This window comes from Physcomitrium patens, chromosome 25, assembly GCF_059467195.1.
Source record: "Physcomitrium patens ecotype Gransden chromosome 25, ASM5946719v1, whole genome shotgun sequence".
Classification (NCBI taxonomy): Eukaryota; Viridiplantae; Streptophyta; class Bryopsida; order Funariales; family Funariaceae; genus Physcomitrium; species Physcomitrium patens.
In genome coordinates, this window is record NC_143434.1 from 16,023,674 (window position 1) to 16,095,762 (window position 72,089).

Sequence of the window (72,089 nt, forward strand, 5' to 3'; positions counted from 1 at the left end):
ATAATATCTAAATAATCTAAGAATAAATTTATTAGGTCAAGTATTCAAATCAACCATTTTATCTATTAAAGTTGGATTTCTCCAAAGCCTTTGACAAAGTATCTTCAAATTTCTTATTTCACACTATAGGAAATTCTAAAATTCCATTCAAAGTTTAAAAATAATAATTTAAATATGATTTGAAAGAATAGAAGCTATAGTTTGTATAAATAGAAATTTAATTATATATATATATATATATATATATTAAAATAGTGATACAAAGATGTTTCTTGGTCTTATATTATTTTAATTAAATAAGATAAAATCCTTAATATTACTATGTAAGAAGAAATCAAATAGAAAAGGATATAAAAAAATCTTCTTTTAAATGGAAAATTTAACAAAATTATTAGTCAATATCTTATAACTTCACATTTTTTATAATATGAGAAGAAGAGATAATAATTCAAGTAGTGAATGTTATATATTAATTTAGAAATATCCCAAGACTTAAAATCAATTGGTCCAAGTCTATAATATATCAACAATATAAAACCTTTATCAAACCTTTATAGATAGTTAATTTTGGATAGACTTGGATAAGTAAAAATATATTAAAATGATTATATATTCCTATTAATATCTATAAAAGATACAGACCAATTCTTATTATAAAGGCCAAAAGAACTTGACTACTAGTATGCAAAAAAACTCAATGTGGCAAAAAAAAATCATTATAATAAATAGTCTCTTATTCTCTTTTATCTCTTTTTTTACATCTATTTAGTTTAGATCTCTTAAAGCAATTAATAAAATAAAAATTCTTCCAAGAAATTTCTTATAGGATAATATATATATTTTTAACTAAGTTAAAATAGCATAGAAATCTAAATTTTAAATTTATAAATATGAAAGAATTAAATATTAAGAGCCTAAAAAATATTTAATTATATTTCTATATAAATAGATAATTAATATTTTATTTATAAAGAGCTCTAATATTTAATTAATTTTATATCATTAGTTATAAAGACAACATTAAAATTTCTCAAAAAATAATATATAGATTTTTTTTTTGTCTCTATTTTTAAAAATTACAAATAGAATAGGAGATCTAAGCCATGATTATCTATAAGCAAATCATATTTGAAAATGATTAACCATCTCCAAATAAGAATTATAAAATCACATTTTGAAATAAGAAATAAGTTTTTTTTATTCAATGAAAACTTAAAATTAATTAATACCTATATCTTACTAGCAAAGACAATCAAATCCTATAAAAAATTAATCTAAAGAATCAATGATGTATGTAGTTTGGAAATAGATTACTTCATGATGAATTGGTGTGAAGGACATATATTTACTGTAATTATTACTAAAGTGATATGAATAGATAGAAGTAGGTAAAAGTAGATTAATTTCATAATATCTTCTAGAAAAGCTTCCTAGAAGCTTCATAGACGTTGTTTTGACTTTACATGTGTTTATACTTGATTGATAGGTTAGAAACTTAGTCAACAAGTTAATCATGTGCGATACATGTTGGTAGCTTGCAAAACAAGCTAATTATGTAGCACCTATATAGAGAACTTGCCTTGCAAGTTAAGATACGTGTTGTACAAAATCAACACCTTTTCAGAGGTCCTATAGAACGTCACCACATAGCTCATAGGTAGATAGTATATATAGAGGCAATAGTGAAGCCTTCTTCACTCTTTTTAATTCCTTTCTTGCTTCAAGTCTAGTTTCAAGAGTCCCTAGTTTTCTTGTTTTTTGGCAATAGCCATTCTAGTTTCTTTCTTAATATATATATTTAATTATTTCTATTTTGTTATCTTTCTTTGAGAAAAGTCTCACTTGTTTATTTATTTTTATCAAGTTCTTATCCTTTACAGATTGATAAGAGTACACTTACAATATTAAAGTTTTGTCTAATCTTGATTAAGAGTGGATTATTTCTTTCTCTTGATAAGACATAAGCGTATTAGAAGTTGTGGATTATCCTCTTCTAAACTGATATTGTTCTTAGTATTTTCTTTGTTCTTAAGTCTTCTCCTCTATTTGTCTTGAGCAATATTAGTTATCTTCTGTTTTTTAAGTGTTATCATGGTAAAACTTGCTGAAATGAAGAGTATAATGGCACAAATATAAGAGCGATTGAGGGAGTTAATGCCTACAATGCATCAACTCAATTTACCACCATAAGGAGCAACAAGTTTGGCAGGAAGTGAAGATATAGAAATAATTGGAGCTACTTTAACATCTACACCAAATCATGTCCTTTTTCCTATGATAGAATATTCTTCTAGTGTTAGAGAATTAAGAATTGTCCTATCTGAGAAGTTTGATGGCACCAAATCAAATTTTAGAGGATTTATTAATCAAATACAACTTGTGATTGAACTTCAACCTCAAAGCTGTCCAACTCTAGGATCGCAAGTTAGATTCATTGATATGCTTCTTTCAAGTTGAGCATTATCATGGTTTTCATCTTTTCTTGAATGACAAGATTGAGTATTGGATAATCTGGAGGCTTTTTTGGTAGAGTTTTGATCCATGTGTGGAGAACATGATACAATTTGTGTTGCAACCAACAAGCTTTATATTTTGGGACAAGACAATCGATCAGTAACGTTGTATGCTTCATAATTTTAACTTGCAACTGATATCAAGTGAGATGATGCTGCACTTATTAGCCAATTTTTCTACGGATTACAATGTGAGGTAAAAAAATTAATACTCAACTTACTTGATCCTCAAACATTGAGTCAAGCAATTGACTTTGATGTGAAGTGCGACAATTATTTTTTTTAAATTTGATGTGAGAACCATACAAGTGGACCTCAATGTTATTATAATTCAATGGCAATACCAACATCTCTTCAACACATACAATCAAAAGTAGAGGATATGCAAATTGATGCGGTACGTTTGAAACTTTTTACTAAGCAAAAAAAGACCAATCATCATCAGGAAGGATTGTGCTTATACTATGGAGATCTTATTGTTACGGACATATACATGTAAGCCAATAATTACATGTATAAATAAGTTGAAGTAACTAAAAGTAGGTAAAAGTAAGTTTATTCTATAGTATTTGATATGAAAGCTTCCTAGAAGCTTCATAGATGCTGCCTTTACTTTATAGGTGTCTTTAATTGACTTTTTAGATTAGAAACGTGGTTAACAAATTGGCCATGTACCACACATGTTATTAGCTTGAAGACCAAGCTAACTATGTGGCCCACACATAGAAAAACTTGCCTTGTAAGTCTAGGCATGTGTCCTACAAAGTCAATATATATTGGAGGTCCTATAGAACGTTGCCACGTAGCCTTTAGTTAGATAGTATATATAGAGATAAGAGTGAAGCCTTCTTCACTCTTGTCAACTCCTTTCTTGCTTCCAGTCTAGTTTCAAGAGTCTCTAGTTTTCTTAGCTTTTAGTAATAGCCATTCCACCTTCTTTTTTAATATATATATATGAAGTTATTTTTATTTTGTCATCTTTTTTTGAGAGAAGTCTCACTTGTTTATTTGTCTTTATCATTTTCTTATCCTTGATAGATTGACAAGAATTGCAAGTTAGATTCATTGATACGATTCTTTCATGTTCAGCATTATCATGGTTTTCATCTTTTTTTGAATGACGAGATTCAATATTAGATAATCTAGAGGTTTTTTTAGGGGAGTTTTGATTCATATATGGAGAACATGATGTAATTCGTGTTGCAACCAATAAGATCCATATTTTACGACAAGACAATTGATCAGTAATATTGTATGCTTTACAATTTTGACAACTTGCAACTGATATCAAATGAGATGATGCTGCACTTATTAGCCAATTTCTTTACGGATTACAATATGAGGTTTAAAAAATTAATGCTCAACTTACTTGATCTTCAAACATTGAGTCAAGCAATTGACTTTGTTGTGAAGTGTGACAATCACTGTTTTGAATTTCGATCTGGGAACCGTACAAGTGGACCTCAACGTAACTATAATTCAATGGCAATACCAACATCTCTTCAACACATACATTCGGAAGTAGAGGATATGTAAATTGATGTAATATGTTTTAAACCTCTTATTGAGCAAAAAAAGACTCGTCATCATCAAGAAGGATTGTGCTTATATTATAGAGAACCTAAGCACACTACTCAATATTGTCCAAAGAAGTGACGTAACCATAAAATGAAGAGTACGGCGATCAAAGAAGATAGCATGTCGGAAAACAAATTTGTTCAGCTACAATAGGGATTGTGAGGCTAGAACCTTATACAACGCTTAGTGAAGGTGCTATCCTCTCCTCAGAACCCTCTCCACGTTTTACGATAAATGTTACTCTAGGACCTAAACATCTCAAAGACTTTTCCTTGATAGATTCAGGAGCCTCAGCATGTTTTTTAGATGTAAAATTTGTTAAAAGATATAGCATATTTTTAGTAAAGAAAACTAAACCTGTTCATGTAGAAGTCATAGATGGTCGTCTGTTGTCTTTAAGAGATGTTACTCATGAAACCTTTCATATAGAAATGTAGCAACTAATGGTTATAGTAGCTTTATAATATTTAATATCATTAGATCTCCTTCTAATCCAGTCATTTTAGGTTTATCATGGCTAAAAAAATATAACCCTAAAATAGATTGGACTTCTCATAGTCTTGACTTTTCTGAAAGTATAACTAAGAGTGTAGTTAATCAAGTAGAAAGTCATAAGTCTAGTATAATTAAACCTATATTTGTAGGTGCAAGTGCTTTCTTGCATGCTGCAAAAAAAGGATCACATTGTGTCATTTATGCCACACCTTTTTCTACTGGTGGAAAGACTTCAAGTGGCATTCAAAGCCAATATTAAGATTTTCAAGATGTATTTGAGAAAAAGAATGCGGATACTCTTCCAGAACATCGTTCATATGATTGTTCTATTGACCTTCAAGAATGAGCACAATGGCTATTTGGACCACCTACAATTTATCTCAAAATGAGTTAACTGAACTCAAGGAGTATATTGAAGAGAATTTGGCCAAGAACTTCATATGCCATTCCAAATCTCAAGCAAGAGCTCCAATTTTATTTGTGAAAAAAAAAAATGGATCATTATGGATGTGTGTTGATTATTGAGGACTCAACAAAATCACTATCAAAAACAGGTACTCGCTACCTTTGATATCTGGACTTCTTTGATGATGATGAGTCTTTTTTTACTCAATAAGAAGTTTGAAACGTACTACATCAATTTGCTTATTCTCTACTTCTGAATATATGTATTGAGGAGGCATTGGTATTACCATTGAATTGTAGTAACATTATCGTACTATAAAAGCTTGCAGTATGTAAAAATTAGTTAAAATATATTATATGTTAATAAATCTAGATGTATATTAGAATAGTTAATATATTAATTTAAAGAGAGTGGATTTAAGAAACTTTATTTTAAATTTTATCTTTTTTTATTATAGCATTTAAAACAATCGTAAGACCTAAATATTTAATATAAAGCCTTGAGAGGAGATTAGAGCCCTAAGAAGAAAACATTTATTAGTAGGAGGCTTATTGGGAGGGATGAAAGGAAGGCATGGTTGGATGAAGGCAAGGAATGGGAAACTTCATTCCTATTGGTCGAAGGCCATGCCCAATAAGCTTCAAGAAGGCTGCTTGAGGCCTTATTAGGGATTAGGATTTCTCTTTCAAGGGTATTTAGAGATTAGAAGCTAAGAGTTATAAAGTTTAGGATTTGAGGTATAATTTTAGTGAAAATCCTCTAATTTGGAGTTAGGATGAAGAAGTTATAGCCGTTTGAAGTTAAGGTGTTAATTTAAGACATATTGTTACTCTTTTGAGGATATGAGGAGTCGTATAGTAGCTTTTGAAGATCGAAAGGTGCGAATGGAAAGGCAATTTTAAGGCCTACATCTTCCACTAAAAAATTATTGCTTTTGGAGTCCATGTAGAGTTATAAGGAGTTGAAGGCGACGCTTCTAAATCAAAGGCAATAGGTGAGCGATTTTATTTATAGTAATAGTTGGAGCCATAACTTAAATTTTTGAACGAATTTTTGACTAAAATTTTTTGGAAAATGTAAAATTTTGTGTTAAGAAGCTATACATATAAATTTCGTGGCATTTCAGCTTATATTTTTTGAGATATAAAGAAAATTGCACGTGGGTATATAAAGATAAGGGTTTGAAGCGACTATTAGGATTTTCAAGATATCTCAAGATCCGCAATGAATTTGCACTTGAAATTTGTTGTAGAAGTTAATAAAAATACATCAGTATCTCATGTAAAATTTTTGGTTTTTTGGACGCTCCAATTGTGAGATATGAGCTATTGAAATTCAAGAAACATCTTTCATAAGGATATATAAGGTTTTAAGTTCTTTATCATATATTTGGATGTTTTCTTGGTACTTGGGCTTGTGTTTTGATGTAATTTCCTAAAAATAAAAAATATTATATATATATATAAATTTGGTATTTTATATCTTAGACTTGATTGAGTATTTAGTGGCAGCCACAAGCCCAACTCTTTCTTGAGGCAAACTCTTTCTACCCTGACAACATTAAGGCCTACTTGTCTGACTCCTAGATCAAAATTCAAAAAGTTGATTGTTACATTTTACAAAAAATTAATTTACTTAACTCAATGTTTGAAGATCAAATAAGTTAAGCATCAATTTTTTTACTTCATATTATAATCCATAGAAAAATTGGCTAATGAGTGAAGTATCATCCCACTTAATATCACTTATAAGTTGTCAAAATTGTAAAGCATATAATATTATGGATTGATTACCTTGTCATAAAATACAAATCTTGTTAGTTGCAATAGGAGTTGCATCATGTTCTTCATATATAGATCAAAACTTTACTATAAAAGCCTCAAAATTATCCAATATTAGATCTCATTGTCATATTACATGTTGTTTTGCTCAGAAATGCACCGGGCACCAAGCTGTGGAAGGTGAGATTGTGTTTCACAAGTAGCCAAGAAATCCTAATAGATTTTGTCCAAATGAGAAGAATATAATCTGAATTTCAGTTCAAAAGTCCTTGAAACACTCTTCTTAGTAATCTTAACCATCCAATTACCTTGTTACTTTCATATTTAAGCAATTTAGATTTTTCTTGTAAGTCCAATCCTAATCAATGAGCTTTAACAAACTATAACATCCAATCCGGCTATCCACTTGATGTAGAATTTTGTATAAAATTATCAATGTAAGTCTTCTATATGTTCAAGAAGTTTTAGTCCAATCCAACTTACAAATTATGAAAAAACCTCCAAAAATTGTACTAATGTCACTTGGTCGTCAACTTGAAAAGTGAAGCAGAAATCCTAGCAATGATTTTTCCTTCTCCAACCGTTAACTTTGTCTTAAATTTGGTATGTAGCTTGATCTTCAAATCTTTCAACACCATGCCAATTTTCATCTTAATCCAATTGATAGAACTTCAAATATCATAGAAACCCTATCCAACCTCAAACTGCCACCTTCCGAAATCCTCTTGTGCTAAAAATTAGATATCTCTAAACTATGCTATTAGATGATTATAAAATTTTGTATACACTTAGCACACCTGATAATCTAAATAGTTTCAAATTTTCAATCATAAATATTACACCAATTGCACGAACTAACCAAAATTACTAGCCCTAATTATATTATATAAAACCCAAATCACTGATACAAATCCTGACTTTGAACAATAATTGCTAAGTCTTCCAAAATCCTCTCAAAACAATTCTTACATCTTTAGAAAGAACTTCAAGCTAGCTCTCAAATCCTAACCTTTGAACTTCAAATGATTCCCTATATTGCCCTAGGCTGTCATTTTAGTCGCCAAAGGTCTGATTTCGACCCTGTCTCACAAATGGTTAACCTCTGGGTATCAATTTAATCTATCCTAAGGTTTTTTTAGCCCAATCCTACTTTCAATTTAACCTTAATATCAACTATACTAATTATTTACCTCTTCTAATTTGATTTTATTAATTTATGGTCTTTTTAAGGTAGTAGAAGAGTCTCTACAATCTAGAAGGTAAAATTATTAACTAACCTTCAACCTACTAACTATTAAGTTAAGGAAATAACCTAAGAGGCTTTTATAAAAGCCATGTTTAGATACCTCAAATTATAATTGAATTAAAATAATTAGATATTAATTAGAAATTCAACTTTGATTATAATTTCACTATATAGTCATATTACGTCACGACATTGTCGTTCAAGACAAGATGAAAACCATGATAATGCTGAACTTGAAAGAAGTGTATTAATGAATCTAACTTGTAATCCTAGAATTGGATAGCTTTGGGATTGAAGTTCAATCACAAGTTGTACTTGATTAATAAATCCTTGAAATTTGGATCTTGTGCCATCAAACATCTTAAGCAAGGCAAGTCTTGGTTCTCTAATACCTGAAGGATGTTCCACCATAAGAAAAGAGACATGATTGAGTAGAGATGTTGAAGAAATTGCAATCATATCTATATCATCACTTCCTGCTATTCTTATTGCTCCTTATAGTAGTAAATTGAGTTGATGCATTGCAAGCATTAACTCTCTCAATTGCTCTTACATTTATGCCATTGCATTCTTTGTTTTAACAAGCTCTAGCATGATAATACTTAAAAAATAAATATCTAATATTGCTTAAGACAAGTAAAAGAGGGGACTTAAGAACAAAGAAGATAATAAGAACAATATTAGTTTATAAGAAGATAATCCGCAACTTCTAATATGCTTATGTCTTATCAAGAAAAAGAGATAATCTACTCTTAATCAAGAAAAGATAAAGCTCTAATATTGTAAGTGTATTCTTGTCAATCTATCAAGGATATGAATTAGAAGAAGATGCATAAATCTAAAAAATTTGTATTAAAAGAAAAGTAATAAAATAGTAATAAAATAATATGTATATTAAAAAGAAACTAGAAAGGCTATTTCCAAAAGACAAAGAAATTAGAAACTCTTAAATCTAGACTAGAAGCAAGAAAAGAATTGACAAGAATGAAAAAGACTTTACTCTTGCCTCTATATATACTATCTAACTAGGAGCTACGTGGCAATGTTCTATAGAACCTCTAATATGTGTTGACTTTATAAAACACATGCCTTAGCTTACAAGGTAAGTTTTCTATGTGTATGCCATATAGTTAGCTTTTTCTTCAAGCTACCAACATGTGTGGCACATGGCCAACTTGTTGATCATATTTTTAATCTAAAAAGTCAATTAAAGACATTTATAAAATCAAAGCAGTATCTGTAAAGCTCATAAGAAGTTTCCATAGAAGATATTATGGAATTAACCTATTTTTATCTACTATTATCTAAATCATATAGGTAATTATTGATTTACATGTGTATGTCCATAACAATTTCTATTTATTTTCAATGATACAAGAGTATAATAAAGATTTCTTTCTTCAAGATTTGTTTTATTAACAATAGGTTTTGGTCATGATGAATAAGTTTCTATAAATTTACAAGTTGTTGCCATGACTTGACTTGTATCTCTCTAATCAAATCTTTTTTTTAGTATCTTTCAAAAAATTGATTGTTGTATATAATAACTTAAGTAATAAATTGCTTCAATGAAGCTATTCTTGGCATTTTCAATAATAAATCTTTGTTATTATCTTTTAATCCATATCAAAATTAATTGATAAGAGTCTTATCATTCTAATCCATATCGTAAATAATACTTTGGAATTCATCAACATATATGGTGATTGAACATTATTGTGATGCACTTAATTTAAATGCATCAAGTATTCTTAGAAGATAATTAGTTTTACTTATAACGAAGAGGAATATAATACTAATATATATAAAAATTTGAATAGGATTTAGAATATAAGATTGTTTCCTTGAATGAATTATTTGAGCTTTGAGAATATTATCTTTTAGGATACATAATTAATTCTATATTAGTTCAAAGTTGATATTAAAAAAAGATTATGATAGGAATTTTGGCATCAAATAGTTTTTTTTTTTTTTTTTTTTTTTTTTTTGCTTGAATAGGAGTATATAAGAGGGTGGTCACTAGAATTTTTAGGCGACAAAATTCAAGGCTAGTTTAAGATTTTTTATGCCATTTATTAGATTTTTTTCTTCTTGATTTGAAATTTTGAAAGAAGTTGGATGTCTTTATTAGTTTTTCAACAAGCCTTAGTATACAACAAGAAGAGTTGTGAATAAGGAGATTTATGCAAATTTGTGGAAAGAGGATTATTAGAATTTTTAGGTAGGAAGATTTTAGACTAATTTGGAGTTTTCTATGCCATTTCTTATATTTTTATTTCATTATTCTAAGATTTTGAAGAAAAGTAGATCTTATTGTTGGCTTTTCAACAAGCCTTAAGACACAAAAAAAAAGAACTATGAAAAGAGAGCTTTATACAAATTTGCAGGTAGAAGATTGTTGGAGTTTTTAGGCTGCAAGATTAAAGACTAATTCACGGTTTTTTATACCATTTCTTGTATTTTCATCTTATTTTTTTGAAATTTTAAAAGAAGATAAATCTTGTTGTTAGTTTTTTAAAAAGATTTAATATTTAAAAAGAATAGTTGTCATAAAAAAGATCCAAGCTAATTTGTGGATGGAAGTTTTGATAGTATTGATTGTAGCAAGTAGCCAACTATTTTTTTTCCTTGATTCGGCTCTCATTTTTTCAAAATTTTATTTATTGACTTTAAATTTTTTAAATTTATAGCTTAAATTAAGCTTAATAATTTAAACTTTGTTTAAATTAGATTCATAATAAATAAATTATAGTTATTTTAGTAAAAATAGCTTTATATTTAAAATTAGAATTAGGGATTGGATGCATTTTGGCACAAGAAAGAAATTAATCTAAAATTTGTACTTAATCTTTAGGCTATTCTTTTATATTTGAGTTCATTTGGACAAAATTATACTTCTTACAATTTATTTGCAATGAAAGACCTTGTGTTTTTTTTGAAGAAGCTTTCTTTTTTGATAATATGATTTTTGTTGCAAAGATATAAAATTAGTCTCTATTATTCTTTTTCAATCACTTTTTTCATATTTGGCCATAAAGAACTGTAAGAATGAATTTAAATTATAGAATAGTTGAGAATCATTTTCTATCAAAGGTGCAAATCAAGAAAGAGCATTTCAAAAGAAAAATACATCTATAAATCCAACTTAAGTAAATCTATCAAAGTATTGAGAAGGATGCAATCTAAAATAGAGCTTTATTTATTATAGAAATCCTTAAAACTTTGATCTTATTCCATTAAACTACTTCAAAATATTTATCTTTGTCTCTCTTATATTTGTAGTAGTAAGACTTTTTAAATTTAGTTGTGAACTTGATCTACTTATTTCTCTTAATTGCACAATTTCTTGGCATAGACTTTGAATTTTATTCTTCACCTCTTTCATAGATATTGGAATATTATCTTCATAGTTGATGTTAGAAATATGTGATATTTTTATCTTAAGAATATAAAAAAGTTCTTAAAGATTTGCAATGGTTACAAATCTATTCTTTCTTTTTATGATAGTAGCATCCATAATTTTTCTTCTGTAGACAACTCAAAATAAATCTATAAGTCAAATTAGAAGAAATTAATTTATAAATCCTAATACTAAATAAAAATTCTACAAAAAAGGGTAGTTCATTTTTTTTAAAGAAAAAATTATTATTAAAGAATTAAAATATTAAATTAAAGGTAGATAGTTCATAACCTTTAAAATACAATAATAGAAGTGGAATAGTTGACTTACTTCTAAAAACAAAAAAAGAACAATGAATTAGCACTCTTATCAAATTGTCAAAGACATGAATATTTAAAAACTAAAAAATTAATATACTCTTGTGTCACTCAAAAAGATTAAAAAATCATTCAAAGATGGTATGATATTAAATTCAAATAAATATTGCCAAAGACAAAAAGATTAAAAAAAAATCAAACAAGACTAAGAACTAAAAAGATATTAATAAGATTAAAGAAGGCTTCACTCTTACCTTCATATATATTATCTAACTAGAAGCTATATTTTAACATTTTCTAGGACCTCTGATAAGTACTCAATTTGCAAGATGATATCATTTGCAAAATAACTAATCAAGCCATTGAGATTGTGACAATCTTCAAGATGATGTAATAAAAATGACAATCTTCAAAAATAATATATATTTTTTTTAATAGATGATGAGATTCAATGTGTTTGATATTATGACCTTAGAGGAGACTTTTTGTATTTGGTGATATTATTGAAAAGAAGAACCACTCTTGATGTTCTTTTAAATATTTTAATTGAAGGAAGTTACAAAGATGTCAATAATAATCAAATATTAAGGTTGTCTTTTTGCCCTAGTATAGGATACTATTAATAATTAAAAGGACCTATTAATTTCTTTTGAAGAAAAAAAAGATCATAGCATGTAAAAAATATAATTTGATGCAACTTGGACTTGTTAAATATGTAATCACTATTCCTTGTAGAACATGTTCCCAAAAAAAAGAGGAAGAAAATAACATTATGGACATGCATATTTATATAGATCAATTAAATAGAAGTAAGTACAAGTTAATAAATTTGATAATACCTTGTAGAGAAGCTTTTTTCTTGACAAAAAATTGAACATTACATGGAATTTCTTAAAGCCTTTTCCTAAAAATCACACTTGTCATATGATGGGTCAATTTTACAAAAGAGTAGTTTTATTTAACAATTTTCTAAATTATTTTTAATCTTATGCTATATATGCTTTTTCTAAAGAATATTTTTCCATCTTAGAACACACAATAAAAAAAATAAAAAAATAAAAAAAACATATTGGAAATGTAGAAGACACTTTAATACGAAGCTGAAAAAGAGGAACAACGGATGAGAAACATCAATGAGAAACGTAACGAGGAACATGGACGATAAAGACCGATGAAGATGGATGAGGAACAGGAATGTACAGATGGCAGTTGGGACGTGAGAAGGCCACACGGCGTAGGCAGCCCTGGGGGGGGGGTGGACGCGGGGGTAGAGAGGTGGTGGTGTCACAGTTGCACCGCGCGGGGCCTCTCCCTGCGGCTATGGGGCGCCCACCCTCCCTCCCTCCGCGACTAGGGCGAGGCGAGACTGTCCTCGGGGTGGGCGTCCGTCGGGGACTCGGAACAAGCCATGTTGCTTCCCTAGGCCAGGCTTGGATCCATTCCTTCGAGGCTGCTCTGTATCATTCTCTCCTCCTCCACCTCCTCGGAGAGGCTCTGTGTGTTCGTGTGTGTGGGGAGCCTGCAACTGGGCTCCGTCTCTTTCTTCCTTTCCTTCCTTTCGTTCCTGCTTGCTTGCTCGCTCTCTGCCTCCCCCTGCCTCTCCCTCTCTCCATTGTCCCTTGCAATTCTCATCTCTCTTGCTCCTCTCTAGTCCTCTTCTCCTTAACTCCCCTCGTCGACTCCATCCCCACTTGCCCCCCACTTCTCCAGTGCTGCTTTCACCGTGCCTTTCTCGCGATCTCAGATTTGCTTTGTGAGTGCCTCTCCCTCCTCCCCAGCCCGCTCCCCCTTACCCTCCTCTTTCTTTTTATGCGGTTCTTGTGAATTGGGCATTTCGCAGGACGGTCCTGTGCTCTTGGGTCATCCAGTGGTCGCCAGGAATGCAATGTGATTGAGCTGTCGGGATGCGTCGTTCGTTCCCACTTTTTAGCTTGCGAAATTGGGTTTTGCTTTTTTCCGAGGGTTCACGATTCGCTATTGGTTTAAACGGTGACAACTCGCAGCTCTCTGATGGAATTGCAGTGATTGGGAGTTTCCGCATTTGGAATCCCCTAATCCATCACCTCCTTAGTAACAGAGGAAATCTGCCAATTGCTGAATTTCGCTTCGTTTGTCCATTCCTAGTGCCACTGCCCACTGCTACGTCTTAATTTTGGTTTCTTACTGCTGCAATTTTGTGGGATTTGCAATCGCGCCGGGGATAGGATTTTTTTTTTTGTTTTGTTTTGTTTTGTTTTGTTTTTTTTGTTTTTTTTGTTTTTTTTTTTTTGAGGTTTGGCTTCAGCTTTACAATTTAATGCTCAGTTCTAGTTTCTGGCTCTGAAATGTATATATCTATTAACAGGATTGAAACATTGCGTCGTGGAAACGCCGTGGCTGTGGAGACTAGTATCTTTTGGATCGAGCAGTAGTTTTGAGTTTGAGCCTCTGGAAATTCGTGGTTACGATGATGATTCAGGGCATTTGAGATATGGCCTCTATGATGTCCGGTCCCACCCACATGGAAGAGATACATCCGATTCTACCTAAATTCAGCTTACCGATTAGCAATACTAGATAGAACAGCCCTTATATTGTTGGCAGTAAGCGCAGTTCACGAGATTGCGGTGGGGAAGTTCGCCGCGTATTTGTGTGGATGCTTATGCCATCGTGGTGAGTAGCTGGTATGGTGCAGTGCTCTTCTTGAGAGCGAAGTGGGCGTTCATTCTGCGGACATGTGTGTTGGCTGTAGGAATTTCGAATGCCTTTGCATTCGACGTTAGATGTGCGAATAGGGTTTTGTTGATTGTTTAGGGCGAGTGGGAAGGCGGTAGAGGAGCACCGCAGCTGCGAATGTTGCTGTCGCATTAAATTTGTTCACAATTTTTATCAGATGTTCGGAAAAGGAACGGCTGTCTTTCGCGTAGTCAAATGATTTCGTATTGGCGGATTGGAACGTCAACCGATAATGGGAGTTGAGGGTGAGGCAAGTGTGGGGGTCAGGTGGACATTTCTGGTATTCATGCATGTATTGGAATGCCAGTACGAACAATGGATATATGTAATGTTTATATAAGCAGGGTTTGGTTGCGCAATGGTGCATTGCTAATTCGTGGCAACGTACGTCCCATTCTATGTGTATTCTCTCTTTGGTAACCTGAGTTTGATGGCGATCAACTTTGCTTTATGTTCGCTGGATTTGATAATACCGTCTTTGGGCCTTTTGCTGAAGAGTTTCTTGTGTTCCATGTGTTTCAGTGGTTGACCACACGGCCTCCATGATTCTTTAGTGACCGTCTAGTTGGAATTACATTGACTGTACCATTCAAGTGAATACGCACGTACACACACACACACACACACACACAGGTATATATATATTTATATATATATATATATATATATATAACGAAGAGTGAAGCATTGAGCAAGAACTTCGCCAGAAGAGGTCATGGAGGGTGCTGTAGAATTAGGGACTCAGTCGGAGAGATGTGCTCGAGGGGATAGTGAGCCGGAGCCAGTGTTGGAAGTTGACTTATCTTCGCGAGTTAATTCTAGCGAGGTCATAGTGGAGAATTCTGATGATGCTACAGTGCCCAAATTTAGTGATCATCAATCAGGGATATCAAGCTGTCCAACATCCACGCGCTCTCCAATTGAGACGGACCTCTCGCTTGGTATTGTGGGGCAGTTAGAGAGATCGCATGATGCCTGTGATGGGCAACAAGACTCGAGGAAAAGTCCCGATGAAGATGCTAGCGATTCAGAAAACTGTACACAAGCTGGCAGGAATGGTATAGAAGTTAGGGATACTCTGTTGAGTTTGCAGATTCGAGTGAGAGATCTTGAAATACAGTTAAAAGATCGCATTGATTGGGCACAGCAGAAAGTGATGCAAGCTGCTCAAGCAGTGAGCAAGGAACGACAAGAATTGAATGCTGTTCGTGCAGAGCGTGATGAAGCGTTGCGGTTCAAGAAGGAGCAGAAAGCTGTAGAAGAAAGTGCACTTAGGAAGAAAGCTGAATTGGAGACGGCCCTCAGGAAAGCTAGTGCAGAAGTGCGCAGATTAGAAACTGAAAATGCAGAGGTTAGAGCTGAAATGGAAGCAGCCAAGCTCAGTGCTGCTGAGTCTGTTGCCATATATCAGGAAGTTGCCAAGAGGGAAAAGAAAGGTGCCAAGAGGGCGCAAGGTTGGGAGAAGCAGAAAGCTAAACTGCAGGAGGAACTCTCGGAGGAAAAAAGGAAGTTGGCTCAGTTGCAGCAGGCACTTGCTCAAGCCAATGAGCGACACCTGCAGGCTGAGGTAAGTTCTATAGGTGTCTGCTCTAATGCTTCCTTATCCTCCAAATTCGGTTGCCGGGATCCTTCCTGTTTTCATTTGCAGCATTTGGCGTTCTCGGAACAGCCCGTGATGATCATTCCACAGAACAAAAGATCATGTGCAGGAGAGGATGAACTTTTTCATTTTCAGCCTGAGTCTCTTTCAACAAAGTATTAATATGTTTGCAACAACTGGCTCTGGGTTTCCTTTTGCCTTCAACTTGGTTTGTTTCCGTGCTCGTAGGTAAGGTGGAGGCAAGAAGAGAAAGCAAAAGAAGAAGCTATCGCTCGTGCAGACAAGGAGAAGAGGGCGAAAGAGCAGGCAGAAGCTGCATTTAAGAGACGGGAAGAAGTTACACGAAGGAAAGTAGAACAAGATAAGCAGCGGCTTCGTGACGATGTTGAACGGTTAACCCAGGAATTGTCCACTTTAAGAGCGACAGGGTCTCACAATTTCGTCAGTGCAAGTTGGAATTCCCCTGCTGCAACAGTAGGAATGATGGGCGGACGGATCGGGCAGAAGGAGATTGAGAGACTTGTTCGAGAAGTAGCGGATCTTGAGCAGGACTTACTTCAGAGGTTGTTGTCTAAGATAACTATGTTCGTATTATTCCAGGAGTTACAGGCTAGAATGTTTTAGGATCAGGCCATATCATTGTCTGGCTATTGTTTCTCGTCTTCTAGAATGTCTCTAGGATATTTTGTGTTTTGCTTTCATTACATTCATCTCTAATTTGCAGGTTCAGATGTAGCCGCCAAACCTCGTGTCAATTAATTCTGCTTAACTCTCTTAAATTGGTAAAAAGTTCAATATAGATTTTTAACTCTTAAAAGTTGTAATGAACATCAGAATGGACTGCAATTAGGGCGGAGCACAAGATTACGATACTAGGAATGATGCTCATACTTTAGGTGATTGCTAAAATATAATGGCCTTCTGCTTGTGCAGGGATGTGCGGAGGGATCGCGAGTGTGTGATGTGCATGTGCGAGGAAATGTCAGTAGTTTTCATGCCGTGTGCCCACCAGGTGGTATGCATCAAATGCAACGAGCTTCATGAAAAACAGGGCATGCGGGATTGTCCTTCTTGTCGAACGCCTATTCAACAACGCATTCGTGTCTACGGTGCTAGCTCCTAGCCTATATCGACTAAGGAAATCCCTATCGATGAAACAAATCAGTTCTGGGTCTTGCCAGACACGTCTCGTTTGGTGGGGAGATTTTGTCCAGGAATATTGTATGTCTTACGGAGCAAGCTTGTTGCCCTTTGGTTGCAAAAAGAAAAGCTAGTAACTAGCAGAACTGGCAAGGACCTTGCGCAGCTTACTGTGATCATAAGATTTTGTACTTGGGTTGTATGTTGGCCACCAAACATAATGGATTGTAAAAGTATGTGAGTTCCTATCTTGGCCAACGTCTTTTCAGGCACATGTTGCATGTGTCATTCTACAAAGTGTGGAACTATGTGCTTGTATTGTGCTAAAGATTCTCGAGGGGTGGATGAAGTTAAACCGCAAGAGTGACCCAAGAGAAAGTTGTTTGTTTGTTCGGATTTGAAAGAGAAGTATTGGATTTGTTTAGGAGAGATGTGGAGTTCAACGGTTGGATTGAGCATTTGCTTATCACGTATGGCGTACGTTCCACTAAGTGTTTGTATCTCTAATCTTCGTTTGAAGATGCTATAATCCCACTTTGCGGGTCTATGCTGATTTTTAACATTTCGCATACTACGGCATAAAGAAACGCATCTCGTCGATGATGTGCCGCAGCAGTGTTAACGTTAACGCCGGGGTCTATGGGAACACACAGATATGCCCTTGAGGTCAATGGTGAATTTGTGAGCCCTTAATACAGTATTTACGTGACAAGTTGTTCAACCGTAATGCTGATCCGCAGCGGCCCCATTTTTGTGCAGATCAGATGCCCAGGGCATTTATAAAAAGTCAACAAAAAGGCCGCATGGATGGAATTATTCAGTTACCGCTAATGACACACGTAAGTTCCGTAAAAATGGAAGGAGAATCAGCGCATGTGACGGAATGATCAATTATAAGAAATCATCGGTTCAGATCGGTAATGTGCTGCGGTAGGTTACAGAAGGTCGTGTACATTTCCGCATCGATTGTGCAAACTAAAGCTTCTACGAACACCGGCGGTAGATTCAGAGCGACTACCCAGTCAAAGCAACAAGGCCGGCTTGCTTCACCTGTGTGCCTATAAATACGTCTCCTCTAATGAGAATTGACTGGTGAAGTGTATCATTTTGAGAGTCTAAATTCACCACTCTATCCTATGGGGCTTCACCTTCCAGCATCCTGTGTGTGTTCTCGCTGAGTCTCTGCTCCATTTCCACCATAGTTTCTAGACCTTTCCGTAGAAGCTGTATGTGTAGTACGGCTGGTATCTGTGGTGTGTTCAAGTTTCTTGAGCAGTTTCGGAGGACTTCGATACAAGATTGAGGTATTAGCTGAAGCCGAGAGAGAATTGGTGTTGAACTAGAATTATGTTTTGGGGAACTAGTTGATTGTAGTGTTTAGCCTCGCAACGAGTTCGGCACTTGATTAGCTCAGGTCCTTGCGCTTCAAGCGTCTGTTGGTAGGCAGTAGTCTTCGAATTGAGCAGCCCCAACAATTTGAGCATCTGAAATTTCATGCTGCAGGATGCACTGGAGCTCCTGGAACGGTGGCTATAATCTGTGACCTCGGAACCTTGAGGAGGATATCTATATTAATATAGAAATAAGTTCAGCGTCGCCTTGCCTCAACTTCGTTAGTTGATCGCACCACTCAAGGTCAGAGTGACCCCTTGTTGCTGCCGGCTGCTAGGCTCCATGACCCAGCTCTGCTGTTGTGTTTGTGTAGTTTCGCTTGTTTAGTGACGAGAATTGCGAACTCATCTCTGCGAACTCAGCAAGCACGCGTATACGTTGGCGCTAATTGAAGTTGTTTCTTATTGCCATTTTAGCTTGGAAGGAGTGCCAATCTTCCGTCGTGAGGTGGTTCTCATGTAGGGATGGTTGCCAGGATCGTATGGGTGCAGTTTTTGGTCTGCTTAGTGCACCAATTCGTGGTTGAATTGTTGAGAAGTTCAATCTCTACGACAAACTAGTGTAGTAAACAGACCCTATACATGGCCCCGTTAATACTTTGCTTGATATTGCTCGATTTTATGCAGTGTACGACATGAAGGTGCTTTAACTCTAGTCATATTTGTGTCTTGCCAGCCTAAAGCTTTCGCAGGATCTAAATCTTCACATCTGCTCTGCTCTTACTCCAGGTGCTGACAAATTCCTACGCCATCTTGATTTTCGCGCCAGACGCTGCACCTCCTGATCAGGCGTTGTTGCACAAAATCCTCCCCATTCGTAGAATATTACTTTCGAACTCTTTGTTTCCACCTGATACATCGCAAGATCCGTGAGAAGGCTAAATGGAGAACCAAGAGGTACAATGGCATTGATTTTTTACATTCTGTTATGAAAGTATGATCTTTAGACGTATTACCCATGTATTCGACTCATCCATCTTCTAAAATTCAGTGGACCAATGCTTTGGTGAGCCTTAATAATTGCATTTTAGACGCCAGGGACTTTGCTGCTCTGCCATGTGGACGATCTCAAACTTCATCAGGCTTCGCACTGGAATGCATTGATCCACGAAATCCACACAAGTTTACATGTTATCTTTCTTGACAGGGAAGAACATAGTTCTGTCATGGACCGACTAATCTCGCGCGTCTGCTCATTGCGCAGGTATTCACTTACTACACGGGAGGTCCTCCTCCGAATTGGTTGGATAGGGATTCATGGTATGCCCCAGTTACGGTGGCCCCAGCTGAAACAATGCCGGTAAGTAAATCCAAATCTGCAATTAGTGGTGAGATTATCTTTTCTTCAGGCCGAGTCAGAGCATAAACTGGTCATGTTAGTGAATGTGGGCCTCCCCAAGTCTATCTGAAGGTTTTCTGTAGATCATGTAGAAATCGTCTAGTAGAATTTTTCATTTGCTCTTCCGACATCACCTGGTGTAGTCGAGAAGGTAACAATACTAATTTTCTTTTCGGGGAGGCATGTGGCGGAAGGAGTTGAATCCGGGGCCAACAGCGTCTCTAAAGAAGAAGACGTGCATTTGGAAAATTGTGTTCCCATTTTTCATAGAATTGAGTTTTACACGTGGGACACAAATTTGATTTTTAAAGATGGAATTTTGTGCCAATTGCGCGTTGCAGCCGGTTGGACTGAGGAAGCTGGAGTTGAAAGTGGACATGTGTTGCATGAAATGTGCGGAAATTGTGTCGGAAGAAATCAGAGAATTACCTGGTACGTAGCACGACAACGGACCCCTAGCTAGGTCGGCAGAAGATGCTCGTAAGTGGAGTAAAGTGTGTTGGCGTTCGTCGAGGACTCATTATAGATATGGACAAGGCATTGATTTTGTGTGAGCGATGTGCAGGAGTGCTGGATGTACAGGTGGACTACAAGCTCAAGAAAGTGACAGTGATTGGGATGCCATTCGAACCTGATGTGCTGAAACGCGCGAAGAAGGTGGACAAGAAAGCACATTGGTGGCCTCCGCCAGCGCCCGAACCTGCACCCGCACCCCCTCCACCTCCCCCACCCGCACCAATAATAGTTCAGTGTAACTGCACCTGCAAATGTAAGCTGGAGGATCCCCCCAAGGAAGAGAAAAAAGAGGATGAGAAGAAGGAAGAAATCAAGGAGGAAAAGAAAGAGGAGGAGAAGAAGGAAGAGGAGAAGAAAGAGGAGAAGAAAGAGGAGGAGAAGAAGGAAGAGAAGAAAGAGGAGCCCAAGAAGGAAGAAGAGAAGAAAGAGGAGCCCAAGAAGGAAGAGAAGCCTGCACCACCACCACCAGCTCCTGCCCCTACACCACCAGAGCCCCAACCGAGGATATTCCCCCCCTTTGAATACAATGTGGGGAACTTCCCCATGTATGACTACCACCCCAGCCAAGCCTACAACCCTCTCCTCCCTTACAGCCCTTACCCTTACGCGCGCCCCATCTACTACGATTGGCCCCACTTTCGAACTGCAGAAGGCGCTGGGGCTGCGTTTCTTCCACCTCCCAAACCCAGTGCTTACCAAACCGTCGGGGACTTCTGGAACATTTTCCAACCTCCGTAAAGAACCACCCCGTTTCCCTCATTCTCACCTTCCTTTGTATATGTTTACACTGATATAGTTGGTAGTTTTGTTCCGTAGACTTGATCAGCTTTCCATTGTGTGGTGTGGTAGGAGATCCAATCTCGTAAACTGGAGAGTGGTTATTCCTAGTTGGAACCTTTGAGGCATTATGTCCCGGGTGGCCACGCTTGAATCTTGTACTCCTAGTTCTATGTGGGTTTGAGCAATAGGGGAGGGAGGTGACTTGATCCAACTGAGGTCTACCTCTTTGCGAGCTTGGTCTTCCCTGCTATGTACTGGTTGTACCTGACATTAGACAGAAGCTGGAGAGCCGGATTTAATTGTTTAATTGGCCGATTCTTGAAGAAAAAAGCCAAAAAGAAAAGAAAAAGAATTAATGAGTCTTTGCTATGAAAGGCAGGACCGACCTCAACATCATTAGGGCGGTGGTGTAAGTTTCCTTCGCAGCCAAAGGTTTTGGAACCTCTACTTCACCTGTGTGCTCATGGTGCAGAGCCAAGCTTTTAATATATTTTTCCCAGTTCGTACCCTTGGTTTGACCTCTTCGCAGCTGTTCTAAGAAAGGCAATAGACATGGAAAAATTGCAGTGGTATGTTGACGCCTTTTTCTTGAAAAAAGCTGAAAGGACCAAAGACCTCTTTGGGACCACATTCTGATCACCTACTTTTATCTCCTACTTCAGGTAGTATAGTCACTTCAGAATAACTAGAGCCAGATGTTATTGCATCTTCAGGGAGACTATTCTCCTCGTATGTCTTATGGAAAGAACCAGGGAGCTAATTATAGTTCCATGTAGGCCACAGTATCCTCCAGTCACAGCAAGGAGTTTGTGTAGGTTATTTAGGAGGAGAGCACCTGGCGGCCGATGTCGTAAATCAAAAGCCGTATCTGAAACGCGAAGATTATTGAATCAAGAAGAACCCAGCCTGGGATGTGTGTAAAAAGAATTACTTGCGATAATATGCAACAATTTCTGGAAGAGGTTTTCTTCCAACCTTGTGGGAAATGAACTGGGGGTGATAGAGAGGGTGTGTGACTGGTGGATGGGAAGGCTTGCGTGCATTGTAAGCTGTGGAATCGAGCTGGGGCACCGACAAAGGTGGCGAGGATGTAGTGTTCCATGGCTCCGTGCTGACTGGGCTTGTGGCGTGACTCTGGCTGGACATTGCGTTGCTGCTGCTGTTGCTGTTGCTGATGCTGCTGTTGTTGTTGTTGCTGGGTGTGTTGTTTTTTTCGTGTGGCTGTCATGGCTCGTGTGTAGCTCCCAAGCAAACTGACAAAGTCGCCGCTGCACCGCCTCGTGGATTTTCCGCCCCAGCCATGCGTGATTTGTTGAAGCCACCCCAGCTCCAGCTTTGCTGCTCCTGCTCCTGCTCCTCCTGTGCTTCTTCTGCTGCCCCACCATAAGCATCCGAGTCTTGGAGCTGACTGTGTGTGTGTGTGGACAAGCTCTCCTCTCTTGCTCCAGGTTCGATGACCCATGCAAAAGCAAAAAAGCACAAGTGGGTCACGCTTCATTCCAGCCATAAGAATGTGGATTACACGAAGTTGCATGCCAGGGACAAGTCTCTACCATTACCGCCTACTTCTAGATAGATGCCTTTTTTGCATTAATCATGATTAGTATCATTGTATTGTCCATGTAACGGTGGAATCCCAAGCCTGTACTAAAAAAACGTTTCATATCCTGAAGGATATTGTCAAAAACAAAACAAAACAAAATAAAAATAAAGAATTATATAACAATAAGTAAAACAAGTGCCTGCCACATGATCTGTTCGTGGGAGAAGCGAAACTTTGAACTTGAAAAATACTTTGAATTGTTTGAACGTTTTTACATTTCAATGAGTAACCAATTGTTCTCATTTATGGCTGGAAGTTGTTCAAATGCGTTTTGAGTTGAGACTAGATTTTGTTTTTAGAAATTTGACAAAATCGATTCTGTATCCAATCATAAAATTAGACTTAAACTTCACATCTTATTTTAATTGAGAAGAATGTTTTGCCAGCAAGTTAATTTTGTAATGTATATTATGTTCTGGTATGAAAAATATTATGCATGATATGAATATTCAAAAACTAAAGTTATTTTTTATGATGTTTTGTAAACAAAATTATTCTGAAACATAAATACATTGAACCAACATTACATTCAAAGCATGGTAAAGGTTATGATGAAGTATTCATCATATTAAAATTATTAAATATTATCTTAAACATATGATAATTATTAAATATTATCTTAAACATATGAAACAATACCTATTTATTTTAAAATTATCTTAAAATTATTAAATATTATCTTAAACATATGATAGGTATTGTTTCAATTGTTTTATAATTTTTCACTAATTTGATAAAACCATTTGAGAGATGAATTGATAATCTTTTAATTAGTGTGCATAATTATTTTTATTATACAATGCTATAAAAAGATTAGTAAATCACCACACTTGTACAGACTTTCACAGATCATTTAAAATAAAATCTAAGCAAAAGATATTTTTTATTTCCTCTTTCTCCAATATTTTTTTTGATATTTTCTTTAAAATATAATTGATTTTCTTATTTTCTAAAATAACATGTAAATTTACCTATTTGAAATTAGTTTAATACATCTAAGTTAAATATCATCTTTTAGAAGGTTAACATGATATGACTATACTTTATTATTCGTATAAAATCTAACGTACGGATTAGAAAGAAAATAATAATAAATTCTTTATATAAATTTAAGATTTTAATTTTATTCATATATATAATATTTATAAATTTTGATACTAATTTCTTTCATTTATCTTTATATATATATATATATATATATATATATATGATTATATAAATTTAATCTAAAAAAATTATTATTCATTAAAAAGAAAATTTATTTTTTTATTTTCTTCAGAAAAGAACTTATTGTTATTTAATGTTTTTAATTTCACTATTACATGACTTGTCAATTCTCAATGAATAATTCCTATTTAATTAAATATTATATTAGAATTTTAGAATTTTTAAAATAATCTACTAACTTAGACCTATTTTTATTTGCATATTTACAAATTCAAATAGACAAACAAGTAGTATTATGTAAAATTATACTAATAAAAAATTTGATTTTTTTAATATCTATACTTAAAGTTCTAGTACTTTTTTAATATTATTTATTTCTTTTTCTAAATTTTCTATTTATGATTTATAGATGCAATAATGGAATTTTTATTTTTTCATAAATCATACATATATATATATATATATATATATATATATAAAAAGTATTTGTATACTAGACTAGTTAAAAATTATTAAATAAAATTATTAAATAAGTAATTTACTCTAAAAAAATTCTATTTTTTATACTTACTAAGAAAAAGACATAGAATAACAAATGTTAGATATTTTATGTGACTAGTTATTTAAAAATTCTCATAAGTTTTTAGGATAGAAAGATGATTTTACTAACTTTAAATTATCACATCTTTTTCTTATTATTTCTATTCTTGCATTCTTAAGAAGTTAAAAACAATACATGACAATCAAAATTGAATATAGAAATAACATTGGTTCTAGTTACACTCTTATAAATGCAAGTCTTAAATTTGTTCCAACTAGAATAAGTCTCATGTATTTTCTAATCATGTCACTTTTAAATATATCATGGTTAATATAGTTTCTTAAAATACAACAATTGGAACTAATTTATGTTCTATTTATTATTAAAAACTAATTATTTTTAAATGTATATATATATATATATATATATATATATATATATATAAAGAAAAAAAAAAGAAAGAGCATATTTATAATTAAATTAATTTTATAAATAATTAAATAATTAAGTATAAACTTATTAATCAAATATTGTATATCCTATGCTACTAATAAATATAATATGACACTTTATTCTTATGTTGTTAAACTAGTTATTAAAGTATTCAAATATATTATTTTTTATTAAGCTAAAATCTATATAATATCAACATAAATAATATCTATAATCTTATAAATATCTAAATTACTATATTCTTGAGAATTTTGGTTATTTAATCGATATTATTTTTATCTATAGTCAATTCTTACATTTTTAAGTATCTATTGCATAAAAATCAAAGAAATTAGCAAAATATGAATTTATTAAAAATATCATAAATTATATAAAATAGATAATAATAAGGCTACACATAATATAAGTTCTAATATAGTCATTTTTACATTACAAAAAATGAATCAATATATAATTATATATTATCTAAATTTTGAGTAAATTTAAATTATAATTTTATAAAAAATTATATAAAGTTTAAATCATAAAATAGATTGAATTGGTTTATATTGCATTATAATTCTTTTAAATAACTAAATATATAAATTTAAAATTAAAAAAAATCTCTCTAAAAAATTAATATTTTATATTTTCTTTAAGTGTAAATATTATTGAAGAAATAGAACTTTAAAGTTACAAGACATAGCATCAACAAGATTGTATGCAAAGAAAGTGTAGAATAAGATATCTCTCACTTCCATTATCTATTACTTATAAATAATGGCCACTATTTTAATGGATAACTTCCATCCTATAATGAATAAATCCATCTAATATTCTATCAAGACTATCCATTAATATCTTTTCTATTATACAGATATACCTTTAACATATCTGTAAAATCATTTGTCCATTCATCTATCTTATCTCTTGATCTTTTTACATACCAAGAGCCAACACTTTGACTAATAAGAATTTATTTAAAGTAATATCTTTTATAATATAACTAATTTTACTTTCATTTTTACTTACTTATTTTTACAATTCCACTTTGCTATTGATCAAAGGCTTCCAATTCTAATCCTTTTATCAACATTTAATGTCTATCCTTTATTAATGTCTTTATCAACAAATTCGAAAGCATGTCTTTTGTTGTAGAATATTTCATATCAATTAATCTCATTTCATTCTTCTATCTTATAAAGTAATGTTGAATGCGAATGTATTTGGTCCTTGAATGATGCTTTCAATTCTTTGCAATTGCAAGACATCCTTGATTATTACATTCAATTAGAATTTTTTTTATTTCCACTACTTTAATGTCCTCCAAAAGTTATCTTAATCATATTGCTTCCATTGTACCATAGCTTGTTGCCATGTACTTAGCCTCCATTTTTAACCTTGAAATTATTAGTTATATCTTTCAATTCCATGAAATAGCTCCCATTTCAATAAAGAATACATATCCTATTGTCGATCTTCTATCATTTGCATCTCCAATCCAATTCACATTACAATAACCATGCAAAATAATGATATTTCTTTCAAGGCACAATTTGAAATGTAAAATATTTTTTAAGTACATCATGGTCCTTTTTATGATTGTCAAATAGATTGATCCAATCTTTGACAAGTGTTGACTCACAACATTCACTACATATGCAAGATCCACCCTTGTAGCAACCATTGCATACATAAGTGAGCCTATTGATGCCTTGTATAGAACACCTCGTATTTGACCTTCAAATTTAGCAAAGTCCTCATCCGTGAACTTTAACTTCAAATTTGCTTCCAAAGTTGTTCCAATTAGCTTACATTCCTCCATATTAAATCATTTCAACACTTCTTTAATGTACATGCTTTGATTCATTGTAATATTCTTCTTAGCACAATCTCCTATAAACTCCAATTCTAAATAATACTAAATTTCTTCCAAATCACTTTTTTCATATTCCTTTTCTAACTTTGCCTTCAATTAATTTATAAACTTCAAAGTATTGGTTAAGATGATCAAATCATCAACATAAAGGATGATAATCAACATGAATTCATTTCAGTGCATCACATAGATAGAATGATCATCTTTACTATTTTTAAATCCTTCATTCACAAAAAATGTCTCAATACATAGGTATCATGTCTTTGATGATTACTTGAGTCCATACAAAGATTTCTTCAACTCACAAACAAAATTTTATTTTCCTTCTTTAACAAATCCTTAAGATTAATCCATATAAATAGCTTCTTCTAACCTTCCATTTAAAAAAGCCATCTTTACATTCATTTAATACATCTCCAAATCCATTGTTGTCTCAATTGTTACAAAAGTTAAGATAATATTAAATTTAGCCACGAAGCAAATATCTCATTTAAATCAATAATAGTAACTTATAAATAGCCTTTAATAACTAATTTAGTCTTATATCTCATAATATTATCTATTGCATCTTTTTTGGTTTTGAACATTTACTTACAACCAATTGTAGATCAATTTGGTGGAAGTTGAGTCAATTTCCATGTTTCATTGTCTATGAGTGATTTTTATTCTTTTTTCATGGCATTTTTCCACTTTATAGGATCCATGGACTTCATTGCATTACACAAATTCAATGAATCAATAAACAGTGTAACATTAGTATGTTTTTTAATTATTTAAAAAAAATGTGGTTCTCCCATTATTCACTAAGTTGTTTTCTATTTCTTAAAGGATGTCTCTTTTCATTTGATGAAGATTCACCTTCTTACACTCCAAGGTCTCTTCTAAATTTTTTTTATCTTAAGGCTTGTCTCTTTATATTTAATGGTTGATATTCCTTATTATCATCATCTTCAAAATCTTGATTGTCTTCATTGTTAGTTCTGATTATAGACACATTTTAGTCTACCTTCATTAGCTCTCTATTTTAATTTTTATTTCTATCATCTTCATTTTCATCATCTTCTTTTTCTTTCTTTGCTCAAATTGAAGATATATCTACAGATACACCAATATTCCTACTTGGACATATTTCCAAATGTTCACAAATACTCTTATGCTCTTAAATCCTAAATCTTAGTTTCTAAATACATTAACATATATGCCTTGGTACCCTTATAATATCCAACAAAACATATTTTGTAACTTTTGTATTAAGTTTGGATTTCATACAATCTCGTACCTTTGCATAAGCAATATATCTAAAAATCATAATATGTGAAATACAAGGTTTTTTGCCACTCCAAGCTTCTTGTAGAATCATTGATTTGGATGGACTTATAAGGCATCTATTTCTTATGTACATTGCAATAATCATGGCTTCTATCCAATATTCATATCCAAAATTTTGTCTATAAAGTAAACTCCTTATCATCTTTGCAATAGTGTAATTTGTTCTTTTAGCAACTCAATTTTGTTGTGGAATATAAAGTATAGAGGTTTATCTTACAATGCCTTGAATCTTCAAAAATTCATCAAAATACTTTGACACATATTTACTTCCATTATCCGTATTCAATATTTTGATCTTGTATTTATATTACTTTTTTATAAGTGCCTTAAATACTTTAAATCTTAAAAAATACTAACTCTTGGCTTTAAAGATATAAATCCACATCTTTTTTAAAAAATATCAATATATATAACAAAATACTTTATTCTTCCAATTAATGGCATCTTCATTGGTCTACAAAAATTAGAATGTTTAATCTCCAATAATTTGCTAGCATGTATTGCAACTCCACTTAAATATGAAGTTTTTTATTCTTTGCCTTGGATATAACCTTTTTAAGTAAGAGGCATGGCATTGTGGCTAAATTAAATAAGATCTAAGTCACTTACTATGGATTAGAGCTCTTTCATGCTTTTGACATTCAAATGACTAAGTCATAGATGCCAAATTCTAAACTTGTCTTGATCTTGTGGAAACTCAGCAAATACCGCCACTTCAACTCCATTAACCTTCTTACAATTGATGAAGTAGAGGCTGTCATTTTTAAGGCCTTTGGCAACATATTGTCTATCAAATGTCTTCACAAAACATCCATTCATGTCAAATTGAACCTTACAACCATGAGATACAAGTTTGTACACCATAAAGAGATTCTTTTTCATTTTTGGCACATGTAAGACTTCCTTCAATTTGATCTTCTTCGTTTGGTCTTTTACTACAATTTCTATCATAATAAAGTCAATTTCAATGGCTTGTACCATGCCATTGTCTCTCAACCAAATTTTTTTTATTAGAATTACTTCATAAGTATCAAATAAATATTTGAATGGTATCATGTGCTTAGTAGCATCCAAAACTATAATCTATTTGGACATAGCAACCATAGAGGCTCCTTCACTAGCTATGAAAGTATAATCATTTCTATTAAAGTTATTATGAGCATTGTTTGCATTCTCTTTATCTCTTTTTTTAATTTGAAAGAAGTTTTTATAAAGTGATTTGATTTTTTATAAATATAGTAATTTTTTATATTTCTTTTTGAATTATCATGTTGATGAAAGTAGATACCTTTGCCTTGTCTTAAAAATAGTGTATAATCATCATTTTAAAGTTTTTTTTTTCTTTCTTTCTTTTTAGTCACTTCATGAGCTAGTCTCGATATAATATAATTTATGATAAGTGCCTTCATGTTGATAGACTCCAATGCCACAATGAGGTAGTTGTAGAAATCTAAAAGGCTCTTGAGTAATGTCAACACAATGTTCTTATCATCAACTAGCTTGTTAATAATTCTTAGTTGATTTGTAAGTGTTTTTACCTAGTTGACATATGCTATGAGGTCATCTCTTTCTTCCATCTTTACCATTAAGAACTTCATCCTTTTCAAGAGAATATTGACAAGGTTTCCACTCTCATAGATGTTACAAAGAATTATTTATGCTTTTGCTAGTCTATTGCAAGCAATTACATACACAAAGTTGGCATCATCAAGATTTACTGCAATTTCAAAAGCCTTCCTTTCACAATATTTGTACCTCTTTTTCACCTTGTCATCAGCATTGTTGGTTGGAAGCTCTTCACTTTTATCAATAATATCCCAAAGTTCCAATGAAGCTAACAAAAGTTCTATTTTTTTCTTCCAATGGTAAAACTTGTCATCTTTAAATTTCTCAATAACTCTCAAGCCTTCATCTTCACTTAAATCCATGTCTAAAGAAGAGATGTATCAAAGAGATTTAAAAAAAAAAAAAAAAAAAAAAAAAAAAAAAAAAACAACAACAACAACAACAACAACAACAACAAAAATAAATAAAATAGAAATTTTAGAATCAAGATAAAGAAGTTCATGACTTAAAAATCTAGAATACCTTCTTTGTGAGTAAAATAGTGATTTTATTCTTTAATCACTCTTCTCTCTCAAAAAAACACTTTTAATTTCACAAATACCTTTTTATTACTATTAGAAGATCTCATAAGAAATTTAGCACATAAAAGTATAATATTAGTGCACCAATGATGTAACTCAACAAAGAAACATAATACTAGTGTTTTAAAATATCATTTTGAAGTATTACATAACTTCTAAGATCATGAATGCACTTAACAACAAGTAAGAGTAAAACTACATCAACAACTAGATGCAAAAAGGAATTTAGAAGATATCAAATCTCAACATCAAGAACAACCATAATATCTCTTTACAATAAGAAAGACTTCAAATAATTTCAAAACTCACAATTAAAGGCCCATTCACATAACCTATTAAAGAAATAGAACTTTGAAGTCACAACACACAACATTAGCAAGGTTACACACAAAGAGAGTATGGAGTAAGATAACTCTCACTTCCATTATCTATTACTTATAGGTGGTAGCTATTGTCCTAACGAACAACTTCTTTCCTATGATGAATATATCCATCTAACATTTTACTACGACTATCTATTGATATCTTTTTTTATCTTTAGCACATACTTTATATTCTTAAGATCCTTTATCCATTCATTTACCTTGTCTTTTGGCCTTCTTACATACAAAGAGCTACTTTTAGCATATCTTCTAACCTTTAAGATCCTTTGTCCATTCATCTATCTTATTTCTTAGCCTTCTTATATACAAAAAGCCAACACTTTGACCATTAGCAACTTATCTAAAATAATATCCTTTATAAGATAACTTATTTTACTTTTATTTTTACTTATTTACTTTAAAATATTTATATATATATATATATATATATATATATATATTATAATTTTTATATTATTTAGATTAAAAACATGCATAAGATACTTGAAATTAAATTAAAAATACAAATATGTATCAAAATATACCAAAAAATTATTTACTAAAATAATTAGATTTATTATATGGTTTAAATCATATTTCTATTTTACAACTCATTAATTATTTATATACTATAATTTTGCACTAAAACTTTTGGTACAAGGAATTCATTGAATATGTATACTAAATCATTTTGAATCAAATATTAATTCATTTTCTTTAATATCAGAGAAGATGAATGAGTATCAAAAAAAAAAAAAAAAAAAAAAAAAAACCTAGTTCAATGCTCTTCTCTTTAATTATCAAGAGCATGTTTATTTTTCTTTCTGCATTACACACAGAATGTTTTTTCATGTATTTCAATATCAATAATATCTCAACACCTACGTAAGGATTCACCCTCAACTTCTGAGATTGGCAAATGGGGACTAAAGCACGATTATTATTTGCCGATGCTCACATTGACTTAGGCGATGTAGAGTAGCCGGTTAACTTAATATTATCCACAACTCAATCAACTTTCGAGTTGCCATATTGTTGTCCTTAGAATTGGTTCAGTTCCCAAAGAGTTCTAACTTTGAACCCAATGCTACCCTACTGCTGGACAAAGGAGACAGGAATATTGACATTTGGCTGTGGGCCTGTCATCCACGTCAAAGGCATGACTAGGAATGGGTTTACCAGCTTATGACTTGTATCAGGCTACAATTAATGCAGCCAAGACCGTTTCAGACTGAACAGAAAACGTCTTGGCACAAATACCTGGTTACGAATGTTTGCCAGTTTTCTTTGATTCTTACTCTGCCGGCGTAGTTATATCACTACGTGTGCATTGCTCCGCAGATGTACCACTGAGTGTAGAATATCCCTTAAGGTGTGTTCCATACGTGTGGTCACTTGGTCAGTACTTCCCACCAAAGATTGGGTTCCATACAAAAGGTTGAGTTATCTGGGAAAAACCAGGAAACAAATTAAAATGCAGCACTCCCCATTTTGAATAACATGGGCAAACCATGCTACAACTTGTTACCTACTGCACTAAGATGTAAAGTCTATCCCCAGGCAGAGCAAATGCGATATTTTTGTACCTACCAACCCTTTGTTTATATGCTTGAAAGACACTTTCTGTCGTAAGCTCGTCTAGAAGACAATTACTTCTTACATTCAAGCAAATAGACTGATGGACGACAGAAGTGTCACGTACAGTACAGGAAAACCAGAAGATAGCCGTGGATATCAAGTTGTGCTTAAAATAAACCGAGAGAAGCGGGAACATCCAACCAATGTACACTATCTGAAGCCTGAACTTGATTACAGAAAGATATGCGTAGCTATGGTCTACTTCTGCACATAGGTTGGAATATGCGCTTCACATTTGTGAATTTACTGATTCGAATGAACTAAACGTCTTCAGACATGAGGAATACACAAAAGCGAATTGAACACTTGAGTTTTACTGCATCGAACAACAAAAACACGAGACTAGTCAGAACGTGGGGAATATTGCCGACTTGACGAGACTACAAATGGAGATTCGATACTACTTGTACAACAGAACCACCAGAAATACGGTGATTTGTAGAAAATGAAGCAGACATAGAAACCTGCAACCAAAACAAGCAGCGTATATAGATAGAGAACATGCCTACAAAGACAATCTTCACCTCAAGTTGGAGCTGCACAATCTCAACGGATTTTTCGTCATGATACGAAACGTCTTGTGATGCATAGGCGCTGCGTGACTTTCAAACAGCTCAAGGCATGATTCATAGGTCAAATGTATTCTCAAAGACCCACCTTCGATATCCACATTTGAAGACCTAAATAAACCGAAGCCTAAAGAAGGGTATTATAGAATACGGTGCCAAAATAAATGATATCTTTGTGTATGCTCACGTACAAAAGAGACTTTCACATCACAAAGTAAAAGGTTGGTGCAAGAATCTAGGAAGTACATTATATGGTGCGGGTATTATAGGAACCGCATCCTTCACATTTATGATATAGCCAGTGAAAAGGTGCAGTAGACTTTTGCTCACAGTCGTTGCATAGAATTTCCTGCATGAAAGGAACATCAAGCGAACCGATTTGTACTTCAGACAATACATGTACATTTCAAAGAAAGGTGAAAAATAAAAATAAAAATAACTATCGTAGAACACAAAGTATATGCCATGTATGCATCAGATAATTTAATTTCCAGGTTCTAAATACAAAGCGGTTCAGAATTTAAACCTGGCATCTGTTTCGATATTCATCAGGAAGCTGTTCAGCAGCCAATAAGGCATCCAGCATACCAAAATAAACCTGCATAGTAAAACACACACAGTTAGAAGATACCTGGACAGAAAGACCGAATGATATCTCAATTTTCAAGGAATTGGAGCGAAACAAAGAATTGCTTATATAAGTAACAATTTATGTTAACGTGCATTTCAAAGAGTTTGTCCCACAGAGAACTCAATACGATGCCTCAAAATAAAATAGTAAGAAAGATAAAATATCCTTGTATCTTCAAGTGATAAGTCAGTCACATTCTACTTACCACCATGTCTCCAACAGACTTGCTGCAGATAGGACAAGTATAATGACTATGCGTGTACGCCTGTACAGAAGAACGTACGTTACATTGTGAAATGTAGCCACCAAGAATTATGTACTTAATATAGTATTCCTTCCATCCAATTAGATAATGCCGAAACCACACGCCTCGAGCAATAAGGAAATTAATGATAGCCCTAGAATCGTACTCTGAATAAGTTAATGAGAGATTTGAAACGCAGTGACTAGAAACTTCAGTGCGGCTATTTAATAAAGAGTCGCAATTAGAAGTGGTAAGGTCAAGCCTCTAAAGGAAGACGTAAAGCACATGATCAATAGAAACATTCAAGCAACTGGAAAACTCAAGCAAGGACTGATAACTAAGCCAAGCGACTGACCGGGGTGATCATTGGAAGCCAAGCAACAACGCAATAACTGTATGCTTCTATAGAGAATCCTTTCAGGGAATGAAACACAGACCATGAAGCAGGCAGAATGCATGAAGTGGCCACAAGGAAGAGCTTTGACAGGCGTGTTGGAAGTGAATAAGAAGTCGTTGCAGATAGGGCAATTGGATTCGAGACCTTTCTCCAAGCATTTATGTTCTTTGAGATGCATGGCCATACATGAGTTGCACGTCATACAATGAAAGAAATCAATGCCTAAACCCTTGCCAACACGGCAAAGATTGCACGATGGACAGTGATATATATCCCTGCGTTGCAAATCAGCCAACATGTCAATACTCCCTAACCACGATGTGTAAATTGCAAAGAATGCATTCTATATGTAAGCAGGACTTCGTTGGCAAAGAATGAGTATGGTAGCTGCTAGAAACATGGGTGCTAATCGGATTATCTGCGCATTTTATTTCATAACAAGTCAAGAAGAGAAGTAGGTTAACTGGAACCCAAACACGTTCAACTGTTAAAAGCATGTAGAACTAGAAGTTATTGTTTAAACTATTTAAAGACGAAGAATGCATACCTATCATCATTGTCGAAGAACTTGCAAATGTTGCAGAAATAACGAGCCATGGAGAAGCCGTTGCACGACGGGGTGCTACACACAGCAGCCACAGGCTGCACCTGTAAGCACTGCATGCACATCATCTCTTTTGTGGCATGCCTGTGAAATTTCACCACCTTAGTACACAGTAGCTTATAGAGTGCAAAATAAAAGGGCAAACATACCCATGAAAACTGTGGCAATCTGCCAAAATTTGGAAGCTGAACAATAAAGCATTTCACGTCACGACTTTCAAAAAGGCATATCAATCTGTTTCTCACGAATAAACAAGAAAAATATTTGGATTTAATTTCGTCGCGAAGTCGGACTTACCTATCCATGGAGTGATCGCTGACATTGTCATGACAAAAACGGCAGGGAAAAAGATTTCCACAACATGCAGCTCTCAATTTACAATTACGTTTGTAATGCTCACAACCATATATACCATTTTCTTCATCACGATAGGAAGGTCTCCTTCCAGGAATATCAGCAGGGTTGTCTCCTTCCGTGACTGGTTTTTCATGCGAGACATGCTGCTGTGATGCAATCCAACGGCTGTAAAGTACAATCGAAAATAAACTATCAAGTTAGAATGGGAGATCAGATCGCAAATATCTCCTACATTTACATAACATACAAGAGAATAATTCCAGCAAAAAAGAAAAGTTAAAAAAAATAACCTGGTCATAAGATTCTGCATGAGATAAGCCTTTCGTCGCGGATCAAGGGAACTATCACTAGAAACTTTCCGAATGGCGGCTTCCAATTCTTTTTGGTTCATCCTGAATATATCACTCCATCCAGGTTTGAAAACTGCATCTTTGCTACCCTGATCAGTGATAGCTTTGTCCATGGTGGTCACCTGCCTGTCTTCGTCATCTGAGCAAATATTACTTGGAAAACCAGAACCTGCAAATAAGAGTATGGAGACGATTAGCGTAAAGTTTTAATAACTGTCACAAAAAAAAAAAAAAAGTCAACAAGACCTAGGCCATACGAAAGCCTCCCAACAAAAGTAGGGAACTATAATCGAATTTCACAAATACCTGAATGAATGGAGCTTTCCTCTGTTGTTGTCCCTACACTAATAGCCTCTTTAGAAAAGTAATCGACAACCATCTGCAGTGATTCACTTGAGCTTGCAGAGGGTACAGATTGATTTTCAGTAGAAATTGTTGTGTCGCTACTGGATGCAGGGTTGTCTTTCCACCAGGCCCGTAGCCATTTGTCAAACATGGTGTTTCGAGTTGCCTGTCTCAATGTATCCATCATAATGTTCTGCTCGTCTTCGGTAAGAGCTGTTGTAACCCATGGCAGCATCGACTGCAAACAAAGCGACATAAACACTAAGTCTGATGCTAGGACAGAAATCAAACATCATTTTGACACAGTAACCACCGTTCCCTTAACACACAATGGAATGGGCACTACGTATGCAAAAATGTTGTGCAGAGAGAAAGAGAGAGAGCGCTATTGAAAGTGCATGTTAGCACGCAGCATACTTGAAGAACTTCAGCACCCGTGGTTCCAATGATGCGTCCTACAATTTCATCCTGCTCCTCAATGCTAAAATGAACATCAAAAAGAGGCCAAAGCTCTTCTTCCTCCCTTGTAACATGATGATCGAGGCTAATTTTGATAGATTTACACATCCTTTGCAATTTGTTAGCCAGATTCCTTCTCTGAACCATTTCATCTTCAAAATGATCCTTCCCGTTTAGCGCTTGAGTGAGCTCGCAATTGACATCTACGTTGTCCGAGGACATTACTGTGGCATGATTGTGCATGCGCGTGTGTAATGTAGACAATTCCAGCAGCACCTTCAAAAGCAGGGATTCTGCTATCAGTTTAAAGGCCCAAGCAGGATTCTATTGTAAAAGATGCCAACCAGCGAGAAGTTACTTTCAAATGTAATGCTACACAGTAAATAAAGAGAATTACATCAACACAAATAGGTTTGAGAATGTGTTGAGAAATCAAACTTACTTCAGCAATATCCTTAAATAGTTGTTCCTCCTGCTTGTGATCTATTGTATACGAATGGCTCACATTGTGCAAAGCTTCTTTCGCTTCAAGTGCCGGAAAGACTATGTCATCTTCAGCGTTGCTATGTGCTCTGTACAGTCCCCACAGAAATTGAAATCTTCCCTGAAACTGCCTGAGAAAATCTTCATCGCAATCGGCTAATTTAGCAGACTCACTATCTAAGTACTCCAGATCCTTCCGAATAGCCTTGTGGAACTGAAAGATATGATCGATTGGCTTTGGTCCAGAACCAGAAGTTAGACCTCTGTCGCTACCCCATCCAAAGAGCCCGGAACTCAATGAACTACTAGCTGAACTTGTTGAATAAGACAACAAGGCTGTCCCTGAAGAACGGGCACTAATACTTCCACAACCTAAACCTGGGGCACAGCATGCGGAAGAACCTCCACAACGATCTCTACTCTTGTCAACCTCCCTTAGATTATCTCCGCCTTTAAACTCGACTTCTCCCCACCGTGGACGCTTTGGTGCTCTCGTATGAAGAGTTTCCAGAGAGTCATCTGGCCCATGTACAGTACCCACATCTACTGAATTTTGATTTGAATCTGGTGGAGGAAGGATCGATCCGCTTTGCAAGTACTTGCTTCCAATCCCTGCATTAAGTTTCATCCTCATTACAGGGCAGTCATCGACTTTTGTGGATGAGAGACATCGAATGTTTCCAGTGCTAGAGAGATTTTGTGGATGTCCTTTACATGCCCAGCCTGAGAAGAGGGTGACGAGAGCCATGTCTTCAGCGGGAGCTGCAGCATGCGCAAGGACGATGTCAGATTGATACAACAGCCTCAACGAAACCCAGGGTGATAGCATATAATCAACCGAATTTCATATATATATTGAAGTTACCTGCCAGTCGCAAGTTCTGAAGCATTTCCTTCGCTTCGTCCTCGTTCAAAACACCAACTAGCCACGGAAGAACTCGCTCTAGCAACTTCAAAGGCATCACTCTGAGGCTTTGGTATAGTAAAGCACGCTGCTCCTCAATACTGCATTGTGATTTCGTAAAACGAAACACCTATAAGCAGGGCAAAAATTGACAGTTTCAGAGACTTAACACTGATGAAGGTATACAGAAGCTTCTAAAGTCCCTCATTAGAAGGTACTAATCTATTCAAAATGTGCGCTGCGCAGCCGAATCTCTAGAATGCTTCCCGAATCGAATTGATTACCCAAAAAAAAGCTAGAATGACTCTTCTATTGGTCAAAACCTTAAGAGTGCACAATGATAGACATTTGAAATCATCACATCAAAGGTATAATTGGCCCTTATATGTTAAAAATAAGAGAAGACGTGCATTTGAATATGCAGCGAAAGAAAGCAGATTTAAAAGTTGTGTGATAAATTTGAACCTCCTCTTCCTCCAATAGATGTTGCTGAATTGATTCTACAATAAGTTCTGCTTTCTCACAAAGTTCACGATGCAATTCAGTAACTGTTGTGCTATTGTTCACAGCTGCCTGTACACCCTTGAGCAAACATAGCACATCTTCAAATCGTCGATCCTTCTCAGCATGATCCATGAGGTATGTCACTCGCTCCTGAACTTTCTGGTGCAAAGTAGGGCACATCAATTTATCCTCCGCCGAACTGCCAAATCACAAAATCATCAGAATGTGCGTGAATGTGTGTATTAGTGGTTTATAAGGTCAATTCGTGCAGCTTCACAATTCTATGAAACCAAGTTGAAACCTATTTCGGCGACAAAATTGTACAATAGTAATATTAGCAACAAAGATAAAATTGTAAAAAAAATTAAAAAAAAAAAAAAAAAAAAAAAGCACTATCTGGAGGCATTTTCTTGAAATATGTAAGAGCTCTTTGATTGGATAGATAGCTCGATTTATAAGAACGTTACCTTTGAAAATTGCACACATCGGCCAAAAATTGAGACCGTTCAATAAAAGCCGTTAGCTTCGCTGGGGATAAAGCTCCCAATGGTTGAATTTGAGCTGCTTCTTCTGCAATTTCTTTCAGCTCTTTGCGGATTGCATTGTGCCAGTAAAGAAGCTCCCTCAGGGGAGAAACCAATGGTCCACTTTTCAGTGATTTCGTTTGCAGATCAGTCTTCTTCATTGAACTCTCTCTATCCAATTCCCATGTCATTGCCAAGTCTCCCGCCACTCTTGAATCAATTGCAGCCCAAGCAGCCGATTCAGCGTCTCTGCTCGATTTAAGAGTATCATCGGAAACTGCTGCTCTATTACCCCCTCTGAGCCATGCAAGCACCACCTGCATAATAAAGTAAAGTGAAAAAAACGATGACGGAATCGATTAATAGCTCACATTCGAAAATAGCAACAAACTAAGAGATGAAAGTGAACCCACCCTAGTCCCCTCACACACGATCCTTAATATATAGTTCTACCTCAGTCCTAAGGCTTACAAATAAAAAACTAAAAAGAAATAATTTCTTGTTTCCGCACATGTTTAGAAGGTTGAACAATGTTCGTTTTGAGCATAATAGAACACTGAGAAGTGATTTCAAAGTCTAACCTGTTGTAGCAACTCCTCTGGTGGAACGACTTCACACATGACAGCAACCATCTGCTGGCGATCCTCATCTGAGAGGGAAGAAGCCAACCATGGCAAGAACTTCTCCATGAGATTAACAGGAATACAGCAGATGAATTGCCACACCAGTCCAGCTTGTTCCTTATAAGTGAAATGTTGCATGAGAAGAGGAAATACCTGCACGTTAATAAGAAAAATGAGTCGACACCTACAAGACAATTCATCATATGCTAGTTGAGAGGCTAGGACATGACAACTAAAAATTGAAGGACTTAGGGCAAAAGTTACAAAAACCATCTAACAGAAAACGTCAACAACAAAAGTACAAGCCACGGCACTCGGAGTTACGCCTCCAGAATTGAGACAATAAAAACATGAAAATAAAATATGGCGATAATTGGACTTCAGAACCAGAAATTAGGGAGGCTGCGAAGTTCTCCAGAGACATAATATCGCATTACGGCCACCCACATTGGTGCCGACCAAAACACACAATGTACTCACATTCATTGCAATGCTGCAGCCTTACGACATCACATAAAAAAGTGCTTAATTGAAGCGGGTCCTCGTGCCATCTAATAAATGGTCTGTAAATTCAACGCGTAGAAACTAGAAGGCTCAGATGACCAAGGGCAATTTTTACCTGTTCCTCTTCCTTAGATAAATGCTGGCAGAGAGTGGTATGTAGGGCCTCTGTGCAGGATCCAAGCTGGGAGTGCAAAGACGAGGCGACTCTTCCATCTTCAGCCAGAGGATTACTTAAAAGCTGTGCTATCTGATCGAATTGATCGCTCTCTACTTTGTGCTCCAACGAGTAGGAATGCGCTACATTCTTGACACGAGAATCAAGGGCAGGTAATATAACCTGTTTCGAACGGAATTCACCAGATTATTCGCACATCTCAACATACGACATCACACAGACAGCAAAAGAAACATTCTTTGCGAAGCATCTTTAGAGGAATCTAAATGATGGAGCACGAGTGACCACATGCAAAGCTGAAATTAGTACCGTGAACATGGGCAATCAATATATCTACAGGGGGATAAGTGGTTATCACTTAAGAAGATTTCTCCTGAGCTGCGGCCAGCGACGACGAGACCTAAGCGAACAAATTACTTCAGTGCTCTCAACAACTAGGACAACGACCAGATCAATGAAATTAAAGATATGTTTGCTATGTTGCTGCAGAGACCAGCTAGGGTGGTCCTGTACCTAAGCTTCCAATCTCCATATACTTCAGCCAGCAGCTCAACACAGTATTCCATTAAAATTCCTCCTTTCTACAGATCAATTTGGGGAGTCCGCTCACAGGAGACTGACCTCATCTTCTGCGCTGCAGAAATGCTTGTAGATTGTGCGCAAAAATCTGTATCGGTCAATTAGGGCATGGATATCCTCCTCCGTCCCATTCTCAACCGCCAGCGCATCCCTATGAAGCCTACCCACCTCCACGCGAATGGCTTTGTGAAAAAAGACGAACTGTATGATGGGAGATGCCAGCGGCACGCACGACATGCCCATGCCGAGAGCAGTTATCAATGGCGTCGAGATTGGCTGGAAGGATTGAGGAAGAGCGACAGAGGTCGCCATTTTACATGTCGTCAGCCTCAGCAATTACCATTGCCGTGAGGCCTTCCACTGCACCTACTCACCTACCTCCTAAGCGTACTCTGGGCATTAATAGCGAGTAACCCCAGCTCGAATTTTCTCGCAATGTGGGGATTCCAATGTCTGATAAGTAAAATAAGCACACACCAACGTGCAGCTCTGCTTGCAAGCTCCAAATGTGTGTAAATAATCCATGTGTCCCTGATGCAAGAGCTTTTTCAAATTCCGGAAGCGGTTACACATAAAAACAGACCAGGAAAGGAGAGCACTCATGCGCTCTTCAAAACCAACCAAAATCCTCAAAACCTTGATGCCCTTCACACATATCCCTAATTCTGCAGGAACATGCAAACCTCGACCTGTCCCAGAGGCACTGGACAGAGGGAGCAGAAGAGGTTACCATGCCAGCAGAAACAGGGGTGGAACATTTGCACGCCGTGATGAGAACCTACGATACACATATAAACCAAAATTTCGAAAGACAGGCAATCGTATCACCATGAACAGCCGCCCTAATTCAGCCCTCAATAACCATACAACACTCTCATGGAGGAATCAACCGAGGACGAGGCAACACGAAGCGCTATAAGTGGCTAGCGGAAACTGCACAAGAAGAAAGCGACCGAAACAAAAGATGTGGAAAAGAGGACTACGTAAGGTAGAGAAAACAGTGGGATACGATTGCTGTCCCAGGCAAGGATAAAACACGACAACGAGAACGAAAGCGCGATGAGAGAAAAGGAACGGAGGGAGGGTAAGCAAGAGGGGGCGCCCGATGAGGCAGCCAGCCAAGCCAAGCCACCCAGCCACCCAGCCAACCACTGGTGTAGCAGCAGTAAGCAGCAGCCACTTTCAAAGGGACGGTCAAGGCGGGGCGTTATTTAGACGGCGCTGATGAGGAAGGCCAATCAGAAGCGAGAGGACGGGTGGGAGTGAGTAGTGGCGACGGGCGGACGGCGCAGAGCAGCGGGGCACATGGAATGTTGCGCTGGCTTGTGGACGGGCACGTTGCACCACAAGCCTCCACCCCCCAAACCCCCTTCTGCACTTTCCACCTCTAACCCCCCCTCCCTTTCCCCTTTCCCCATCCCCAGCCGCCATCTCCTCTCCTTTCATCCTCCCCTCAGCGGCCCCGCATTCATCCACCCTCATTCATGCTACTTTCTGTGTTTTCATCCATCTCGGCTCCACGTCGGATCTAGAGGCCAGCATTCATCCACATTGTTGCTTTTCGTCGCACGAATTTAGAAAAAAAACAATCCGCTGAGTGAACTTTATACGTTTTATACGAGTGTTGTGTGTGAAACGGGATATTTCCACCTACGTTGGATGTACGAATAATTCTTAGTGTTCCTCATTCTTTGTCCAGGTAGCATTTCTGGTAAATAAGCTTAGTGTTGTTGTGTTTTTCTTGTAGTTATCAGCAATTAGTTACATTTTTATTGTCTGAAAGAGGCAATTCCTGCAGTTTGTTGGATACTCGTTGTAATGTTGTGATTTGTGACTCGTTGAAAAAACTTATTCCAAAAAATGATAATTAACAAGTGAGAGTATATAAGACTACTGTCTAATAGTAACACATAACTAATGCCATATTGAATAAGTGCAAAGAAAAAAACAAACAAACAAACAAAATTAGTTGCATGCATTTTTGATTGTAGGAGAATATGTTTCGTGTGTTGCAAATTCACACACAACTTCAATGACAATATTTTCAAAAAAGAGCATAGATTATGTTTTACTTACACCATCTGTAAAAGATAAATTTAAAACTTACATGTATTTCTATTTATATGTAAATGATTGAATACTTCTTACTTTTTCAAACCAACAATCAATGCTTCCCAATTCAATCATATTTGACATTTCATAAACTTTTACAAATATTTGTGATTGTTTCTATCAATTATTTTACAGGATCAAATAGAATTAAACCAATCAGTCCAGATTCAATCGAGATGATTGAGTTGAGCTGGATAATTCTGTAAAACTGAATACTCACAAACGTCTACAGTGCATCAATCTTTTACTTTTCTTTATTTTCTTCTGTAAATATTAACAAAAGTAAACTTTTTCTGTTAGTTGAAATGCCTGCGTTCGATTTCTGTTTAAAGCGGCTTTTCTAATTATATAAATGATAGTTTTAAAATGAACCCATTGTAAGATGATCAAACAAGGTACCGTATGCTTACACTATAAAAATTGGACTATTTCTAAAACTAACCACTTGACGTGACCTACACTTTTTGTCTCACTAATTTAAGGATTACGACAGATTTGCACATTGACTTTGGCTATATTAAGTGGAAATCATGAACGGGTGTGTCCAATCAATCCCCTGCGTGGAAGTGGTGCTTAAGCGAATAAATGATTTTGGATTTCGTAAACAATTATTCATCCTTTAAACGGAGAGGGTTGGTGACACCCGCTCCCCGCCCTTCCTCATCCGACCCGGCCCGGCCCGTCCCTAATCTGCACAGGGGCCGTAGAAAGATAACGCGAAAAGCAGGGGCTAGAGTGCCATGCACCGCCACGTGCATTGGAAATCGAATCCATGCGCGGCACTCATCGTCGAGAGTAATACGCCGCGCACCAACAGATCATTTCCTTCAGCTTGGTGAGCTTGGCAGCAGCAATTAGAGCTCAGTGTTGCCTTTTTTTCTGACCTTTTTCTGACTTGAACTGCGCCGGGACACCTTTTTCCTGCTTGTGGCTGTTAGCTGTGTGGCGCCTCGCATCATCATGCGTAGTCTTCAAAATGTTTCGCGTGTGTTGACAAATATATGTACGGGAGGTGGAGGGCTGGATTCGTGCCTGTCGACGGTGTTATCATTATGTTTGACTCACTGTGATCTGCGCATCTCCGGGAATTATTCGTGTTTCCAATGTTGAATGATTCAGAAATGGAGCACGAGCTGTCAGTTGGATTCATGATTCTTCGGCAGATTACTTATCCTCTATCATTAGTTCTGCTAGGCATCGTGGATTGCGAAAAATTGCATTCGCAGAGCCCGATTCCAGTAGCCCGGCTGTTACCAATGAAGTGCTCATGTAGGTGGCCATTGAGGAACTGGCAAATCGTTACTGGCTTCTATGGTGACATTATCCCCATTGAAACACAAAGGTTTGCGGACCATACTAATGTTAAGTGAGGCATTGGACAAAGGCGCAAGGAATCTTGTCAGGGCGTGAAGAACTGCGTTGAGAATGTGGGAGTGAGGAACTTCAGTCTGATCGGGGGAGGGAGGGTGTGGAGGCGCTGGGAAGTCATCGAAGGCATGTAATTTGTCGACTGCATCCACAATTTGAGAGACGTTAACGGGAACAAGATCAGCCAGTAAGATATTGTTGCCAGTTTCAATTATGTCAGTTGCGGACGATGAGTCTTTCTAGCACCTGAATTTTCCTATCCTGAATGTCTTATAGGAAGTTGAGTAATGTGATGTAATGGTGAGGAATATCATAGACACTCTGCGATGGTGTTGATCCTACAGTACTAAAGCTGATCGGAGATTCACGAGTTGTGGTGGCAGAAAGTCGCTTCAACATACCCTTAGCGAACTTGCTCATTTCCAAGTTCTGGAGATATCAGGAAACCTATCATCACCTCAGAAACAGTTCTCACTCACCCTTTTTCTCGGTTCACTCCCGCTTCACCAAGCATATTCCTGCCCGTATCGGCTAATTCTATCGCAATTAACAACGCATCTTACTAACCTCCCCTCTTACTATTTCTCCCAGCATTGTACCAGAAAATCTTATTTCTAACTTTGAATTGATTTAATGGAGTGAACTTCCGATTGTTGTGAGCACTATGTAGGAGAAGAAATTTGAAATTTTGATTCTTAGCTTAAGTCCTCTCATCGGGAGGCTCACATCCTGTGCCTAATAACAATTTTGACGATTGTGTCCCTCTATCTTCACAAATATACAGATTTGAGTTAGTCGAAGGTGTTCAATTAAAGTAACACGGTATTGACGATCTATCACTTCGAAATCTGTCAATGAAGAAATACTCCATCTCTAACTACTAAGGAGTTTGCATAGATGACTACCGCGAATGTCATGTCGTAGAAAAGACGTCGAGATTACTCAGTTTAGAATAGAAAATTATTGGCGATTGACTTCAGTATGAATATGGATTCTTTTTGTGCACAGAGATTGACAAGGAGTAAAAAGGAATATGCCATCACTAGCCCACAAGTAAGAGAAGAATAAAAACCAGAGGTAAGCAATTCTATCCCTTTTGTCAATTTATTCAACCAATTATGATGTAAGGAAAGTCGAGTATGAAATATCTAAGAGGTATAGTGTTACTGATGATTGAGTCAAATTTTTTTGGAAACTGATGTTAGACTTGATTGTATTCAAAATGGTAATCAAGCATGACAGTGATCACCATTGTAGTGCTTACCATTATTACAATGAACCTTTGCTACAGAACATAAACAAATTGGTGAAAATTTGTGTCCTTGTGTGGACTTCAACCACTAAAATTTCCTGCTAATTTCATAATAATAAAACAGCAATGTTAAGCTATTGACAGTAAAACGACTATAGAAGTTAAAGGAATACATTTGAATGAAAATTTTGACAACCTGAAGACAGAAGTGTTATTATAAAATCTTTGTGATTACTATTACTTTATCATGTTAGAAGCAAAATTAAATATTACTTACTTCAAGTTATGCATACTAACCACAACCTATTTGAAAAAATGATTACCGAAATGTTTAGAAAATTAAGACTTTTCAACATAATATGAAACTGGTACTTATAAACGTTTTGAATCTAGATATTAGTTATGTTTAAACAATTTAAAAATTAACAAAGGAAGCAAGAAATGACACTAGTCTTGAAATGAATTAATGCATGCAAAAAAAAAAAAAAAAAAAAAAAAGAAAAAGAAAAAAGAAGAAGGTAGAATTGGAATTAAAAGATGTTTAGAAACATATTAAATATATTTACGTGCATTGTATACATATGAGGTGAATTCATTTTTAGATCATATCTTAGTAGTACGTAAATAGACGATGATTGATCAAAATTAGTGGAATCTATGAAACATGTTATTTACACACAAATATATACATATTCATACAAATATCCAAATGTAAATATTTAAAGTTAATACTAATTTCAGAACTGAATAAAAAAACCTAGATTATACTTTGTTAATTTCAATTATATATATATATATATATATATATATATATATATGTGTATGTGTATAAAATATGTATATTTTAATGATTACAACTTTATGTTTATTATAAAGATTTAAAATATATATATATATATATATAGGAGAATATTAAATAGATCTATATTTTTATTAAATCAATCCATCTATGCTAAAAGAATATTATAATCATAATAAATATGATTGTTTTTATTGATTGTGGATCTAGTAGTAGAGAAATGAATATAGATTTTATTTATTTATTTAATGATAGTTAAGTTGGGTGGCTTGATTTCATAAAAGCTTGAGTCTATATAACATTTTCACATATATTTAAATATATATATATATATATATATATATATATATATATCTTCATAAAATATAGGTTTGTTTAAGTTTAGATTAAGATTATAAAATAGATGACATAAATAATCAAGATAGTATTATATAAACATATATAAAAATAAAAGTAAAATCTCATTTTATTTTCAATATTTTTTATAAAATATAGAATTTATATTAATAAAATATACCAATATATGATTTAAAAAAATTACAAGTCAGATATTCAAACTTCTATAAACTTCAAATAAAAAAAAGAAAAGAAAAAATACTATAAATAAAAATCAACAAATAAAAAAATAATATAAATAATAAAAATAATTTTATAGAATATTAAAATTAATCCATATATTTGTTAAATTTATCCATACATCATTATACACCTTCTATTCTTTGCATACAAATTCTTAAGCTCAATCAATATTGCAATATTCTTGTAGCATCTATTATCTTTATTATTACAACCATTATTAAAAAATAAAACATCTCCAACAAGTTCGAGATCTACAACTAATGAAAAAAGGATTGGTAAGTGGTACAATTATGATTATGTTCTTTTTCATGACCTTTTATCTTTCTTGCCACTACAAAATTATACACTACAAAAAAACTTCCAACTACACTTTGTCTTTTATATTCTTATTGATACTACAAATCTAAATTTCTTTGCAATCCAACTAATTATAAAGTAGAAATAGTTCAAGATGGACATGTACAAACTTTGTGTGTAGTATCTTTGCAATTCCTACAAAGGCATATATTTATAGTTGTTGCTTCAACAATTTCAAATTGCAAAAGTTTTTTTTGATTAGATCCTTTAGAACAAGCACAAATCAATTCACTCAGCCTTGAGAATGATCTTTTAGCCACTTGACTCCTAGATTCTTAAATGTTATGGTTATTGATGCCAAATTTAAAATTTGGTAGCATGCATTTTGTTGTTAGTGAAGTACTGTCATCTCATACATACAACTAACTGTATCAAAAACTTAGATTAGGTTGTCAAAAGAAGCAAACATATTCCATGAAATTAATTTAACTATAAAAAATATTGACCAATTAATATTGAGAATAGAAATAATTGATTGCCAAAATTTTCTTATTCCTTACCTTGCTCTAAATATGATGCTTCTATGAAATATCCATTGTAGTTGTCAATGTATTGTATATGTAATCAAAGTTTTGTGTTAATACTTATTAACCACTTTGATTGGCATATGAAAAATATTAATAAAATAATTAGATTGTTTAATGTTAAAGGCCTCCTTGGAAGGTACATTCATGACTTTGGTCTAATTTGCAAAACAATGTGACCAACTTACTTCCAATTTGAAAGAAAAATACTTCTTGCACTTTATTAGAATATTCTTTTAAATGTGCTAAATATAAGATAATAAGACAAATACAAAAAAGACTTCTTGAAAGTCATTCATTAGTGTAATTCTTAGTCAACGCCTATGGTGAAGAACTTGAAGTTTTTGTACAACTAAACATGTTGTATTAACATCAAACAAAAGAATGACTTAGTCTCTTTCTTGAAGAAGGCAACTACAATATTAATAGACATATTGAAACTTATCATTTCTACCATATTGAGCATAGACATCTTAAATGTTTTGGTTTTGTATGTACAATCTATAATAAAATTGTATAAATATTATTTTGCAAGATGAAAACATTTAAGGTTTGCAAAAAAAAAGAAAAAAAAAACTTATTTTGCTTGTTGCATCATACTTATATGCATATTGATATTTAATATCATGAAAAACTTCCAAATAACTTATAATAGATGGAAGATCATTAAAGTCAAGTTTCTGTAGAAGTTGGCACTTATTGTAGATGATGTGTATAATCATATAAATTATAGAGTCTCTCTAACATAACATAATCACTACATTTCTTAGCACCACCCTCACAATAAGCATTTGAACAATCATCTCTTCATGTATTAGCTTCAAATGGCTAGCGATAGAATGACTTGTCAATGATGTCAAAGACTCATAGTTGTGTTCTCTATTTTGAAATATCAAATATTAATTTTTATTAATGTATAAAATTTGACCATACAATTCAAGTAGATAGCCACTTAACTATGCTACTATATAATGTTGATGGATCAAGTATGCATTCAATTTATAATGGGTGCAACTTATATTACATTTAAAAATAATACAAGACTTATGAGAATGGCATTTAAAAACTTCAAATTATCGGGCATAAATAAAAATATCCACTCTTCAATTTATATTTTTGTATGTTTAAAATGATCCCTTTGGTAGTTTGTATATAATAAGAAACTTTTCATTTAATTTATGGATTTAAGCAAGGTTTTAAACTTTTAACTATTATTGATAGATCATGAATTCCAATAAATTGTATAAAAAATTGATTGTATATAAAATTGTTTGATGAATCAATTTCATATTTAATAGATTTGTAATTCAATACCATTATTTTACTACTAACCAAATTTTTTTTCACTTATCAAAATACTCTTTCATTTGAGTGGATTTAGAAAACATTTTTTTTTTTTTTTTTTTTTTTTTTTTTTTAAATAATTAAAGCAATGTAAATTTTATCAACTATTCCAGTAATTAATCTTCTGTACCAAAGAAACTATTGTCACAACTTATAAGCATGCATATAAGTAAGAACTCAATGTTATAAAAAATTCTAAAATTGCATCCATTTAAAATAATTTTACAAAAAAATAAAATCAAATTCCATTCATGTAAAAATTAATATTGTGAGGATAGAATTTTCCTCTCAACCTAAATTACAAAATGGACTAAATTAAGAGTTTCTTATAATTGGTGATGTGAAGTAAAATAAGTAAATAAATAAAACAAATAAATAAAAAATTAGTAAAATAAATACAATTAAGTAATTACACTCTGTTCACTAAATTTTTATCTAATAAAATATTTAAATAAAAATAAAAATTATATTTTTAAAATTATAATTTAATTATCTATTTAATAAATTAATAATTATATATATCTAAATTATTATTAATAAATTATAAAATTTTAATAATAATAATTAAATAATTTAAAAATTAAGTATAAATATTTTACTTCAAGAATAACTTGCTTATAGATCAAGGATTTAAGCTTCACCAAAACTCACATGTAGTATATATGAATGTCCTAAAGTAGCCTCAAAGGCTTATTCTTATCTTCTTACCTACATTTACGGTGCTATAACTCATATGGAACTTATGGACCTCCTTTTCTATAAGGAATATACTAGTTATTAGTCCTTCCATTTTTTTCTAAGTAAAACTATATTTTATGCAATATTGATCTCATCATGGTATTTAAAAATATCCAATTAATCTAATAACCTTGCATAGCCTTTACATCTTGCTCCATTTCTTCATAATAGTTTTCAAAGTGGTAAAACTCAATTATATCAAAGTCTTAAATTTTTTAAAAATAAAATAAATGATTCTAAATATATTTTAAATTAAATTTAAAGATCTCTAGAATGTTTTTATAATGCTAATATTAATTTAAAGCTATATTAATCTACTTTGGAATTCTTTTATATTAATTAAATCTATTTAAATCAATTAAATTGTTATTTTTTATATAAATAATTAAAAAGTCTTGAGGTTCTTTTTCATGCTTATTTGAACTATTAACTGATATTAATAAGTTTTTAATAAATAATACATGTAGATTAAAAACAAATATAGACATTGATATCAATAACTAATCATTAATACCGAAAAATATATAAAAATACTAAATCAATTAAAATAGTTGCTTCTAAAATTTACTGAGACTTGATTAAAATGAAGTTTTTCTAATAAAATTCTTGAAAATTATAACTACTTCTGAATTTTAATAAATACTTAAATTATTTAATAAACTTCCTAATATTAATATTTTTATACCTAAATGAATTAAAATTATGTTTTAAACCAATCTACCAATTAAGATTCATTGGTAGGACTTACAAATGCCTAATATTTTCTTCACATAATAGAAGTAAAAGATCCATTTTTTGATAATGGTTATAATAATCAAGATGATGGATATTGCAAGAATGTTATAATGTTGATTGAATTTAAGAATATTTGTATTGATGGTAGACGGTGTATAATGATGGATAGGTCAATTTAATAAATGTGTGTTAATTTAAAAAAAAATGATTAATTAATTAATCATATTGTAATATGATAATATTTATAATAAAAAATAATGATAATATATTAAAATTATCAAAAATAATAACATTAAATTATTTATAATTTAAAAAAGTCATAAATGATGTATATATTAAAATTTTATAGCTTAATTTTGATATTTTAATTTTTTTTATAAATATTTTGATTTATAAAATTATAAAGAAACTAAAAGTAACATTTGTGATCATTCAAATACTTTTTAGAAGAAATAGCTTAAAAATAAAAAATAAAAACCATTATAAAATAATAGATTTTTGAATAAAAAAAATTATAATTATTTTAAAACAATTGTGTGACATATTTGTTGCTGTAAAGATTAAAATGGAGCTAGTAGTAAAATATGTAGTATGTTTAGTTTAATATACAACCAAAGTATATCTATATTTTCATTTTAAGGAGAAATATATATATATATATATATACTAAGTTAATAATTTACTATATATATAAATATTTTTTAAAATAAATCATATAATATATTTTATAGTGAAATATAAATATGATTTTCTTCTTCTTCTTCTTCTTCTTCTTCTTCTTATTATTATTATATATGTATATATTTTTTTTCTTGCAAAATTTCTTTATATTCAAAAAAAAAGAAAATTCCATTTGTTATTAGCTAGCATACTACTTGATCTAATTTTGTACATAATTTATGCATTGGTTTATTCTTGACTTTTTTAGATCAAAAATTAAATAAATAATTGAAATATTCATCCATTAATCGTATATATAATATTTTTAATATATTTTAATAAAATATTTTATAATATTTACACACCAATTAATATTTAACTTATTAAAATAATCAATTAACTTTAAAACTATATATTATTTTAGTTTTCAAAGTCATTTCTGTTTTTTTAGAAATTAACAACCAAGTAAATCATTATGTTTAATACCTAAAAATCAAACTTTAATAGACATGCTATTGCACTTTTTGATCATGTTATTTAAGAGGTTTCTATTGTTAATTTAATATTCATAGTGTTCAATATTTTATTACACTTTATACTTCATTGAATAAAATATTGTAAAAATATTTTTTAATTAATTTTTATTTTATCTATAAGAGTCAAATATTAATCAACACCTTTAAATACTAATTTTAACATGATAAGTGATATATTCAATCCTATCAATGTATTACTTGATTGTTATAAAGTAATCATATTAGACCATTCTAAAATATAAATTTGAATTCCATATGTATATATATATATATATATATATATATATATATATATATATATATATATATATATATAGATTTTTGATCAAATACAAATCTTAAGATTTAATAAAATTTAAATTTTTTTCACCAAAGATCATAAGATATTTTTCAAAGAGACAAAGATCCAATTTTAAGTAAAATCCTTATCTAAATTTTTAGTTAAAATTTTCTTACTTAAATTCTAGACTTTAAATAGTTTTTTTTTTAATAATTTAAGTATTATGAATGAGAAATAAAAAAATAAAAAATACAATTTCAATAATATAGGCAATAGTTAAATAGTTAAATAATAAAATAAATAAATAAGGTAAATAAATACATCTTTTGTATTTTTAATTTGTCTTAGAGGATATTAAATTGACCCACCTTAATCTTAAATTCACTTGCCACATGAATTTTTCATTTGAAATTATTCTAAGGATATTCAAACTGCTTGCAATATCTTTAGACTTGAGGTTTTTCAAACCTAAGTGATGTGTCTACTAATTCAAAAAAATAACTTTAGATGTCTATTTGCTTGTAGAATGCAAGTACTTGGTATTTACTATTCACAACTTCTACAAAGAGTCTTATATATTTGAGCATTCAAATGTTTGAGGTGCTATTATAATAGTTCAAATTAAGATTTAAATAAGTTACTTTAAAAAACAATTCTTATCTTATATAAGGTGATATATATATATATATATATATATATGTATATATATATATAATAAGAATAGATTTAAAATTTGAAATTAATTAAGTTTTAAGTTTTAAACTTAGATAAAAAAACAGTTTTAATAAATAATCATTGTATATATATATATATATATATATATATATAAATAAGATTTATAAATAGGAAAAATAAAAATTACTTAAAATATATGTTTTAATAAATTATAAAAAAATTAAGGTGGTACAAAATTCTTCTTTTATAATCTTCAGAAATCAATAACTTAATTAGCAAAACCTTCTCATTAGTGGGGATAAAGTATCATCTCATTGGTTTTAAAATGTATGTTGTCTTTTCACAATATTTTTTTATTTTTTTATTTTTTATTGTAAATTGCTTAATTTTGTATCAAAATATTGTTCATAGTGTTGCCTTTTTTTATGTGAAAACAAATGTTACCCTAGAAAAATGTAAAAATATATGTAGCTCTTTCACATACATTGTCTTATTTTATGTCAAATTATTCTTTGTTTCCAATAACACATGTTTTTGTTCATATATATCTATATATATATATATATATATATAGATATTATTCTACAATAATCAATGTTTTATTTTTTATTGCTTTATTGTTTTGCATCTATTTTTTATAAATTGGTTCAATTTCCTAATCTGAACCTCAGCAAACATTACCATCTTACTTCTATTCAATGAATAATTTAATAATACAAAACAGAATGCCAGTAATAAATATAATATTTTGATAGGATGATTATATTTGCAATGAATAAATAAAAACAACATCAAATAGAAAAGTCAAAAATTATTCTCAAAATTAAAAAATACATAGTTTTTAATTACAACTTTAACATCAATATGTATGTGTATATAAAAAAATTATAAATTAAAAATTGTAAATTGTAAAATCAAAACTATAAATAATTAAGCCATTATGAGCTTTTTATATCTTGAAAAAACTATAATTATGATATTTCTTTATATTAGTAGAGCTAATTTATCTTATAACTCTAAATATAGATAAGTATAAATAAAATATAAAATATCTAAGTTTCCATTCACAAGTATTAAAAATTTGAGTTTATACTGGCGAAAATTAAAATCAAATGAAAAAATACAAGACAAGTTTAGTTCTTATTTTAATTATGACGTTCAACTGTTTTTTTAAATGTGGTATAATTATTACATCAAAATGCTTATTTCTTTATCAAATTTGTCTCATATAGTTCCTACAAATGTGAATTTTCTTATTTAAATTATTTACATACATCTATTTTTAAAATTTAATAACAATAATTTTTGCTTACATTTGTTTAAGATCTAAATACATTGAAAATTTTAAAAATCTATAATTATCTTAAGTAAATTTTTTAAAAAATAAACTTATCTCAATAAAATTATTTTTATTTATAATTTTTTTATATTCTCTTCTCTTGGATATTAAGGTATTATATAAATTTGAAAATTAATTGATTATTTTTTATAACTTATAAGAAATTTTTCGTAAATTAAATAATTTAAATAATAGAAAGACCAAATGATAACAACAATAGAATGTGCGAATATACAACCTTTGTAATATACCTCTTTTTTAATGTAAAAGCCTACATCTAATATAATATCTATAAAAATCAATATTTTATATTCTTTTTATGTATTTTAGATATTTTTTATGAATTTTTTTATTTGATTTCTTCTTAATACTTTATTGAAATATGTCAGATTTATTACAACCTAAGCATCATTAATATTGAATATGGCATATTAATATAAACTTGTCTTTTATAGTTTTTTGAAATAAAAAATTTAGTCAAAATTATTATTAATCAATGCTTGTATTGTTATACAGGCGTCACATTTCATGTATTATTTTTTAAAATCCCATGTTAGTTCAAATAAAAAATTTCTAAAGTTGCATGCATAATACTTTTTTTTAAATGCTTTTATTTTTCAAAATTTTATGCAAAAAAAGAAACATAAAAATATAATCGATTCAAATACATATTAAGTAGTAGATTTTTGTAAATATAATATAAGAAGATATAATCTTACAGTATATAAAAATATTTTATGAAAATAAACATAATCTTTAGGATATATTTAGGTGCCACTAATTCGAACTTGTATGTTATTGTATTATTTTTTTAGAACTTTTTATTTTTCATACATACCTATTGACAACCAATAACATTGTTTTTTTTCAAGTAGTATATCAACTTTTATATGTAGTTCTTATAAAGTAGGTCTATTCTTTTATTAATAGATGTATTATAATGTAGATAGCTTCTCAAAATTTTAGTAGCTTAATATTTTATGTAAACTAAGATAACACTAGTATATTTAACTATCCAAGTCTATTAAGATTTTTTTTTTATTTATTTTTAATCTCCCTAATATTTAATTTAATTTATCTTTAATACTAACTTTTAAAATTAAATTAGAATTTCAAAATTTTCCAAACTTATATAAAAGATTAAAAATATCTTAAGAATATTAAGTTCAATTTACATGTCAATCTCCTTAAAAAAGACTAATATCTTATAATAATTGAGTCATTATCATAATATATATTTTTAGTAATTTTATTCTAAAAAGAGTAAAATATAATAGAATATTAAATTTAATAGTTTAAAATCTATAAATTTTAACTATAAATTTATAACAAAAAATATTTAGAGGAATTTTTTTAAAAATAAAAATAATAAACATTCTACAATAATAAAATTAAAGTGAAAGTGGTAATATAAAGCTAGAATAGGTCATTTTCTAATTTTTAGATATCTCAAGATGTAAACATTAGACAAAGTAAGAATATAAGGTACTAACATAAAATCAAAAATAAAAATTTTTATATTAAAATTGAGCAAAATTCAATAACTAAGTTAAGAATTTTAACCATAAATTTTTTTATTAAACTTTTAGTAGGTAAAGTATCATTTATTTTATTTATTCTTAATCTTTTTATTAAATATTTTAAAAACCTAATTAGCTTAAATAAGACTTATAAAATTAAATGTGTTAAAGTTTTTGAAGCAAACCTAATGATTCAATTAGGAATAAATGTTCATCAAAATTTACTTAGTAAAGTTTAGAATATACTATGGATTTGCCTGAGATTTTTAAAGATTTTAGAAGAGTATATGGGATTCAAAATTTAACAAGTTTTTTGATTATGGATTTGATAGGATTTAGAATTGAAGATTTGGTATGATTTTAGGATTTAGGAGTTGATAAAATTCAAAATTTAAGATTTAAAACTTAATAAGAATTCAAAATTTGAGATTCAATAATGTTTTAGGATTTAGAATTTAATATTTGATAATTTAATGATTTAGAAATTGATAAGATTTTAGGATTTAGAATTAAAATTAGATTTTGTATTTTGGATAAGAATAGGTTTTAATAGCATTGAAAATCAAGAATTTATTTGCATTCAATGTCATAAAGATTTCTACAAGCAAGAGTCTTAGGTTTTTTTTAAAAGAAAAAAATCTTCACAAAAATGTATTAGGCATAAACAACTATGTAAAAATTACATAGATTACTAATACTATTAAAATGTATTTATTAAATATTTACTTTTACAGTCTAAATAAAAGGTACATCTAAATCACTATTTTATTTCATGACTTTATTCTAGAAACGTTTTTAGAACGAAGTTTCTAATGTCTTACAAACAGTCCTTTATTGAAAATTTATTTTATTATTATTATAAATTTTGCAAAAGCCTATTCTTCTATTTTTTTAGAAGTACTTGTATTTTTTTTCTACCTTGTCTTGATTCATTTAAGGCTCTACAAAAGAAGTTGAAGGTCTTCCAATACAAAAGGCAATACAAAGCATTATTTTTGTAGTTGTACTTAATCTATTAGCTATGAATATATAAGAAATTATCTAAAAACCTTTAATTAAGTTCTTTCTAAAACTCTTGGTCTTTGCCTACTTTTCATCCAATAGCTGTATTATAACAAAACAATATATAAGTGTTCTTTGAAATTTAGTCAATTAGGTTAAACATTAACATATATATATATATATATATATATATATATAAATTCTTTACTTTCTTCTTAAGTTTTGCAGAAAATTTTGATTTATAAAAATTCATATAGTCTATCTTTAAGACTCAATTACATCGTACTTATGGCTTTTAAGATAATCTCCTTTTATTCTTGATTATTCTAATTTTTAGAAATTTATGTTTGGAAAATTTTAGATTTTTATTGTGATATTTTTCTTACAACATTTATTTGAGATATCAGTTGTTATTGTATTTCAAACACACAATAATACCAATTCTTAAGTAATAAAACATAATATCACATTGTAATATATATATATATATATATATATATATATATATATATAACATAATTATTTACCAAAATTCAATGTAACATTTTTTTTTTACTTAAGCTATGCATTAAAGTTTCTAAACCTCTTAAATATAATCTATAATGTATTTTAAATATTTACGACACATGACATACATTAGATTATAGAATTGCCATTCTTATTCTCTAATTTAACAGGGGCTACATAAATTGCCCTTACTTCTTTTTAAAATCCTTATAAAAAGAGTTATTAGTGGTAAACACCTTTGGAATACTACATCTATATCTAATATATACAATACAACATATAGCAACAAAGAAAAAGAAAAAGAAAAAGAAAAAAAGTATATTCTTCTAGAAAAATTGAATTTTTTTTTATTCACATTCTAAAACTATTTATTATCAGATCTGAATCAAATCTATGATACTCATTTTATAGCGCTTTATAAAAATAAAAATAAAATTCAAATATTGATTCCTGTTATTATTATTATTATTATTATTATTATTTTATACATTATTTATAAATGTAATAATTGTTTTCATTCTATCCTCATCAGTATTATATTTATAAGTAGAATTAATATATTAAAATTTCAAAATATACATACATGCATACATACATACATACATACATACATATGTATTATTCATATAATTATTATCAAAGCTAATAATGTTTTAAAAAACTAAACATATTCAACAAAATTATGTATTTAAAATTATTTTAATTTTATGATTTTATCAAAATATTTGATAATTATTTTTTAAATTTTCTTGTACATGATTAATATTATTTTTTTTTAGACCAATGCATATATAAAAGAAAATGCATTTCAAATAGAAAGTAATTAAAGTTGCCATAATCTATTGGTATTGATATATAGTTATCAAATTGTATCTTATTAAATTTTAAAGTATATTGATGAGTTGATTGAATAGGTTTTGGTGATATAGATATTAAAAAAAACCATAAACTTGTAATACAAAAATTACAGAATAATTAATTTTTAATGAAAATAATAAGAAATATAAATATTAATTATTCTTATAAAAATTAATAAAACAAAAAATTTATAAAATACATAATTTCTTTAATTTTATTATTTAAATTTTTCAAAATTTAAGATAATAAGATTTAATATTTATTAAAACTGTGTTCTTTAAAATAAATTAATTTTTTACTAAAAATAGAAAAATTTAATATATCTTTAATTTTAGATAAGAATTTAAATTAAGTCTTTAAAATCTTTTCACTAAAGCTAGATTTTATATGGCTTGACTCAAACTAGTAGTTAATAGAAGAATCTTTTCAATTTAAATTCTAACTACTAATGTTTTATTAATGTTTAATATTAAATATTAAGTCATATTTCTTTTTTTTATAGAGATGTATTTATATATATATTTTTATTATTATTAATTTTGATAGTAATAAAATATAATTAGCTATTTAAATTGTATGTTAATATACATCAATATATTAATTATCAATTATCAATTAGCCAAATATTTTTATATTCATGTATATATATATATATATATATTTTAAATATTAATTTTTTATTAATAATATTATTTATTTTTTGATTTAGATTTTTTTACCAACTTGATATAAATAATCATTTTTAAGGTTTAAATAGAAGAAGACATATTATTGGATAAGAAAGTTAGAATAAATAAAAGCTCAAAAAATTAATTTAAAACTTATAAATTTAACTATCGATTTGAAACTTGTCATTTACACTAGCATGTATTAATTCTAACTTAATTTAAATTCAAATTGAAACAATTACAATTTGAAACTTATCATTTACACTAGCATGTATTAATTCCAATACTGATTTTTTTCTTGAAAAGAGCAAATTATTCTTCTTTGTAAAAAAAAATCATTTGACATTAAAAGTTACACATTAATCTATTTTAATTTGATTTGTAGATTTGTTAAGTTGTTTAAAATAGAAGAAAAAATTATGGATGCTACACTTGACAAAAATAAGAATAGATTTACAACTATTGCAGATCTTTACAAACTTGTCAATACTCTGATGATGGAAATTTCATGCAGCATCAGTGCCAACAAAAGAAACACTAATCTTACAACTATGAAAGAAGTTCAATGTTTGCATCAAGAAGTTCTACAATTGAAAGAAGTAAGTAGATCGACTTCATAACCAAATTCTAAATATTTTGCTTCTATAAGTACAATTAATATGGATTAATATGCCCAAGAAGTTTGATAGAACAAGATCAAAATTTCAAGGATTTCTACAATAAGTTAAGTTCTATCTAAAGTTGTATTCTTTTTAATTCTTTGATAAATTAATTCAAGTTGAATTCGTAGAAGCACCTCTATCTAGAAGTGCTTCTCCTGACTTATACTTTTAATAGAAAAGAATTTATGACTCTTTTATTGAAATAAGATTGGATTATTTCTAAAATTTAAGACCTTTCTAATTTATAGCAATATAAATCCCATCACAACATAAAATAAAATATATCAAAATAAATTTGAAGAGAACTAAATAGAATAGAACATGAAATATAAAAAAAACAAAAAAAAGATAATAGCATTGAATTAAAAATACAAAGTCAAACTTCATTTAATCATCTTAAAACTTTTTAGATTTTTTTTAATAATAGACCCTATCTAGATAATTGTCTTAAGTCCTTTTAAGAATATTCCATGGTATATTTTATTTAAACGACTAATCTAATTTCAATTCTAGAAACTTCTCAAATATGGCTCTATGATTGCTTGTTTTACTTATTCCAAAAGAAACCTCCCAGCATAAATCCATATAGAGAGATTCGAACACAGGGAATGACTAGTTGCTTAAGCATTCACGTTAGGGTCACACAATCAATTACCTCCTGAATGTATCATCTCTATTTCCAATATCTGAACACACAAGAAAACTATAATCTCCTCCTTCACCTTATCGGTCTCTTCCTTACAGCAATTCACTCATACCAATAACTGCTATTTCTACCAATATATTCACCCTCATAATCTCCATTCATAATATTGTGCCATCACAGCTTTTAGCACACAATTATCCTCGTTCCAATCACTAGAATTCTTCACACAGAACTGCCATTCATATTACAATGTTTCACACAAACACAAACTCATTCTCTATGCTGAATTACAATCAGATTTCAGCATTCAATCTTTCTTCTTCTCAAATAATATCAATCACATTTCCATTCCATAATTCACTTCACAATATTCAGAAACTCTCAATCCTCTTATTCAAAGAAAATAACAAACAAAAGAAAAGAGGTAGCACCAAGCTTACCCCGGCTCATACTATCACAGCGATGGCCCTTGGCTCATGACTCTCACAGTCTGGCACCCTAATTAACTTCTACAACTCCTATATACTTTCCCCTGATTCTCCAAATTCTAATCGTAATTCTGTAATTAATTACTTTTAATAACTAAATCACTCATCCGTCCTCCTGAATTTCCTATTATATGGACTATTAATATATTTTACTAATATCTTTCAAAAACGAATTAATATCTATTCTATATAGCCCCACTTCTATCTGTGCAGCGTCCTCACAAACACTCAATTGATACCTATCTAACAAAACTCCACAAAAATTGCGATCCCTTTGGCTTATCTAATTAATCAATTGCCACAGTATCTGTTATTGGTTCCACCAATTCTGGTTCCAACTGCAAATCTTCGTCCTCCTCCAATCCTTCCATCGGCTCCTGCCTCAACTGAGTTGAAAGGTCTTCATTATACTCGCCCAGTTCATGGACTTGAGCTTCCAATTTCAGGATCTGGACATCCTGAAGTTCCAATTGTTGTTGCTGCTGACTCATCCATTTTGGAACATCTTCAATCGACACTTGTGACCGGCTCCTCACTGTTAACTCTTAACTGAAACTACTACTCTTGAAAATACAAGAAATACAAGAAAACGGCACTCCAGACAACCCAAAACAACACAACAGAATGACTTTAACTGGTGTCCCACTCCTATTCTTTTACTTCTTGGTGATAATGACAACATGTTATCCATACTGTTCGTGAAAGGTAATGAGAAGTAATCTTTCTTGGTGGCCACATTTAACTTTCGAAAATCTTGACATATCCTAATTTTTCCATTCTTCTTCCATACCATCACGATTGGCAACACCCATGCACTATGCAGAACAAGATAAATAAAACCCATGTCGAGAAGTTTATCCAATTCTTCTTTCACTAAAAGAGAATATTTTGAGTTAAGCCGGTGTTGTCTTTGACAAACTGGCATAACACCCTCCTCCAAAATAATCTGGTACTCACACACGTCAACTGGAATCCCTTTCAAATCCGCATGTGACCACGCAAAGGCAGATTTGTGACGGACAAAAAACTATTTCCAAGCATCCAATTCTGTACTTATAATATCGACATATATTTTAATTAGCTGTGGCGTTTTATTGGTGCCCAAGTTAATAGATTGACACACAGGGTCTTCAACAACCTCTGATTTAATTATCTTCTCCTGATCTGAATATCTTGTATTATCCGACATATGGGAACCACTCAAATCTGGTTCCAATGTACTGACTCTATTGACTGCGGAATTATTCATCCATTCGACAATAACATCATCCGAGTTAGATGCACTCTCCTGATGTAGTAAATATTCGCCGAGACTTCCACATTGGTAGACTCCTGCTTTTGATGTTGAAGTGTTTTGTCCCACCCCAAATTGCGGTGAACCTATAGCATCGTCATCTTCTTCAATCGATTGACTCTCGTTGTTCGATGTAAATTCTGATTTTGGCAATTGAGATTCTCCATGATATTGTACTGGGTACATCTGTAGAACAATCTAGTCTCGGCCTTTTTCAATTGTCAATGTGCCTCGGCCCCAATCGTTCTTAGCTTTGGCTTGATAAAGCCAAGATCTTCCCAATAAAATGGGATACGATAACGTAAAACTTTGTAATCGAAATATAATATAATCAATTTTGTATGTCAATCCCGTGATTACAGTGGCAATATTACGTAAGATTTCCATTGGCTTTATCCGACTATGATCTACCATTCGCAATACCAATGTCGTAGGTAGCAATTGCTTTAGATCCAAGTCCTCCATTGTATCCACGTTCATTAAATTCACACTGGAGCCACCATCGACTTGTACTCTTGAAATTAAAATACCATCAATTGATACATCGATTGTTGGTGCTCTCGGATCTACGTTTAAGCTGACTTCATGAATTTCTTTAGTGCAGGATCTTCGTCGTATTAGCGCTGAATTCAATATAGATCGACATTCCAGTGCTACAGTCAAAAGTTGCTTCATTGTAATTGAAGGGTGAATAACATCCAAATCCTTTACAATGTCGTAGGGTTCCATATTGAGAATAATTTCTAATACTCTTTTGCATGGTTTGAGTTTAACTCCATGAGGTAAGATATTCTTTCACCCTGGATTCGGAATTGGAACAGCAGTCGGGGCTTCTTTAGAAATTCCGCCCCCGTGAGGATCTTTCAACGGGTAGGACGTTTCTCGAAACTGTGTAGAGATCGGAATTGCTTGGAACGGAACCAAAGCCTCCGTAATTGGGACCTCATTGGATTGTGCCATCGAGTCAAGTCTCATATTGGGTATGAATCCCATAACAAGACCTGGATTGGATGGTCCTAACAAATTGGCACGTGGAACCAAATTAGGTTCCTCAGTCTGTTGAGGTCTCAATATTGGAATACGTCCCAATACTGATATTAGTTTGTTTAGCTCTATGGACAATGCTACTTGCTCTCCTACGATTAGTTCATCCAGGTGATGATGCAATGGTGGCTGATTGGGCCTCTTTTACAAATATCTTCAATTCTTGTGGATGTAGTCCATTAACCAATATGGACAACATAAATGATTCTGGCATTTGATTATTTGGCCATTTTTGAAGTATATCTGCTACACGACCATAATATGACTATATCGCTTCCCCTGGTACCATTCTCCTAGTCATTAATTTTTCTCTAAGATGTTCTTCAAAACCAATTGGTCGAAAATGGGCTAAAAATGTATTTTTCAATGCCTCCCAATTGATAAATTATCCCACAGGTTGGTGGTTATACCACTCAAACGCAATGTCTTTTAAGGTCACTGGCAGCCATCGCAACCAAATATCTTCAGTTCTTCCATTATTGACTACACATGCCATCAACAATTAAGATAAATGTTAATCTAGATCCATACTTGACAAACCCCGAAAAGTAGGTAGTGGCACGACACTAGTCATACGATCGCCTACTACACCCATTTGTACTGCAATCGGAAAGGCTGGTCCTCTTGATGCCATTGAATTTCTTATTCTGCTAAACTCCGTTTTAAAATAATCTCTGTTTTTCCTTATTCTAATTTTCGAGCTCTCAATGCTCCTCGATTTATTGTTATTTTCTGCAATTAGTTTTATTGATTGAATTGTAGGTGAAAACGTCAGATTTTGAAATACAATATAGTTATCTTTATTGGCGACAAATTTGTGCCAATCTGAAGAGCCACTATTGCTCGTTTTAGCAGTACCCCCTACTAAAAAAATATCCAATGGAGTACCAAATTCTTCTACGCCTCCTTCTCTTTCAGTTAACGGCCTCAAGATTTCCATTAGAATGTTAATAGAATTTCCTACGAGTGTTCTTGGCAGTTTTTCCAATGGTACATACGACTGCAGAATTAACAGTCTGTCCAGTTCTTGATATGTTCCGATGCACCGATAAGCTTGCAACCATGGTTTGGTTTAATCCAATTTTGTCGATGCTTCCTTTTAAGATTACATTCTTGCTCCTCTCTAAGCAAGTTCCTTCCTTGCGCTCTTCTTTGTCTTTCTCTCAACTGATTTATTTTCCTCGATGCAATGCTCTCGTTCTCATTAACCATAATCTTGCTTCAAACACTACTGAAATCGTCTTCCATTGCCAATTTTCTCACACGTTTGGTAATTAATTTCTAACACTCAAAGCTATAATCACTCCCCGGGAGCGGCGCCAAAATAGGATTGTTCGTTTTACTTATTTCAAAAGAAACCTCCCAGCATAAACCCATATAGAGAGATTCAAACACAGGGAATGACTAGTTGCTTAAGCATTCATGTTAGGATCACACAATCAATTACCTCCTGAATGTATCATCTCTATTTCCAATATCTGAACACACAAGAAAACTATAATCTCCTCCTTCACCTTATCGGTCTCTTCCTTACAGCAATTCACTCATACCAATAACTGCTATTTCTACCAATATATTCACCCTCATAATCTCCAACTATAATATTGTGCCATCACAGCTTTTAGCACACAATTACCCTTGTTTCAATCATTAGAATTCTTTGCACAGAACTGCCATTCACATTACAATGTTTCACACAAACACAAACTCATTCTCTATGCTAAACTACAATCACATTTCAGCATTCAATCTTTCTTCTTCTCAAATAATATCAATCACATTTCCATTCCATAATTCTCTTCACAATATTCAGAAACTCTCAATCCTCTTATTCAAAGAAAATAACAAACAAAAGAAAAGAGGTAGCACCAAGCTTACCCCGGCTCATACTATCACAGCGATGGCCCTCAGCTCACGACTTTCACAGTCTGGCACCCTAATTAACTTCTACAACTCCTATATACTTTCCCCTAATTCTCCAAATTCTAACCGTAATTCTATAATTAACTACTTTTAATAACTAAATCACTCATCCGTCCTCCTGAATTTCCTATTATATGTACTATTAATATATTTTACCAATATCTTTTAGAAACAAATTAATATCTATTCTACCGGCTCCAACTATATATTTCTATATGTCAATAATATAAATATTTTATCTATACTCTATTACAATTAATCTTCTTCCACTAATGCAAAACATCCTTGTTTTGCTCCCAATGGTATTTTCAAATTGTTTCTTAATAATAGGTGAGATTCTATGTAAGTTTTCAAGTTGTCACGTAAATGGAATAACCATTTCAAAGGAATTTGTATTAAAATTGTGGACATCCATTGCCACAGTGAAAATAACAATGCTTTAAAATATTATCCACTTAATTTCTTTATTGGTTATCAATTACAATTAGTGGTGGTAGTGGTAGTTGGTGTTGGTCTAAAAAGTGCCTTGGCTCAGTATGAAATTCTTTGAATTACAAAACATAAAAGATTGAATAGATACAAATATATAGTGAAAGCTCAAGGTAATATATAACATCAAAAATCACTACAAAAATATGGAAAGATTCAAGTCATTGAAGTGTCAACTTACATATTTGAATTGATGTTAGAAATAAAAATTTGGCATTAGAAAGTAATACCTTGTTACTCTTCTAGAAGATCTTATATTGCTAATAGTTATCTTTATAGTATTACTATTGATTTTACGTGATAAAGAGGTAGTACCCTACTTCTTGTAAGGCTATTGTAAGTTGTTGTACAAACTCTTCTATTTTTTAGTTGTTGTTGTCAATAGGGCAAGGAAGAATTATTGGTGTAAGTGGATAGTGATTATTATTAAGAAAGAATGATCAATGAGTAGTACTTTCTTGAATACTATCATTGTAAGCAAACTCCAAAGGCGTCAAATATTTATTCTAGTAATTATGATGAATTGCCACAAATATCCATAGCATATTTTTTAAGGTTTAATTTTCACATTCTATTTTTTTATTTCTTTAAGGATGAAAGGCCATGGACATGTCAAGTTATGTGCCTAATAGCTTAAAAAAATTCTGCCAAAAACTTCTTATAAAGCATGGATCTTGATCTAAAACAATGACATGAGGTAATCTATTATGACAAAAGATAATATTAAAGAAGACCCGTGCAAGTATTGGAACATCAATATCATGATGCATTGCAACGAAGTAAAGTTGCTTTAAGAATTGGTTTTCAAAGACGATAATTGCAATGTAATTGTGAGGCATCTATGGCAAATATATAATGAAGTTCATAGTCACCTACTTCCAATATATTGTAGGTAGTGGAATTGGCTACAATAGTCTAAGAAATGTTATATTATATGCTTTTTTATGTTGACATGACTTGCAAGAGTGCATAAAGGCTCAAACATCATAATCCAAACTTATTGAAAATCATGTCCTTGAGATTTGTTCTAAAGTCTTTTCATTCCTCAAATGTCTAGATATTGGAATATCATGTCCTTCTTGAAGTATACATGTCCAAAATATAGTATTGTCAAGTATATAAATCTACTACTTGAAATAAAATAAGCTATTATTAAAATAATAATCTTGATATTGTATATCACCTACCTTCAGCCAATTAACAATCATCTTAAAAAAAATATTCTGATATGTATCTTCTTTCCATTTTACACTTTTGATTAGATTTGGAATGATACTATTAATAGTAGTAACTTCTTCCTTATCCTCCAATATAGACTTGAAGTCTAGTCTATATGATAAGATGTTTGGCATGGTGTATTGTTGCCTTTGCTTGTATTCAAGCTAAATATCAAAAAATTACAATTGTTCTTCTCAACAATAATATTATGATTTCATATTTTTTAAATTATATAGCCAACGCTAATGGTCAGTCCAAACAGTCACTGGTTTTTCCAATAAATAGTGTCACTACACCTTTGTAGCATGTACAATTACTAGTTGCTCTCAATCATGTGCAGTGTAATTGTGATTTGTCCTTCTGAGCTTGCATAATTTATTTGCTATAGATTGAAGATCCCTATCAAAGTCTTATTAAAGAATTGTAGCAAAAATAAATTTGAAAGTATCGATATCAAGTATATAAGAAAAATTAGAATCATACAATTGCAATATAAGAGCAATAATGAGTACTTCCTTCAACTTTTTAAAGTCTCTTTTTTGCTCCAATTTCTATTCAAATGAAGCACTTTTTTCCAATAGGCTTGTCCATGAGGCAACAATGTATGCAAATTTCTAAATAAAACAATAATAATATCTAATAAGGCCTTAAAATGAATAAACTTCAGAAGCATCTGTGGAAGTTGGTCAATCTTCTATTACTTTTACCTTATCTTGTTCTATGCGCATGCCTTCAAAGGGCACACCATGCTCCAAAAATGTGACTTTTGACTTCAAAATTTTACTCTTTTATTTCTTACAATAGAAGCAACTATCTTATAGTTGACACAATATTTTTCATAGATGTTGTTTGTATTTTTTAGAGATTTTACTATAGACTAAGATATCATTAGTGCAGACAACTACATACTTATTCCAAATATCTCAAAACAATTTGTTCATATGATCCATAAAGAAGACTAGAGTATTAATGAAGTTAAAAGATAAAATAAGCCATTTAAATTATCCATAGCGTGTATAAAATGCCATCTTTTTTATATCTGCTTTTTCAATAAGTTTCTATTAATAGCCACTTCAAAAGTCTAATTTATTAAAGATATTTGTATCTAAAAGTTGGTTAAGTAATTCATCCACATATAAAAGTAGATATGCATTTTTAATAATTTACTTATTGAATCTTCAATACTTTATGCAATGCCAAAGTCTACTAACTTTTTTGGATCCAAAGAATATAAATGCTCTCCATAATGATGTGTTTTCTTGAATGAGGTCTTTTTCTAAGAATTCGTCTAATATCTTTTGTAATTCTTCAAGTTTATTTGGTGCTAGGCAATAAATTAGTCCACTTATCAATTTTGCTCGAAGCAATAGTTTTATTTGAAAGGAGGCACCTCAATCAAGTGGCACTCTACTAGATAAGTTGATTAGAAAGATATTTTAATATTCACGTATGAATTGCTTTGCATGTTCTGTTCCTTCAATTATTTTTTCTATCATTGATGCAAGCTTTAGAACCACCATATACATTAATTACTTATGTTCTAATTACTTTTTTATAAAGTTCATTCTTATAAAAAAGTGTTTAGTTGTACCTTATTTTTCTATCTCATTTGATGTAGAGGTATAAAGAATTATCTTACATCCACCATCGTTGAAAAAGATCATCTTTGCTAATCAATCATCTTATTTATTTTCTATTTCTAGCCATAGCATACCAAGGTGTGAAGAATATGAATCTCAAAGAAAGAAAATCCTCAATGCACTCTTGTGTCACTAAAAAGAATTAGAAAGTCACTCAAAGATGATATATTATTGAACTAGAATACCTACTGCCAAAGACAAGAAGACTAAAAAGTCTTATAATAAGACTAAGGACTATGAAGGCATTGACAAGAGTAAAGAAGACTTCTTTCTTGCCTCTACATATACTCTTAACTAGGAGCTACATGGTGATGTCCTATAAGACCTCCAAAACTTATTGACTTTGCTAGCCACATGTCTTAACTTGCAAGGCAAGTTATCTATATATGCGCCACATAGTTAACTTGTTCCAAAAGCTACTAACATATGGTTAACTTATTGGTCAAGTTTTTATCTTATAAAAACATTGAAAGTCAAAACTATGTCTTTGAAGCTTCTAAGAAGCTTTCTTAGAAGAATTTATGAAATTAATTTATATTTACCTACTTAATTATATAATTAAGTAGTAAGATACATGTACATGTTCGTCACACAAAGATAATGTCATATCTAAGCTTTGTTATCCTAAACTTCTTCTTTAAGGTATAAATGTCACTCTACCTCAAGGTCTCTCCTTTACATGTTTCATTCAATATATTTTCTGAGTGATCAGCTAGATATATACTCTTTTCTTTGATCACTTTAATTTTAAATAAAAATCAATTGATAATCATTATCAAGATATAACTTTTTGTAGAACTGTAATTCACAAGTACTCAATATGGTTGTCCTTTTAGTTGATCTGTTAAACACATCAATTGATTATTTTGATAGTTGTCTAAGGTCATGTCGTACATCTCAGAGAGAGTGCAATTATCTCTAGTACTAGCCATTGGTGCCTATATTAAGGAGCCTTGTTTCTTTGCTCCATTTTGTTATCAACTTGATGAATCTTAAGATTGTGAATCTTTTTTGATTTATTCATGCCTTAATTTTGATATTTTAGATAACTTCTAATTTATTAGCTTCACTCTTGACAATAGAAATAGACAATCCCTTATGTACCAATATTTATCATCTTTATGGTGTTATTAATCCTTGTTGGACATCAATTTCTATCAACATTGATTGTTGTACCATAATATAAGATAGGAGCATATGACTTTGCATTATAGGTTATGCTCGATAATTTTTGAAATCTATAATATTGATCATCTCTATAATCTTAATTGCCTCCTCAAATGTTTGTAGACTCCTTAGTTCTAACTCTTGTTAGACTCTTAGTTTCAACCCTTGTATAAATTGATCCATTATCTCAACCTCATAAACATTACCAATTTAAAGACTTGAATGAGGAGACATAATCTTGTGCCAATCTAGATTGTATAATGTTAGCTAATTAATCACATGCTACCTTTTTCGCATTGATATACCAAAGATGATTCCTAAACTTAGTCTTAAATTCTTCCAATCACAAAATCCATCTTGAGCTCTATAGCTTTAAGCTTGATCTTGTCACCAAATAATTTCCGCACCTCTCAAATAGTTGATTGCATACATAATTTCTTTGGTGGTTTTTTTACTAGATAATTGAAAGCATTGTCACCTGTTTAAGAGCTATTAGCATACATCTTCTTGCTTTAAAGATCCAAAATATATATTAGGCTTCGATAATTTTAACTTAACAGATGTTGATTTTTTTCTCCTAAAAGCTTCCAATTGTTCTTGCACAATAGCTATTTTCCTTAGAGGGTATTGTATTTGAGTCTCCACCTAGGATTGCTTCACTATATCTTTTACATTGCAGTTTCTTTACTAAACCTTGTTAATATAATGCCTTCTTTCTTTTTAGATAACTTCTTAAGAATAACTTATGGTAGCCCCAAAACAACATTTAATGTGACCACAACAATTGAACTCTAATAAGACAATGGCTATTAATACACTACTAAAGAATAGACTAACACTTGCTCTGATACCAATAAAATGGAATTAGAATATTTCTAAGATTTAAGACATTTAATCTACGGCAATATAAATCTTTTCAAAACATAGAACATCATAGACCATGACAAAATCAAATAGAACTAAACAGAATGGAATATAAAAGGTAAAACATTGCAAAAATAAAATAGAATTAAATTAAATAAAAAAGTATAAAATCAAACTTTACTAAGATAAAAGGACCAAAGCTATATCTAATTGGATATCCAAATGGACTTGCCTAGTCTTATTTATACTTTGTCCAATCATCTTGGAACTTTTTAGAATGTTTCTAATAGTGGATCCTACCTAGATAACCATCCTAAATCATTTTTGAAATGTTCCATGGTAGGTTTGATATAGACCACCAACCTAGCTTCGATTTTATAAATCACTAGGAACTTCTCAAACATGGCTCCAATTACCTATTTTTATATGTCAACAATACAAATAACTTATCTATACCTCGTTACAATGAAGTTAATATTTATCATGTATTACAAAAACTAAGAGATATACAATTATATGTTAAGATAAAAAAAAAAATGTATATTTTACACTATTCAAGTTAACTTCATAAGATACATCATTTAAAATGATGGTCGTAGGATGGATTCTAAAAATATTGCAACTATCATAGATTGAAAGATCCCAAAAAATAGTCAAAAATATAGAATGATTTTTGTGACATTGTTAGGGACATAGTCCTTAGACCTTCTAGAGACAAGTTTCTAGAACCTTCTAGAAGCAAGTCTCTAGAACCTTCTGGAAGCTTCTTAGTTGGTAGAAGATGTTAGGGATATAATCCTTAGAACCTTCTAGAGATAAGTTTTTAGAACCTTCTAGAAGCTTCCTAGTTAGTAGAAGTTGCTTAAGAAGCTTCCTAAATAGGAGTATATATTAGAATCGAGGCTGAAGAGTTCTTCAGTCTCGACAACACATCTCTTGGAATTCTAGCTCACCTCTCTGGTGTTGTTCTTGTATTCATCTGATTAATCTAGTTCTTGCCAATTCTTCTTGAACTTCTTATTAGATCTCGAGTCTGTATTTCTGTGTCCGTGACAGTTTGTCGAGACTTCACTCACCTCAGATATCAGAGTTAGTTTCTTCCTCGTTAGAGTGTGGATTACCCCTCTGCTTGGAAGTGTACTAGCATTTTAGAGGTTGCGGATTATGGTCCTCTAAATTGATACTTCTTTTGTTACAATATTGGAGTCTTATTCTTCTTGGAGAGAGTGGATTACCCCTTTTCTTGAAGCTCTTAAGGCATTTTAGAGGTTGTGGAGTACCCTCCTCTAAACCAATATTCTCTTCTTGTACAATCATTTCTGTCCTTCTCTTAGAATGGCCGGAGGCCAAGACATTAGTATGACGAAAAGTTTGGAGTTCAAGTTAGATGCTATCATGAATGCCCTCGCTACATTATCATAAAGAACTTTAGAGATTGAAGGAGTCGTGGCAAGTCTTCATAATGATAGAGCATCAAGGATGGCACAATCTAGGTTGCACTAGCCTCAAACTTTTGTACTTGGAGAAGCAACTTTGCCTCAGGTTCGACAAGCACCGCTGGTTCTACAACATAAGGAGCCCTAAGTTAGCCTTCCGGACAAGTTCGATAGTACGCATTCTAAATTTCAAGGATTCGTCAATCAAATCAGGTTGATAACAGTTTTACAGCCCAAACGCTATCCAACGGAGGAGTCATGTGTTAGACTTGTTGGAACCTTACTTACAAGGCAAGCTCTATCATGGTTTGCTCCTTTGTTTGAGAAATGATCGTCTATACTAAACAACTTTGAAACCTTTTTGGAGGTGTTTGCAAAAGCTTTTGGTGAACACGACAAGGTTCAATGGGCTACAACAAAGATCCGGTCACTACGACAAGGGATGCGCTGTACATCAGTCTATGCATCAGACTTCAGGCAATTAGCATGTGATATCAATTGGGATGAAAAAGTATTGATGAGTCAATTCTATTGGGATTTAAGGGACCATGTGAAGGATTTGTTGTTAACTCTTCCTGATCCACAAACGCTCAATGAAGCTATTAGCCAAGCTATGAAGTACGATAATCGCCTATTCCAACGCCACCAAGACCAACGTTCAAGACAACATACAATTCGCCACGCCCCAACTATGTCGGCAAGCACCGTGAATACACATTCAGAGGTAGAAGACATGCAAATTAATGCGGTACGTATCAAATTTCTTACCCTACAAAAAAAAAAGTGGCGTATCGAAGA

At 32.1% G+C, this 72,089-nt stretch overlaps 3 protein-coding genes and 3 long non-coding RNA genes across 10 annotated transcripts; 3 read left to right on the forward strand and 3 right to left on the reverse strand.

The window, feature by feature from the left end:
• The first annotated feature begins 13,064 nt into the window (after window positions 1–13,064).
• On the forward strand, window positions 13,065–17,437 carry LOC112277338 (MND1-interacting protein 1). The gene is made up of 4 exons (XM_024509512.3): window positions 13,065–13,489; window positions 14,974–16,018; window positions 16,280–16,614; window positions 16,985–17,437. Exons 2-4 carry the CDS (start codon window positions 15,167–15,169, stop codon window positions 17,172–17,174), a joined length of 1,377 nt encoding a protein of 458 aa, XP_024365280.1. The 5' UTR covers window positions 13,065–13,489; window positions 14,974–15,166; the 3' UTR covers window positions 17,175–17,437.
• An 847-nt stretch (window positions 17,438–18,284) lies between these two features.
• LOC112277339 (uncharacterized) lies at window positions 18,285–21,741 on the forward strand. 2 transcript variants are annotated; one of them, XM_024509513.3, is made up of 6 exons: window positions 18,285–18,495; window positions 18,695–18,826; window positions 19,312–19,479; window positions 19,787–19,882; window positions 20,263–20,353; window positions 20,487–21,741. In XM_024509513.3, exons 3-6 carry the CDS (start codon window positions 19,465–19,467, stop codon window positions 21,173–21,175), a joined length of 891 nt encoding a protein of 296 aa, XP_024365281.1. In that variant the 5' UTR covers window positions 18,285–18,495; window positions 18,695–18,826; window positions 19,312–19,464; the 3' UTR covers window positions 21,176–21,741. The 2 variants fall into 2 exon arrangements, with proteins under 2 accessions (XP_024365281.1, XP_090103578.1); XM_090247452.1 differs by lacking the exon at window positions 18,695–18,826 and having other exon boundaries at window positions 18,294–18,495.
• Window positions 21,742–27,076: 5,335 nt separating this feature from the next.
• LOC149986339 (uncharacterized) lies at window positions 27,077–27,820 on the reverse strand. Its single transcript, XR_016501092.1, has 3 exons — window positions 27,698–27,820; window positions 27,435–27,546; window positions 27,077–27,212 (listed from the first exon to the last, which is right to left on the reverse strand). It is a non-coding gene; the product is annotated as an uncharacterized LOC149986339 (long non-coding RNA).
• A 1,671-nt stretch (window positions 27,821–29,491) lies between these two features.
• LOC149986340 (uncharacterized) lies at window positions 29,492–30,040 on the reverse strand. The gene is made up of 2 exons (XR_016501093.1): window positions 29,924–30,040; window positions 29,492–29,618 (listed from the first exon to the last, which is right to left on the reverse strand). It is a non-coding gene; the product is annotated as an uncharacterized LOC149986340 (long non-coding RNA).
• Window positions 30,041–31,597: 1,557 nt separating this feature from the next.
• Window positions 31,598–41,739, reverse strand: LOC112277112 (zinc finger protein BRUTUS). 4 transcript variants are annotated; one of them, XR_016501090.1, is made up of 18 exons: window positions 41,298–41,593; window positions 40,610–41,098; window positions 39,929–40,150; window positions 39,268–39,462; window positions 38,630–39,003; window positions 38,124–38,361; window positions 37,620–37,788; window positions 36,714–37,516; window positions 36,230–36,547; window positions 35,774–36,050; window positions 35,408–35,636; window positions 35,058–35,282; window positions 34,704–34,844; window positions 34,197–34,431; window positions 33,721–33,780; window positions 33,411–33,482; window positions 32,821–33,233; window positions 32,400–32,631 (listed from the first exon to the last, which is right to left on the reverse strand). XR_016501090.1 is itself a non-coding variant. In XM_073531451.2 (18 exons), the coding sequence occupies exons 1-16, from the start codon at window positions 40,877–40,879 to the stop codon at window positions 33,132–33,134; spliced, it is 3,930 nt and encodes a 1,309-aa protein (XP_073387552.1). In that variant the 5' UTR covers window positions 40,880–41,739; the 3' UTR covers window positions 32,400–32,631; window positions 32,821–32,851; window position 33,131. The 4 variants fall into 4 exon arrangements, 2 of the variants coding, with proteins under 2 accessions (XP_090103921.1, XP_073387552.1); XM_073531451.2 differs by having other exon boundaries at window positions 32,821–32,851; window positions 33,131–33,233; window positions 40,610–41,739; XM_090247795.1 differs by lacking the exon at window positions 32,400–32,631 and adding an exon at window positions 31,598–32,124 and having other exon boundaries at window positions 33,131–33,233; window positions 40,610–41,709.
• Window positions 41,740–43,507: 1,768 nt separating this feature from the next.
• LOC112277237 (uncharacterized) lies at window positions 43,508–46,501 on the forward strand. Its single transcript, XR_002968307.3, has 2 exons — window positions 43,508–44,234; window positions 45,056–46,501. It is a non-coding gene; the product is annotated as an uncharacterized LOC112277237 (long non-coding RNA).
• The last annotated feature ends 25,588 nt before the right edge of the window (window positions 46,502–72,089 follow it).

Bases quoted from the DNA above. Each gene is read 5' to 3' on its own strand.
- LOC112277112 (XM_090247795.1), bottom strand. From the start codon at position 40,879: ATGGCGACCTCTGTCGCTCTTCCTCAATCCTTCCAGCCAATCTCGACG. The intron at 40,151-40,609 runs GTCAGTCTCCTG...CGTTCGAAACAG, and splicing joins TCTGCAGCGCAGAAGATGAG to GTTATATTACCTGCCCTTGA. The intron at 35,637-35,773 runs GTATTTGTGAAA...TCTTATTTGCAG, and splicing joins GGAAAGCTCCATTCATTCAG to GTTCTGGTTTTCCAAGTAAT.
- LOC112277338 (XM_024509512.3), top strand. From the start codon at position 15,167: ATGGAGGGTGCTGTAGAATTAGGGACTCAGTCGGAGAGATGTGCTCGA. The intron at 16,019-16,279 runs GTAAGTTCTATA...CCGTGCTCGTAG, and splicing joins AGCGACACCTGCAGGCTGAG to GTAAGGTGGAGGCAAGAAGA. The intron at 16,615-16,984 runs GTTGTTGTCTAA...CTGCTTGTGCAG, and splicing joins GAGCAGGACTTACTTCAGAG to GGATGTGCGGAGGGATCGCG.
- LOC112277339 (XM_024509513.3), top strand. The intron at 19,883-20,262 runs GTAAGTAAATCC...TGCGCGTTGCAG, and splicing joins CCCCAGCTGAAACAATGCCG to CCGGTTGGACTGAGGAAGCT. The intron at 20,354-20,486 runs GTACGTAGCACG...AGCGATGTGCAG, and splicing joins AGAAATCAGAGAATTACCTG to GAGTGCTGGATGTACAGGTG.